Below are 60573 nucleotides of genomic sequence, written 5' to 3'. Positions count from 1 at the left end.
AGCTACATGTAAGTTTAAATGCTATGAGTATTAGAGATTGGGGATTGCAGTTTAAAGTCTCTTCACGGCAGTTCCAGGGGTGGGCCTGGTGTGTGTGTGTGTGTGTGTGTGTGTTGGGGGGGGGGGGGGGAGATGACAAAGTTTCTTCTCAAAAACACATGGTCAAATTTGTCACCAAACCCAGTGCAATTTCACAAGGGTGACAATTTATATTCTTATTTGATACAATGATCCCAGAACTCCCTATTACAAAAATAAACAATAAAAAATACATGATACAGTACATTGTTTAAATCAGAAATACTCTCAGTAAATACATTAGTACACGTAAATGGACTTCCAAGGTTAATTTGGGTGGGCAGTTTTATAACATTTTAGTCATTTTTAAAAAACTTCATAGTTAAAACTTTCTAAACACAGTCGAGTATACTTGGCAGATATTTGTACCATTGTGGTGGAATCTGTAAATAAACACCATGCCCCCATGAAAGCCGTCAAAGCTGTCCCCCCCCCCCCCCCCCCCCCCGAAGTTTGCAATGTTCTCAGGTAGTAGTCTGCAAGAACGTGCAGAAGGTGAGTGTGAGACCTCCCTGGTCTCTTGTTGTACATATATAGTTTTGTGCTGGACAAAGATGTGTAATCAATTTGTTATGTGCTACATGCATAGCATGTTAGTCATGCTGAAAGTAAAGTTGAAAGAAAAAAGAAAGGACAAAAAAGATCAAGCATTAAATCCCCTTGTTGCACAGACTGTGCACAAATATAATAGTGTGATGCCAAGCGGACGTAAAGAGGGGAGTGTGGGGTCAAAATATATTGTCCATTGACTCTTATCCAGGAAAAGAGTATTTCTTTTTGATAACATGCTGAGGTATTATCGGCTATGCAGTAAAGGTGTACACTTCTAAAGCATAGTACCTGTTTCATAGCACCTGTTTCATTGCACCTTCTATCTGTGTCACCTGCATTTGAAGCTAGGCGCAGTCCAACTTCACAAATGCCAGCATGGCAGACAGCAAACAAGGTAATGGAATCTATAAACAAGTCTTTAACTTTCAAGTATAGGCTTATTATTTGCTTGTTTCTTTTTTGTAACCCTCATTTGCACAGAGGAACACTTTATTTTAGAGAGAAAGGCTTTATTTTACTGAGAGCTGTAGAATGTGCAAAAGGAAAAAAAAAAATTGAAAATCCATAGAATTAGATGTGAACGAATATCACTTCACATGCAAGTAGGTATGCATATTCTTGTTTTCTATACCAAGGAAAAAAAAAACAACAAACAAACTCCAGAGAATCACAATTACATGTTTCTATCAGAGCCAGAGTGCTAAAAAGACCATCAAACTGTATGTTTAAAATACATAGAAAACATGAATTCAAAGAATAGGCTTAATCGCCACTCCTGAAAATGGAAAAGTTTAGTATGTATCCGTATTTGTACAGCAAGGTGTGTTTTCTAAGAATTGCCAGCTAAAACTTTGTGCACTCATAATTATGTATACATTAATGCAATAAGTCAAAACATTACACTCTTTTACAAAAACTTGTGAGAATGTGCAAATGAGGGCTGCTTTCCTATTTATTTTGCAATCCATGGGTGGTGGGTATGTACAATATAAAGGTGCAATTCCATTCTGTGTAAATGTTGACTCCCATAGAGAGAGTGAAGTCAAAGAAAAGAGAAGAAATTCCATCCTAACCATACAGAAAATAAGCAACATAGTAGTTATACTGGATGTTGAGGTTGTATGTTCTCTTGAAAACAGTGATATAATCAAGGCAGTGAATAGTCTCGAATGTCATGGTACAAAATTTTTCATATGGCGAGGGATGAGATGATCGGTTTACTTCAGTGAATATTTTACCAATGCAAAATTTTATTCCATTGCAATTTTGCTGTGGTACTGTCAATGTCAATGTCTGTTATCATACTAGTGACTGTCCAAAATCTTCTTTCTTCAAAGAAGATGATGTTTTACGTAAACTTTCGAGTCTTGTGTGTCTTTCATCTCAAACCATTGTTTTTCGCTTAAAGGAACAGTAATGGTTCTTAGAAGGTAAAAGGTTTGTTGTTGCTAAATTATCAACCAAAAATATGATTTACACTTATTTATGTAGCCAACCGATGAGAGAGTTGCAATGCGATGACAGCATTGGCTTATCTAATTTGCATACATAGTATTTAAGTGGTTATGTCAAATATCACTGTTCCATAAAAAACGTGAAAACGATAGATTCTATGACTCGCTTATTTTATGTCTGATTTTTCTGTTATGTCTGATTTAAATATTTTTTTTCAATTCAATTGATTTTACTTCTTTTTTCAAGTCAACTTGAGCATGGAATGGTAATGCCCCTAAAATCTACAAATAAAAAAATAACAGTTCATTAAAATTGTAATATATAACTGGATTGCACCAGTTGGGGTCTTGGGTATGTGTATATGCTTGTGTGTTTCTGTTTTGTCTTTGGGCATTGTGGTGTGTCTTGTATAGTAATACTAACCTCATAACATCAGGGATATTTGTCAATGTTTGTTTTGGTGTGGAGTCTAGTTACTAAGACTATGGATTTTGCTTTATTTTTGTATTTATAAATCAAAGCTTAGTAAGTTTGCATCACACTTGTGAGTGTGCCATTGTGAATGAGGTCAACATGTTACATTTTATGTAAGTGACCTTTCATCACAAAACCAACAAAGAGTCATATATATAACTATATATATAACTGATGGAAAATTCACCATGCTGCAATGTCACTTGGGAGAAAGGTGCTTTGAATGATTACAGTTTACTGAGCCACCCTTCATTTTACACCTATTTACGGCGATCAAAATGGGGACATACAGTTTTATGTCAATCACGATGAAATGATATTCAGATACACCTTAGACTGGGTACACTCGTAAAAAAATATTTCATTCATGATTATGTTATAGTGTAAAATTACTACTTTTACTATCTTGAATGTTTCTGTAGAGTTTCAATTCATACTTCCACATACCTAATAGATTAAGAAATTGGAAAACAAAACTTAAGACAGGAAAAAAAAAAGTTATATGGAAATCATTTGAAATTGTATTTATACATTTAAGTTTATGCTTCCAAATGTTCATTGTAGTAAGATAATTCTTTTTTCAAGAGATGCCAAAAACAAGAAGAATAGACAAGTTGACTCAAAATACATTTTTTTTAAGGCCTGAAGGAAAACAACCTGTGCAACTTTTTATGTCTTTTCTTTTATGCAAGGTCACAAAGGCAAAAATCATGCTGTGTTTTGGTTTATCTCAGGAAATTTCCACGAATCCCAACAATCGCTGTATGCTGAGAAACGAAATGCATGTACTCATACATAGCTATAAGTATGCATGGTTGGGACACTGCATGCTAGCATGATGCAGTGAAACAATTTATGAACATCCATACAAAGCCCTCCATCTCCATGAAATGTATCTTCCCCACCATAATTATTCTAGGGAATAGTGCTGTATTATTTTCCATATGGGAAAGAAGATGCAATTTATATTAAGCGCTTGAAAATAATATTGCATTTTACATGAAGTACCACTGTAACATTACACCATGAGCCATTCCTACTTGATGTGCAAGAAAGTACCAAATATTGCACAGTGGTTCTACTGTATACGTTGAATATTTCGCAAGGTTTTTATTTTCGCGAATTTTGCGAGCCAGGTGCTATTCGCGAAATTAAAGACACGCAAAAAATATTGACACTGATCCCTATATGGATGTGACGTACGCATTATACATTTTCTTCATTCAGTACAGGACTCCACGATCACGAATTTGACCACTCGCAAAATCGTCGGGAATTCCCGATTTGTGAAAATTTAGACTCGCGAAATATATGGCGTACACCTTGTATACAGTATATGGTTCCAGTTATCGTATGAAATGCTTTATTACCCCTTTGTTAATCAATTTCTTCCTTGGCTATGGACATGTTTTTTAGATGGTAGACTTCTTGTCTGTCCCTATACCAGTCTATGACTGCATTTATCAAACTTGAAATGTAGACCCACATTTCAAAATGCATTTTGAAAGGTGTGTATGTAGGCTTACATGGTTTGAAATGCATTCTTTTGGATGCCACATTTATCCAAAAATCATATAAAATGCAATTTGAAAGTTGAACATGGGAAGCCCGGCAATAAACTGTGTGTATTAAAGCACATTTCAAAATGGCGTTCAAGTGTTTATCTACTTTGCAGAAAGGAATTTGAGGCTCAAACACATTTCAAATCACCCTTTTTTAGCATTTGAAATCATATTTTTCACTATGACTGAAAACACGGTTGCATTTTAATATGCTTCACCTTAAACTGGCTCAAACACGTTTGAAATAGTGAACGTATACCTCTGAATTTTTCTTTTTTAATAAGATGTATGCACTTCAAAACTACTAATAGATGCAACCTATTACTGCTGGTTGACCTAATTTCCACAAGCTGCCATGAAATGATAATTGTATCATTTATGTCAGAAAATGTTGTATGACAACAGCAAATTAACAAACAAAAAACAAACAAACCCATAACAGCTGTAACCTTAAAAGTGCAGAGGCTCAGCCTGCATTTATTCTCCCCTTGTTATAATTGTTAGATTTATTTTAATATCTATGCATGGAATTGAGTGTTGGGACAGCCATGCATTCAATTGATGAAGCAAAGATTTAGCATTAGCTATTAGTACTATAGTAGTAATGCTGCTAATGATCTCTCTGAGTCACTCATATCTCCTAAGCCAAAGGCTCAATCAAGTGAGCTATTGCAAGCATTCGTTGTCCAGTGTGCATTGTGCATCATGTGCTGTGCATAATGTTTGTACACTTTCAGCTTCTTCTTGAAAACAACATCACAGATTTTCACCAAACTTGGCAGGTACACATGTAGCATCTCTGGGGTGATACGATCTTAATTTATTCAAATGGCCACCACACCCCCATATTAAGGAATTTTACAATTGTTCTTCTCCAGAAACAGAAGTGATACCAGAGCTATTATTCCAAAGACAGTCAGTTAAAGTAGATTGGTGACTGTAGAGTAAAGTTCATTCATGGCAGATTAGGGGATGCCCCCCCCCCCCCCCTTGAGACTCTGGGAAGGGGGGGGGGGTTGCAAATTAGGGCCCAACTTGAACACACATGGTCAAATTGTTCACCAAAATTTGCAGTCATTCTCACTAGGTTGATAGAATCTGAAGTATAAAAGGTCCCTGTACCCAGTTTGCTATGTTCTTCTGCAGGACTGTGTGAACAGGTAAGCAATACCCCTCCCCCCTTCCCCCGTCTCTTGTATTTATTTCTGTTCGATTACTTGCAGAATTAATTCTTGAAATTATGTTACATATTTAGTTGTATGTACTCAACTTGTTAGAATTTTCAATGTTTGTGTATGGTCACAATTGGTTTGTGTGGTTTTCTGTCTAAAATTCTGTAGCATAATAGCAAGAGTAGTACAATTGTATATAAACTGGAATACGTCATTTTGTGGTTATACAATCTCTTCTAGTTGTGTAATACATATTTTATGCAACTGTAGTGCTTGCCACAGGAAAATCAAAGTAGGCTAATATGTGTAAACTCATGTCATTGTATTAAACCATGTGTTTAAATCTGTTGGCTTTCTGACTCACTAGTGTGGAACCATACCTACATTGTAATTCCATTTCTAATCCTCTTTCCTGCTTAAATGAGAAAGGGTGCTTCCGTTCTGGAACTGTGAAACATTATGCATTATATATACAGCTGCATACCATACTGTGAAACACAAATATGCTAAGAATTTAACCATTGCTCACAGGAACCTACTGTGTAGTCGTTTCTTTTGAAATTTCTGAATCTCCTTGGGAGTGAGTTGCTACTGCTGGAATGATTATTACTTTTCACAAGAAACAGATCATTTGACACAAGAATTGTGAAGTGGTGTGTGCATAAAGAAAACTCTACTGAGAAGTGACCAGTTATAAAATTGTAAATTTTATATATCTTTTACCAATGCCATTTCTTTGTTGTCTTTTAAATGCATATTTACAATAAATATAATTCACAAACCAACAAACACACTCTGATACAGACACCAACAGGTGGAAACGCACACACACAAATAAAATGAAATATACTGCTATACTAAAAGGGAGAAACGCACACGCACACACACACATATATGGATAAGAGCTCAAAAGACCCTAGAAAAAACCACTAACCAGTTGATATAAGTGAAACACCTGATGCATCAGACTTTGGACTTTATGAGTAGGACCCACTCTAAAGTTGGTTTATTCTTTAGAGTGAAAAGAATGAAAGGAATAAGTGTTGACCAAATAAGCATCTCGAGCAATGTAAACTGACCATAGTTGTAGATGAAAAAGTTCTTCGCTAAGGCATTAGCTTTCATATCCACACTGCAGTGTATATTGTGTTTATGAATGTATTCTTATCTTTTGGTGGATGAATTTGACCGGTAGCATGTTTCAGCCTGTGTGACAGAGCTACATGTAGCAATGTAGTGTTTTGCTACCTTATTTCCCAACAATGTTTGTTTGGAACACATGTCAGGGATTAGTATGGCTGTGAAAGCTTGTTGCCTGCCATATGGTAAATGATTAATCCTTTCCGTAGACCTCCATCCGTCGTTGACAATCTCACAGGATCAAAACCTGTAGACAGGCAGTAACCGTGCATTTCACATGCATTCCATGTTTAGATTAGAAGGATACATATTGAATTGTGCTATGTTCTTTGTAATGAAGAATATTAAATGATAGTATAAGCAGTGCCGTTCTGTAATCATCATGTGTATTTTGATCCTCACCCGTCTAGGACTGGGTGACTTTCTGGGCAGGTGGAAGCAGAAAGTGTTCTCAAAGGACCATTTTGGGAGAGGAGATCCATCTACAGGAGAACTCGCAACCAGTGCAAGTCAGAAGTCCCTACGCAATGGATTAACAGGGGACAGGGACCTTGCTTCTGAGTCCAGACGTGACCCTTGGCCGGGGCGAGAGGCCCAGTCCGAAATTTTGAAGCAGGCTTTAGACCAGTTCGTAGCTGATATAGTCCAGCACTCCAGCCGCCCCAACGCGGATTCAAATGATTGCAGTTTGGACCCCGAAGCGCAATCGGACGATCAGAGCAGCGTGGGCGGGAGCATCGTCAGCGACTCAACGAGCGAAGGAATTTCTGGAACCACGGCCGAGGAGGAAGGTGATGCTTCCTTTCCATCTCGCAAACATCACAGGACGAATGCACATCGCATAAGGAGTAGAGTAAGAGAACCAAAGATGCCTCTGAAGCCACAACTGTCGATGCTCAGGAACAGATTCGGCCATGAGAACAAAGCGGCCGCCCAGATCGGCGTCAGCCACGAGGGGCGCGAGGAGTGGGCCAACATCACGGTGGAGAGCACCTCCATGCCGACCTGTGAGCCCGATGTGACGAGTATATCAGTGGAAGATGCCATGTGCACAGGATCTCAGGTAGATACAGACCATAGGTGACACTTGAGAAATGGTGAAAAAGTTATAAATGTAAAGGAAAATATTGGGGAAAAAAGCATTTGGTTACAGGATATGATGACACATAAATGATATATTTACTAAGCTACTTACTGAATTTTACCTACCGGTATTTAGAACTTTTGGCATCATTTATCATCTTTTAGTCTATTTGAAGTGTAACAGACCTCAATCACTATCTTAACTGACAAATAATTGCCTGAAGAAACAAATCTCTTCATTGATTCCCATCAGGAGACTTTCCTCTTTAGCAATTTCTATGTCCTCTGTGATACCTCAAACAGCATAACAAAAAACAAAACAAAACAACACAACATGCAACGAAATGATAACATCCCAGCTGTAATACACTTGTATTTGCAAACACATTTCATTCTGCAAAGGTGAATGATTTATAATTTGCCCATGAAAATATTTGTAAAGTAAGTATTACAAATAACATTTTCATACTTATACAATAGGCAATGCAGTCAAATCAAATCATTGAGACTAGGTGATTCCCTTTAACCCGTTGAGGATGAGCTGATTTTGCTATAACACACATTTCCTGTAGACACTTGTTGAGTATACTTATGACTAGTCTTCAAGTGGTTAAGTTTTTCAAATATCGTTTTATGATGTCCACCAATTTTCAGACTAAGCATTACAAAGTTGTCATGCTTGCTAAAACATGAATTCAATATGAATTATACCCTTATGTACATACTGGCACTAGGTACCTAATGTACATTATTATAAATGGACTGCAAAGTAATCCTTTCTCAGCAAGATGTTTGAACCTTTTATATCGAATACAAATGACACGATACTTTTAATAATAGTATATGGATCCTCAAGGATATTGCCACACTTAAAGTCATGTGAAAACCGAAGATAACAAATTACTTCTGCTAAATGCCTATGACTTTTTGAAAAGCAATGAGCACAGCAATGTTTATTTTCCTTATACCTCGAAACTATCAAGTACATTCAATTGTGACTCTAATGACCCATTGTTATGTCATGTAGATGTATGACATGTCTGTATCGATGCACACTGTGAAGATCTATGGCAGAGAAAGGGATAATTCATTGTAAATGTGGTACAGCAATTGTGTACCTGGTACAATCATGCTGCTCAAAATTCTACAGCTAGGTATGGGTAGCTTGTCTTCGTAGTCTATGTCCGTATGTTAACCCCCCCCCAAAAAAAAAAAAAAAAAAAATGATAATAATAATTTAAAAAAATATTTACAAAATGTTATGAAGCTGATGACATCAATTTTCATGAAAAGTACGTACCGTAGTATTCCATCAATTTCTTGCTGACATAAAAATGTCAAGGGTATTACTCCCCCTGCTTTCTGAAAGAGGCAAGTCACGTGCCTTTTCACTATGCTAGAAGTAGTAGAAAAGTGAAAATATGTTGAATTTGTTATACCCCCGCCAAACGAAGTTTGAAGGGGGTATATAGGAATCAGCGGACGGTCAGTCGGGCGGTCGGTCGGGCGGTCGGTCGGGCGGTCGGTCCGTTGCAAATCTTGCGTCGCGAACTACTTCCTCAATTTTCAACCGATTCCCATAAAACTTGGCACAGATGTGTGCCTTGGGTTGTAGATGTGCAAGACGTATTTTTTGACAGTACCCAAAAGTACGTTGCCATGGTAACGGCATATTATGGGCAAAAATGGGTACAAATCTTGCGTCGCGAACTCCTCCCACAGTTTTTGATCAATTTTTATGAAATTAGGTACAGATGTTCATCTGAATATGTTAATGTGCAAGACACATATTTCCGCAGTGGCAAAAAGTGCGTTGCCATGGTAACGGCATGTTATTGGTAAAATATAGGGCAAAATGCTTCATGGCAAAACTGCTTCATCAGTGTTCTTCCAATTCTCATGGAATTCATATTGAATGTTTGTCTTAGGATATAGGTCAGCATGACACATTTCTTGACAGTGACAAAAAGTATGTTGCCATGGTAACAGCTCACATATTATGAGCCAAAATGATGGAAAATTTTGTGTTGCAAACTACTTCCTCAGTTTTTGCCCAATTTCCATGAAACTTGGTACAGATGTGTGCCTTTGGTTGTAGATGTGCAAGACGCATTTTTCGACAGTACCCGAAAGTATGTTGCCATGGTAATGGCATATTAATGGCAGAAGATCAAGGAAAGATCTTGCGGATTTAACTACTTCCTCAGTTTTTTGACCAAAGCTTATGAAATGTTGTTTTGACCAAAGCTTATGAAATGTTGTTTGGCGGGGGTATAACCAGTCGCTGTAGCGACATTTCTAGTTTATATTGTTGTCTATAGTGATGTCATGAAGTGTAGTAGTCTCCTTGAATATCCAGCTTATCCAGCAATGACGGCACCAAAACTTTAAAAATTCATGACTCTTCGGGTCGTGAATCAATTGCCCGATTTTCCTCAAGCTTTGACTGATGTATTCTAATTACATTGCTGCTTTCATTCAATCCACATTCATTTTGGGTCCTGGTTTCCTTTAAAGTGGTGTTTCCTGCCTAAAGGCCGTGTCACACCAGCCTTGCGTGCGACTTGCAAAGATCAATTTTGACTACCCGGAGGTCCCCGTAGATGATCCGCATATGACAGTACCTAGCATGTATCTCAAAAGTAGTTGCCCAGAGGTGCGCACGCATATTTTTTTTACCCGCAACTGCGTTTAGGCCCTGTCACACCTTTCCGGGCAAGCTACTCGGGCTTGTTACGTGTAGGGATTTTCTAGCATACCGGACATTCCTGAGGGCAGAAAAGGATTTGAGCGAGTCAGCACATGTGTCTTACTTGCTGGATGCGTTATACTTGCGAGTATACTGTGTGACCTTTGTACCAGTCGCGTGGGGGCTGACAACTCAGTGAAGGAATTCCTGTAATGGAATGGCTGAAATCCCACAGAATTTCATTATCTTGGCTGCGTACGGAACTGCGAAGTACCTGCGTGGGAATTGCCTGGGAAGTACTGCTGCTAAGGGTCTCCTACTGGCGTTCTGCGTGGACCTCTACGGGCATTCCCGCGACTCACCCGGAAAAAGTTTTGGTCATGCTCAAAACTTGGCTGCGGTTAAATCGGACTTGCGTGAGCACCTCCGGGCAACTACGCGCTAGATATTGTCAGGTGCGGACCAACTGCGGAGAGCTCTGGGGAGTAAATTTGTTTCCCCGCAAGTCAAGCCGCAGAAGTTCCCCCGTACGGTAGGACAAGGCATGAATGAAAATGCAAACATTCTTGTTCGCCCGCTGAAAATCTTCTACGTGCTGGAAACTACCTCCTCGCCATAAGCCCGCGTAGTGGTGTGACACGGCCTTAAGTAGTTCCCAATCATTGTGCAAGCACTGTTTATGTTTATAAATTATGGATTTAATAGTGATTTTGTTGTTGTTATTGTTGTTGTTGCAACATGTCATTGTGTATTGTAGAAAAAATCAAAGTCGAGTCTTGAGGATCCTGCCCCACAGGACCCATCCTCCCACCAGGGTGGGGCCGCTCAAAGGGAGCCGCCCTCTGACGATGCCTTCTCCGAGATGAGCGATGCATCCCAAGTGGCCTCCAGGTCCAGTTGGAATGGCGACCAGAAGAAGGTCTACGAGATGCAGCTGGAGAACCTTCAGGAGCAGCTGGTCGACATCATGATCGAAAACCAGACGCTGGGTAAGGCCTCAAATTGTTGCGAATTCCTGCATTTAGGACAAACATTTTGTTGACAATGGTCTGAACATCCAGTGTTTTTGACTGTGTTCGGTATGTTATAACCATTACATGTGAATGGGAAAATTTGTGATTTTGCCATACATGTAAGCTTTCCACCACAGTCCAAACTCCACCATTAGTTGTTTGGGGGTTTTGTGCAAAATGAAACATAGCAAAACACTAATCTAATCTCGAGGCACAGTATGTTTGTACATTAATTATGCAGGATCACAAAGGATCACAAAGAATCACAAATTAGGTCACCCTCAGGCCAATGAACAATTAGTGCTCTAGTAACAGCCAGAGAACTACACTTAAACTTATCAGAACACTGACATATAGAACATAGTCAAAATGCAATTCTTGTGCAGTTTTCTTTTCTTTTTTTTATTGTTGTTGCATGTTTAAAGGAATGCAGTGGTATAGTTTAAGTGGAGATGAGGATTGACTGTTTAACTTTTTGCAAGATATCAAGAAACCACTTATGAAATAATACAGAGCATACAAGTTAACTTGTACCATTCTAAAAGGAATTCAATCTTTATTAGAGGAAACTGGGTTTTGGAATGACTGAGACATCCAAAAAGAAAGTTTAACAAAGCGATCCTAATAAAAGGTGAGTCCCCTCTTTTATTATGATTGCTCTGTTTTGGATATGTCAGCCATTTCAAAACCAATTCATCACATACAGTAAATGTTGAATCCCTCTTTGAAGTACATGCTCTTTCATATTTCATGAGAGATTTCTCACTATCTTACCAAAAAATATCAGAAACCTGAAGTTAGGTCTCAACAAAGACTATACACTCCCTAAATGCAAGTTCTAACAAGAAGATTTTAATTCGTTGCATATTATATTTTTGCTATATCTGACTGCCCCTTCTTATGTAGAGCTCAATGCATTATTCCAAGTGCTCCATGTACAAGTAATCATGGAAGTGTTGTCAACACTTAATGTGACAAATGATGACACACAACCTCTTGCCACTTAATATCACGAGTTGTTTCGTTAGTCCTGAAGTGTAGCTATTCTCTGCATTCTGTAGTGAATGAGTCCTTTGTTTGCCTAATGTGCACACAGTCCTAACTATATAGCAAGCTCTCTTCTTGTGTACAGCTCAGAAATTGCAGCGGTACGAGAACAGCGACATCATCCCGCTGCTTCGGAAGCTTGAGGACGAGAGGGAAAGGAACGAACTGCTCAACCAGAGATGCCGCACCCTTGAAGACCGCTACAAGAATAACAGGTGAGAATGCACACCTCTGCTCACTTATTACTCGTTAAATAGCCAAACTATTATTTAAAAGGGTTCTCAATTACTAGAAGTTTCAGTCATTGCAGATTGATTGTGAGGACATTGATATTTATGCCTGATTGCCTACAGTGATGGTAAGTATTGTAATGGTAATAAAACTGTCATAGACAGATGGTGTTATACATGTAATATAAAGATATATGCAAATGTTCCGTATGCCACAGGCCACATGCCCTATGCCATATGCTCCACATAATGTACTGTATGTATGGTTCTAGAGTCAGCCCTCTTTACATTAAACATTCATCCTGCACAAATATTGATTCACAAAGTTTATTTTGCACACTTTCACATGACATCTGTACATACACTTGTACTGTATACGCCATATATTGTGTGGATTAGGATTTGTGAGACAATTTTGTGAGACTTATTTGAATTTGTGTTCAAGAACCATATTGATAGAATCAGAACAAAGAATTAATATTTAGCAATATTCCAACTAATGTGCAACATATTTGCATTATGCGTTTGTCATCTTTGAATGTGTTACAGATGAATGGCACTACATAAATGCTGTTCTTCATCATCATCATCATCATTATCATCATCATCATCATTACCATTATGATGCGAGGAAGTATCTGTGAGAGATATTAATTCTCGTGAATATCACTTGACTCACAAGATTTGTAGAAAGTGAAAACACCAAGAAGTTTAAAGGGTGTGTGCAGTTCTGGTCGAGGTGAGGATTTAGCTTTTAACGTTATGCGAGATATTCAGAAACCACTCTATAAGATGTCAAAGAGCATGCAGTTCTAAGGGGTATCAAAAGTTTATTCAATGAAAATCGGTTTTGAAATGGCTATCCAAGAACAAGGTGAAACGACGAGATCCTAATAAAGTTGTGGCATGTCGCCTTTTATTATTAGCACTTTTTTGGATCTCTCAGCCATTTGAAAACCAATTTTCATCAAATAAACGTTGAATCCTTCTTAAGATTACATGCTCTTTCATATTTCATAGGAGGCTTTTCATTACCTCACTTAGGAATGTTCAAAACATGAATCCCCACTTCAACCAGTACTGTACAGTCCCTTTAACCATACATGTAACAGCATACTGTAACGGTTTGCAGGGCGTCAGAACCAAGTCTCAAGTGATGATAAATGAGTTTTAACTTCAGCGTATCATTGTCCATATCAATGCAAGAGCCTGTATGTTAATACAAACTGACGTGTCTCGTGATGATGTGCATAATTTACTTTCATCTAAACAATTCATAGTCGGCCATCTTCATATCATTAACCCATGGCAGACTAGTCTCATATATACTGTGGCAGGTGTCAATGGAAAATATGACATACATTGTATTGCAGTATTAGCTCGTCCTCAATGGGTTCTAAACCATGACAGTTGCTTCTGCGTCAACTGCTTCCATGAAATATCTGCATGCTGAGCAAGCAAACATAGATTCTACTCCCAAACATAACCCTAACCTAAACCCTAATCCTCACATCAAACTAAACATAAAACCCTACTAGAGTATCACAACCCTAACCCGGGACCCAAGTCCTTGGAGAAAATGAGACAGGAGCAAATGTTGTGCCACTGGGTTAGAAACTGAACTTAGAGAAATGCCGAGAAGCTTTAAAGGCAGCCGATCGCCATCCCTAATGGTACGTAAACTCCGAACGACCGAAGTTTGTGCGTGCAATTGCGCAATGCCAGATCGGTGCTATATCCATAAACGTGTGGGACAATGCTACCACTGAGACAAGTGTGTATGTGTGTGTGCGTGTGTGTGTACGCATCATACACAAACATTGTCACCGCGAGCTGCGGTGATTGGAGGAGAGAGGCCAGAAGACGCTGCGGCGTGTGTGTGTGTGTGTGTGTGTGTGTGTATGTGCGTGTGTGTTACGCATCATACACAAATATTGTCACCGCGAGCTGCGGTGATTGGAGGAGAGAGGCCAGAAGACGCGTGGCTCTTTTGGCCTCTCTTCATGCGCATGCGCACTGAGAGTGTGCGTCCATTCGGAAGCTCTCGTGGCTCGCTGGGACAGCCATCTTGTAGCCTACCGTATTTTCGCTGACCCATTGAGCCAGCGCTATTCTCATTCGGGGGTCACTACATTTGATACAGAATGGGGGAGGCAGCGTGTTGCGTTCGTCTCCGTGCCGCACAAGCCACTCGCCACGACTGAGTGTCTTTAAATGTACATGTACATTGCTTGATGTATAAGTACAGTGTATCATGAAGAGTGAGCAATGTGGATTTGCAGGATGATTCAAACCCAACACTAAACCAGGGGTGGATCCAGGAATTCCGTAAAGGGGAGGCTTCTTTGCAAAATTAAAGGGGGGCACATGCGCCCCCCTCCATTTTTTTCTTTTCATTTCTTTAGTTTTACATGTAGCAAAAAATAAGAGGGTGCGCGAGCCCGGTGTGCCCCCCTCTGGATCTGCCACTGCTAAAATGAGAGAATGTTCCTATTCACATAACACATTTTTGTAGATATGCTTTGATGGCTTGTTTCCAAGTTCGTTCACACTATACATAGTGCTGAATTGCCTTTCCGTGGTATACAGCTGTACTTGTATATTCACCTTCATCACACACTCGCTGCATTGCCTATTTTGTGGAGCAGGAGCAGTCTCCTGAATATTGTATGCAAAATAATGATGATTGACTGTATTGCATGACTGTATCACTTGAATGCTTCATTAATATTGGAAGACAATTTACTGCCACACGCTTTGGAATACGTACATAAAGCAGGGAGCAATAATGATCGTTAAATGATGATTCCTGTTCTGTTTGCTAGGTACCTAATGACCAATCTATTGTAATGATCACATCTGTCAAAATAATGTCAAACATATTGTGCCATAATTATGAGCTCAATTTTGCCAATCTGTGTATACAGCTGTATGTACACTTTGGTAAGGAGCAGATCAGACCAGTTAGGCTGCAAACCTATCCCAGGATTACTGGTAGAAGTGTAATCATCTTCGGCTCTGCCCCCAAACAAATCACACTTCATTTCAGTTTGGTGTTACACTTCATATCCGGACATTGCGTCATCTGGAATCTTAAGCACCATCTTGTATGAAGCTCCTCCAAGTAGAATAATGTAATACAGGTGGCGGGGGGGGGGGGGGGGGGGGGGGGGGGGGGGGGGGGGGGAGGGGGGGGGGAGAGGGTGAAGGTTTGGTCCATTAGACAGAACCTCCCCCCCCCCAAAAAAAAAAATAAATAAATAAATAAATAAAAGATAAATAAATAAATAAATATATATATATATATATATATATATATATATATATATATATATATATATTTATTTATTTATTTAGGATATTTATAATAAATAAATCAAATAAATAAATAAATACAATAAATAGATAATAATAGTAATAATAATAGATAAATAAGATAAATAAATAAATAATTTGTATGTACGATACACATGTTATATGGCCCCTGGTTTACATATACCGGTAATGTTGTAGTCTGGTGTGGCCATGGTATGCCTCATCTCTTGTGGGATTCATTTTTTGAATTTCCATAGAGAGAAATTACACCGGTTTTTACCTTGTGGTATGATACGTTGCAATTTGATGCAGTGTGCCAAAAAAGTTTTGCTATCTCTGCACCCTTTCTGAGGAAAGTTGCAAAGCTTGTACAGCCGCCCCCATTGATTTAGGACTTTGATAAATGTGACCATGCACCTCAAAACGAACATAAAGTCGCACACACTGATTTTGCGTGAGGACTGAAAATGAGTGAAATGGGTCAACCTAGCCCAACTTGACTTTTTCATATTTTCTGAAAGAGCGGGTCTTCTTTTACATTATGCTAAAATTTGGTATCATAAAACGGGCAGGAAAGTGTGTGTTTTTTAGCAGTTTATCTCGAACATTTTTGGTAGAATAGTGTGATTAGGCGTGTCTTTAGAATCCCTTTTTCATTTCTGAAAAACCTTGTCCACACTCTTCACTTTCAACTCTAATAACTTTTGAAAGGATAGTGCTACTGCTTTGAAAGTTGTTATTAATTATGGACAGAATGTGTTAATGAGGCATGCTTAATTTTAGTTTAATCTGATAATCCCTTCATTGTTGTTATTCTGGTGGTTTACTTCCTGTTTTTTGTCCCATTCATCGCACAGCCAGCACGGTTTGGTAAAGATTAAGCGCTTGAATAGACACTGTACTTTAGAGCCTCTTTTCTCAGTTCACACTTTTCCTGAGTTTGTGCTTTCTTTCCAATATTTAGATAGGTTAGGAGAGTCCATTTGATTTGAGTTATACATCATTTTAAAGCTTAAAGTCTGCTCTTTCAGAATATGGTCTTAACTAAAAATTCATGTCTGGCGACTTTATGTTTGTTTTGAGGTGCAGGGTCACAAATGAAAACACTGATGAGGGTTATTGCTGAACAATGCATATGAACAATGCATATGTATTTCCAAAAAGTTATGATGTAATATGTATTCCATATGTTAAACTTCATGCCGGATTTGAATGCCTTCATACAATGTGTCTCACTTATCACCTCTTAATGAGGACAGCTGCTTTGATACTTTGGACAAAGGTCTCTCTCCTGAATAGTCCCCATAAAGAGGTGGTGACTGTAAATTGCAATGAGGTTCATGTACAATGCATTATTGTATGCGCCATATATTTCGCGAGTCTAAATTTCCGCGAATCGGGAATTCCCGACAATTTCGCAAGTGGTTAAATTTGTGATTGTGGAGTCCTGTACTGAACGGAGAAGAGTTAAAGTTCACGCGTACGTCTCATTCACATCGGGTTCGAGTCAATATTTTCGCGTGTCTTTAATTTCGTGAATAGCACCTGACTCGCGAAACTTGCGGAAATAAAAACCTCGCGAAATATTCAGCGTATACAGTATTTGAAGCATAAGGACTTGAGTAATCCCAATAAAGAGGTCAAAACTGTATATTGTAACAAGTTCCCTTATCACAGTTGTACAGTCTATAATTTGTATTGTATGAATTTGTCTGCTTCTCAGAATGACGCACCAGATTTCTGGAGACGCTGAGGAGGTGAATGCACCCACTACCACACTCTGTGATGAATCATCTCTCTTTGGTTTGTATCCTGAAAAAATCCTTAAAATTATGAAGTGTTTCTTAGAAATATTTCAAGATGAATTTGAATTGAAACAATACATCGTAAAAGATTTGTTGATACACAATCACAATTTTGTTTTTTTGGCACACTTTTCTCTCCCCAGATTCCTTTATGTCTTGGTCATGAAGTATCCTTAATGGTTTAGGGCGTGTATGTGTGTGTATGTGTGTGTATGTGTGTGTATGTGTGTTGGGATGTGTCTCAAACTGAATCAGAATCATTTCAATCTGTAATAGATAATGTCATCCAGCTGTGGATACCAGCAGTCTGTCATTTCTTGTTTAAAATGACAGGACTTGAATTGTTAGTAATGAGAATAAAGAGCTCATGTTTATTTCTGGAAACATAATTGCTTTGCAGACAAGCTGTGCAGGGAAGTTGTCGAGAGTGATAAATTATGCAGCATGTAGATCCATTGATAAATCTACACTACATGTATAATGGGGCTTCCGAGATATGCCGCACCCAGACAAAGTGCCATAAAATGACTCGTTGAAGACTGCATTGCATATACTATACACTTATGCTGAGTGGTCATGAAAATTGTTGCTTCATTCAGTCAATGACTCTGAATAGGGTCAATAGCCATGGTATTTGAGTGCCTGGTATCTTTTTTTATTCCAAAATGTGCCATTTGTCAGAAGAAAATCATCTAGGATTAAAAAGTTGTCAATTTTTTTAACATTCTTTCCAAAACTAAACAAATTATTAATTCATAAAGATTTCAATGTTTATTAAATTTCAAGTAAGTCTACAAGGAGAAGCACAAGGAAAGCAACCAAAATGGAAAAGTACTTTGTCTTTCATGTTCCTCTTCCAAAGTGGAAGGAAATTAGTTTATCAAATACATTGATAAGGGCAGATAGTCAGGTACAATTTGTGTAGTTGCATCTTCAAGGATAAATATTTTCCTCTAGATGGAAATTTGGAGCATTATACCAATGATCTCAATGAGCCTAGTGTATCCTATTCAAAGTCTGACCGGAATACAAGAATCTTGGTAGAGACTGTTTGAGGGTGACATGTAAGATCAGTTTTCAGATGTGAAATGGGAAAGATTAGTCTCTGAAGGCTTTAATAGTGTCTAGATGATTGTCTAAAGGACTAACATCTGGAGATATGGGCATGTATCTTATATCAAAGGCACTGTTTACTATTGGGAGCAGTGATTTAAAAAATGTTTGAGATGTCACATTAGATACATATGTGTAGGACAGTTGTATCACAAAACATCCTACCACATAAAAAATTTGTGATAAAGCCCCAAATACAAGGAGATATCATTATTTTTATCCATAAACAGTAACTGCTGACGGTTTAGTCTAGAAACATTTTTATTATACTAGTAACTATTGTTCACATTTTGTGTATTTAACAATACTCAACATTGATTATACTGATTCAGATTTTTACATTGGTTGTTTCCACCCCTAACTCACATTTTAGAACTATTTTGAATCACTACAGCTGTGTTTTTGTTTTATCTGCTAATAGTAACAAATGCCTTTAAAGTGTAACAATTGTACCTGCATTCGTTATGATGTACGCCCTCTACAGACGGCTTTGACAGTCCTCCACCAACTAGATGGGAGAAGATTCAGAATTACGTGATGGAGAGAGTCTGGTCTGTGATAAGCGACATGACGGAGGAGGCTGATGAAGCGGAACCGGAGCCTGTTGCCGGGGGAGATGAGCTGACTGTCAAGAAGTGAGTAAAAAAATCAACGACAACAACAAAAACAACAACAACAATATTGATTTTTATCTATTTAAATGTATCTAATTGATCTGTATAGATATCTTTCATAGAAAGTGGCAAAATTATGATGACATGAATCAGACACAAGCATAGAAGAGGTAAACTTTCTATTAAGGTGAAGTGGAATATAAGAATCAAAATGAACGAAATATACCATTCTTTAAAATATGTTTTAGATGTTGCTTATTTGTTTACAAGCGAGTGGTATGTCACATATATAAATATTTAACATGTGTTTTCAAATAACACTGAAATTGGAAGCATGGAACACTGATATATTTCAATAACGTGCTGAGTATGATTGTAAACTGCATTCTCACGAAGTATTTATTCTTGTGCCTTTCTTGCAGGCTTAAAGAAAACCTGAAGAGATTCAGTAAGTGGCAAACCTAAATAGAAATCTGCTATTTCTATCTTTAACTTATCATTTCAATTCAATCAGATACTGTATAGTATAACTTATCAAATGTAGTGTAATGATTTTAATGCTTTTGAAATAATTGATTAAATATGAAGAGCCAACAGTACTATCCATGATAGAAATATTGATATCAATTGTCAGATATGTGCATTTACTGTATTGAACCCAATATAACAAAGTTTCATGAAATTTAACAAAAGTAACCTCCATCATTTTGTTATTTTTTATTTCTTAACTTGAACTTTAAGTTATATCAAAGGGAAATACTAGTAAGTGATGAAAGTTTATATGTATGCTGTATCATTGTACATGCTCATCAGATGGGTCTGGAATTTTTAAGATTGTGTGATATGATAAATTTTGTTGTTTAAATGAGCATTATCTTCATCGTGAATGCATGATGTACAGAAAAACAGCCAGAACACTTCTCAGCTTTGTAGATGTAGAGTGCTATCTCAATCCCTGGGTTGGCGATATTGGACACAATGTGTTTTGAGGTGTTACAAATGTTGATACATGTTATAAAATTCATCTTATGTCAGGTACATGATATAAAATTCATCTAGCTTTAGGTTGCGGCAGTGTTTGTTTTGTTCTGTTCTTCTAATGCATGCTTGTGATTGGGTTGCAGAGGCTGGCTACGAGCCCGGGCTACTCTTCTGTCGAGCCGTGGCAGCTGCAGTGTCTTGGAAATCACCAGCGTGCACAGTCCTGGTGTTTTTAGTGAGTTTGCCCATATGATTCATTTCAAATAATAAACATAGAGGAATGCTTTTCCTTGCCTCATTTGATGACATAGTGCATAAATCTGTGTTAAAGTATTCTTCCACTTTCTTTTTTGCAACTTATATCCTCAGAGTTCATTCACTTCATTCACCAAAGCCGTACAATGATCTTATGAACAGATTGTTTGCATTTAGCACATGATTTTTGAAAATCGGAACCCAAATTCTAAAGTCGAAGGATTGCTTGAAGCTTGACATGTTTTTTTTTTTTTTTTGGGGGGGGGGGGGGGGGGGGAGAGCATGTTACATTTGCATTTTAATTGACCCAATGTGTTTAAATGCTGAATTTCCTGTGACTTGATCGCATATTAAAACCAAAGCTGATTTTCTCAAAACTGCTACTATTTTTGAATGACTTCCGTACTGTCACTATGATAGGTTCTGGATATAAAATAAGACAAAGTTCAGTTTACATCCTTGAAAAGAGTCTGAAGGATATCGAAAGCAGAGAATTGATAGTTATTAAGGTGACAGGTTATGAATGTAACATGAAATACGTATAGATGTCTTTGTCTATCAATATGTAAACCTTATATTATGAGCTGCACCTCTAATATGTTTGTTGATCTCTTCTTCATAGCTATACATGTATGTAGTGTGGAGGGGCTGGTGTGCGACAGTGATGCTGGGTCTCATGATATGGTATCTGACCACAACCTACTTCATCTCCAGGTGAGATAAAATGTGTTTTTATGTTTCTTTATTGTTGACAGTCCTAATCTGTAAGGCGTTATCTGGGTCATCAGACAGGGAATTAAGGATATTACTAGTAGAGACTGTGCACTGTTAGTATTGCCAGCTGTCATACAATAGAAATCTTAATAGATTTTACCATGATATCTGTTTGAAAATTAAATTTCTCATAAATATTTAAAAAATGGATACGTGCACAAAAATGCTCCGAATAATTTAAATCAGCTGTTGAGACTATGAGACCATTTTGGATTTGCAGCTAATAACTTGAGAAATGTTGTTTTGCTAGATTTCCACTTGCAAACTTATTTAAAAGCAAACAGTGTCAAAAGCAGCACTGAGTTATATCTGAAGTTGTACATGAAATATATGCCATCATGAAACAGTCTTAGTTAACTTTGAGGTAGCAGTCATTAACACTGAATCTATTCTCATCAAGTTAGAACAGCAGCTCACTGGCATGATTAGAAAATCAGCTACACAGTGAAAATAAAATGTTATAGACTAGTGATGTCCGATTTGAAAAGTATTGCACTGACTGTCAGTTGCAGGTGAAATTACACTCAAACATATTCTGTTGGTTCTGTTTCTTTTCTCTTTCCAGAGGCTGGATAATCCAGTTCTCCCTGCTTCCCTATCATCTTGTTGAAGTGGTAAGATGCAATCGGTTTATCTTCATGGGTGCTTACGAACCCATTTGTGTGTGTGTGTGTGTGGGTGCACATGATATACTTAATATAACATTGATTGACATGTCCTTTTGAATAAAATTCTTTTTTTTTAAAATTGTTCCTTGCAGCTAAAATGACACAGTTGAATTGTATTCATTATGTACTGTAAGTGTGTGTGTGAGTATGTAATGTGTATGCCAAGCACATACTGCAATATTTCATGCAATGGAGGTGTAATTATAATCAGCCGTTTTAGCCTCATTTAATACTGATTCAGTGTCTTATAAGGAATTTGCCTGGAAGGAACTTTACAGAGAGTTACAGCAACCATAGTCAATGAATTATAAATTGTGACTGAAGCGCTATTGAACCTAGACATGATAAAATCAGCACTTTCTTGTCATTCTCTTGTATCTTAACCCTAACTAGGCTGGGGTGGGGGGGACGTTCCGCGCAATGTATCGCCGTTGCAAAAAGCTATCACCGCGATGCTTCATAGCTTTTTTCTTTCAAGTCTCCCACATCTTTTGACACCAAATTTGCGATACCGGGGTGTGCGCGGTTCTGAAGTTGCACGCAAATACGCACATGCATGTCAGACCCAAAATTGCTCAAAAACATGAATTCATGTACAACTTCAATGCAAACTGTGCTTACAGGCAAATTTCATAAAAGCATGATTATTTTTGGGTTTTAATAATTAGAATAAATTAATAAGATATTTTTATGTTCGGAACAATGTTACGGACAAATTTCATCGAAAAAACAATGAAAAACAAAAAGTTGAAAAACAGAAATACATAAGAAATTCAAAAAAACAATAAAATACTTAAGAAATTTTTCTGATGGCACAATTTTTTTTCTCTTACATTTGCTAAGGGCACTAAAAAGAACATTTACATAAAGATTTGCCTGTTTTGAGCTTTATTTAGTGATTTATACCAAATAGTCTGATTTCATGCATCATTATGCATAAATTAGCATAATTTAGCATAAATGATATTTTATTTTTTTTAAATCAACTTCACAGTCTTTTAGATTACATCACAGGCAATGTGTGTGCCAATTTCCATCGCAATCGGGCGGTCGATGACCGAGATCTGGAAGGGGGGGCCTGGGAGGCCCCTCCGGCTCTTTCATCTACAAATGTACCTACACACTTGTATGATAGCCTGGCCTAGTTAGGGTTAAAGGGGAAGGCTAGTAACTGTTCAGTGGGAATCAGTGGAAATGCTGGGAGATGATTGTTCCAATCCTTATGGGATTCATTCAAGAGTTCGTTGTATATCTATTGTTGTGTGAAAATGATTTGCTTCAGAACGGTCTCATATTCAAGTAATGTGCAGATTAATGCTCCGTCACTGACCAGGGACGCTAACCTGGAAGCATTAAACTGCACATTACTTGAATATGAGACCATTCTGAAGCAAATCATTTTCACACAGCAGTAGATATACAATGAACTCTTGAATGAATCCCATAAGGATTGGAACAATCATCTCCCAGCATTTCCACTGATTCCCACTGATCAGTTACTAGCCTTCCCCTTTAAGGTCGTATCCCTCAAGTTTTATGTTGATTTGTTTTGTTTATATTCATTTTCATTGTTAGCATAAAGGCATGTAACTTACAAAAGAGCTAAAAAAAAAATTAAGTAGATAGTCATAGGACCCCCCCCCCAATCTGCTGGTTTACGTCCTTGTCCATAAATGCCCTGGTAGTTGCATAGACATGCTCTGTACCTCAGCTTGTTTCTGTTTTTGTTTTTGGGGTTTTTTTTAGCTTCCAGTTTGAAGAGTTGCATGTACTTGCAAATGTTTTTTTTTTTTTTAATCTGAAATAGTCAGCTGAGGAAGATGGTAGACAATTTGCATTAAAGGACTTTTTTTCTTATTTAGCTGTTGAATGAATGTTGCATATCACAAAGTTTTCATGTAGTTATTATGATTTTAGGGGGATTGTTTACTCAGATTCCCATATTCCTGTAAGAGATATCTTGTAGATGAAGATCTGTAGAAACAAACATGTGTCGTGTTTTTGTATTAAAATTCTCAGACACCGGACGAAGGGCCCCCTCTGTCTATGTCGGATCGTTTCCAGCTGGTGCTCCACGTTAGCCGGAAAGTGCAAAATCTCCTAGGTCACTTAGCTGACCAAATGGAAAAGATTCGCAAGTGAGTTGTGCTCAATTCTTGCCGATGATAGTGTGAACTTCAATGCAACTCTCAACAGCACACTTCTGAAAAAAACAACAACCCAAAACATTTATGACGCATCTCTGAATAATAATGAAAGAAAGGAAGAGGTCAAAAATACTTTTTGTGGTTTGGAAATATTGAGTGGAGATTATAAAATGGTGTGATTTCTGAGTATGGTCCAGCAAAAACAAAACAAAACAAAGCAAAACAAAACAAAATTTTAAAAAAACCAACACATCCACGACAAAAACAAAAACAAAGCAAGCAATCAAGGACATTCTGTCATTTGTGATTGGCCTCTTCTGAGCTAAACAGACCATGTGATGACAATTGTAGATTTAACCAATGTTTTATGTTTGTGTTTTTGCTTTTGATTTCATGCAGTTTTCTCTATTGGACCAATGAAGATCTCACGAAGCAGCTGTATAGAAACCTGGTAGTAGCTTTCATTGTTTCACTGTTTGTCTCGGGGTCATCGCTCCTTCTCTTTCTAGGTGAGTTTGCACTTTGATAGCTTTAACCCTGTGAGTCTCTATTTGTCTGTCTGTCTGTCTGTCTGTCTTTCTGTCTGTCTGTCTCTTTTCCCCCTCTCTTTCTTAGGGTGTATTCGAGTGCTCAAAAGCAAACCAAAGCAAACTGTACCCAACTGTGCCAGATTTGGAGTGTTCAAGTGCTCTGTGGAGAAAGCGCACGTCATTAGTTATTTCTAGAAGCTTGTTTTAGGATGTGCAGGAGGCAGATAAAGACAAACGGCCAGATTTTAAGATCCCATGAATGGCACAAAAATTCACTTCCCTGTCTGGGATAGGGGAACCACACGACGAGGATGTCGCCGACACTATTGTCTATATGATGGGACAGTGTAATGTCCAGACTAACCTTCAACCGTCTGACCACTAATGGCCCAACTAATACCCCTAAGCTATCATCTGTCAAACACCCAGCCTCACACATTCTCACTTCTACCGAACCACATTTTATTACGATAATGTATTTTCCATGTACTTCAGATTTGTACTGACCACCGAGACTTGCAATAAACAGATCAGTTATCCTCCCAACTCTGGTCGAGTGAAGACTCATTTCTTCCAGCAAGCATTCTTATGTAGCTATATACCCACACAGCTATATTACACTGGCGACGAGGATCAACTCCAGCATGGCACTACCCGCCTCGATCCCGCCCTTCTCCCCGGACCCCGACCCAGTCGAATGCTCGTCCCGGTGGGCGATCTGGCAGCAAAGCCTCGAGTTTTACTTCGCTGCGGCTGAGATCACAGCCGAAACAAAGAAAACAGCCCTCCTCCTACACCACATCGGCCCAGCCACCCAGGAAATTTACGTCAAGTCCATTCGACCACAGCTTGCTCTAAAAGAACAGCGTGAAACGTACGCCAACATCACAGCCGCACTCAAGGCCCATTTCGACCCCGCAGTCAACGTCGACTTCGAGGTTTTTCGCTTTCGACAGGCCAGGCAGCGCGTCGACGAGTCAATGGACAATTACGCGGCCCGACTAAGATCATTGGCGGCTCGGTGTTCATTCTCGAACGTTGACTCAGAAATAAAGTCGCACATAATTTCCAGCTGCGTCGATCCTAGTCTCAGACGTCGGGCACTTCGCGACTCAGACCTAGATCTTCAAAAATTACTTACTCTGGCCCGGACTTACGAGGCTACGGAGCAACAGGCAAGGGAAATCGAAAGTGGCCTGAAAGACCTGACACTCTCCAGCAGTGAAAATCAGGCAAATGCCGTCGAACCTCGAAGGACCAATTCGTCATCGTGCACCAACTGCGGCATGCAGCATTCATTGAGAGACTCGTGCCCGGCCCGTGGCTACAACTGCAAACACTGCCAGAAGCGTAACCACTTTGCTATCGTGTGCCGATCACGCCTCGCAGGCAAGCCACCGGCAGCAACTCGTGAGCATGGTGCGAGTAGCCGTCCTAAGGCCCATCGTCGTCATCATCGAGATCGCGATGGTGGCAAGCCTCACTATGGACGCTCCTCCCAGGCCTCACGAAGCGACCACCGTAGCCGAAACACAGCACAATCTCGACATAAGCCCCGATCAAGGAGAGATCGAAGCTCAACTCAATCACGGTCCCCCTCTCCTAACCGTGATCGTGCTCATCTCATCTCCCGAGGCCGTACCCTCAGGTCAACTAGTCCTGACTCGCGTTCATCCTATACCGAAAGCGATGGCCCCGAGGAGAGCTTCCATATTAAGGCGCTACACCTCACCCATCGCCTTCCTCGAGCTGAAGTTTTTCTCGACAACCAACCTCTGACGATGACGGTTGATACCGGCTCGAGTATCAACGTTCTCCGAGAATGCGACTACAAAAAACTCACCGGCCTTGGTAAGCTCCATCGGACTGACATCAAACTCTTTGCCTATGGATCGACAGACTCCCTGCCCATTCTGGGAAAATTTCGCTCATTCGTAAGCGTCGTCGACAACGACTCTCGACTCATTGAAGCGCAGTTCTACGTAGCTTCAACACAGCAGTTGACATCGGACTAGTCAAAATGCACGCGTCAGTTCACTACCTGCCACGCCATTCGCGAACAGAAACGATAGCTTCTCGCCCCGCACGCAGCGCGGAAGAGTTTGTCAACTTCGTGACCACGAACGCGATCCCGAAAGCGATGTCAATCAATGACAGAAAGACCGCGGCAGCGACGGATACGTACTGGAAAATGGAGCTGAACAACTTTTTTCGGAACCATCGAAATACCCCTCACTCCACGACAGGCGTGCCGCCTACCGATGTCGTCTCCAAATACTCTCCTTGCGTTAAACTTCCCGCCGTCATCCACCGGCAGGATGACAAGGACGTTCGGCAACGTGACTCCGCTCTAAAAGGCAAGATGAAAGCCTACGCCGACAAACGTCGACACACGACTAAACGCAATCTCCACGTTGGCGACTATGTGCTTGTAAAGCGATCGCGACATAGCGGAAAAGCAGACTCTCCGTATGAACGAAAACCGCTGATCATTCGCGACATCAAAGGAGACAAGATCACAGCCGAGCGTGAAGATAATTCGCAAATATCCCGGAACATCGCACATTTCAAGCCGACTAAACGCAATCTCCACGTTGGCGACTATGTGCTTGTAAAGCGATCGCGACATAGCGGAAAAGCAGACTCTCCGTATGAACGAAAACCGCTGATCATTCGCGACATCAAAGGAGACAAGATCACAGCCGAGCGTGAAGATAAATCGCAAATATCCCGGAACATCGCACATTTCAAGCCGTTCGTCGCGTACCAACCCCCACGTTATGCCCAACGCTATCGCGAAATCGACGACGACGACTGGGACGTCAACACTCACAACGACCCCATCGAACACCATCCCGACACCCCCAGATATCCTAGACGCGACCGTAGGTCCCCCGATAGATATGGATTTCAAGTGCCCAGTTAAGTTAATGCATGATCCCCAGTCAATTTAATGCATGTAAATCGGTTCAGCCCCATGAATCATTAAGATGTGAATAATACTCCAGTTTATAAACCCTCAGCGGAACAACGAAGAACACTTGACCATGATTATGAACACTCACTAAAAAAAAAAAATAAAAAAAAAAATACAATGGAATGTTTGATCTCTGGACTCAATGGACCTTTTGGACTCAGTTATAATCATATTGATTATATTCCACGTTCCTGTTTCAGTATGTTCGCTCTGAATAATTAATATCTCGCCTCAACTATTATGCAATCTTTTGGTATGAATGTATAATGAATGTTTTTTCTTATTATCCTGCGATTCATGCTCAGGTCATGCAACTTCACCAAATTAGCCTCATATTTAATTTTATTCACGTTTTGGAGATTGGCGCAAAACAAAGCGAAAAGGAGAAAATAACATATGTGATAATGTGACAACATTTAAACAACATTTGATGAAACTGCATTGCCTTACATGATTACATTTGGTTATGCGTGTTACACTGAACTGAAAGTGATTTGTATATACCAGGATATAGTCCTGTTAACACCCTGCAAAATGCAAACACAAGACCATGTATGAAAACAAAAGGAAAAATGTGATGATTATGTTGATTATGTATTAAACACGTTTGTTATTGACAGGATCCACAATGAGCACCCACTGTCCAGTAGGAAACTGAATTTTGATGATTGGATTATGATTTTACACTCTAAAAGAAGAAAAACATGATTTGAATCTCGACATTTTATGGAAACAAAATTACCCTCTTTGAAAATTTGTGATCTTTTGATGAAAACACGATCTCCTACTTCTTGTTCTTAAGTTTTTCAATAGTGATACCTAAAATTTGTCTGTAGTCATAAACATCATTACAATTTGATAGTGAATACAAAACATGAAATTGGGATCCAATGCTTGAAGAGATGTCAAAAAAAAAAAAGTTCATACCTTTGGTGTATATATTATGTATATATTATGTAACACACAAATTGTGCTAATATGAATTTTGTTTTCTGTAAATATATGAAGAATCATTTTGTCCATTTCATCTTCATCTTCATCTCCGTCGGCTTCTCATGCTCGTGTTCCCGCTACATGTAGCCGTTCCACCTTCACCCATGTCATTTACACCAGCTACTGCGCTCTGACGCTTTACCTCAATTTCTTGCTTCTCTCTCTCTACCTGTCTCTCTCTTCCATTCTACACCCTCGTGCACATTTCTCCACACATTCCCGCCAGACATGCCAGAAAGCACATGGTCAGTCCATGATGCTCTGACACGTGGCACTCCCTGCTCTTTGTCTCAATCTGCACACTCCTTCTCTCATTTCCATTTTCTACATCTTCATTCATCATCATGTGTATCCATGCATCATCATCAAAAAAAAAAAAAAAAAAAAAAAAAAAAAAACCAAGGGAGAGATGTAATGTCCAGACTAACCTTCAACCGTCTGACCACTAATGGCCCAACTAATGCCCCTAAGCTATCATCTGTCAAACACCCAGCCTCACACATTCCTCACTTCTACCGAACCACATTTTATTACGATAATGTATTTTCCATGTACTTCAGATTTGTACTGACCACCGAGACTTGCAATAAACAGATCAGTTATCCTCCCAACTCTGGTCGAGTGAAGACTCATTTCTTCCAGCAAGCATTCTTATGTAGCTATATACCCACACAGCTATATTACAGACAGAAACTTGACCAAAAATCTCTCGACGAGGCAGCAGCTCGCTATCCAGGCCCATCAAACTGCTCATATCTGGAAACCCCTAAAGTTAATAGCACAATCTGGGAGAACATCTCCACGGGAACGAGACACAGGGACCTGAAAGTACAAATGATTTAATCATCGCTCTTGAAAAGAATAAATGCATTTGTCACGCTTGCCATAGTATTCATAGTATTCATAGTCTACTTGTGACCATCAGTCATGTGTATGTGGTAGAAGAATGTTTAGTAAATAATGAAGACAAAAGAGTTTTTACAAATTTTATTGTTGATCATTTTCCCTTCTGTTGGGCAGACATTTTTTCATAAAGCGATGCTCATTTTTAAAACGGTTACTATCATGTGCATGATCTCCAGGTCTCTAAAAATTTTCCTCACTCTTTCTGCAAATCTTTACCAAAAGGTAAACATCACATTACTGTGAGATTTTACATATTCTTATGTTCCCAGTGCTAATTTATTGCAAGAAAGTGTAATAGTGTAGATAGATTTTATACTACTTGTGACTAAGTTTTTATCAAAACCAGGTTGATTTCAGGGACTTGTTTTTAAAAAAAATCAAAATCAATGTACTGCTTTGAACTATGCTCAAATCTAAGCCAATCTCTTACCAGGGGCTTGTTTCATACTGAAGTTTGCAAGCAGTAAAGATGACGAATTCAGTTACCATAGTAATGGCATGAGTACTCAGTTATTGTCCAGCTATTGTCATTGGAACCAGAATGGTTGTAAGTTGCAGTTGTGTAAATTGCTTAATTGTGAGTTACAAAAATCCTCTGGAATAAGAGATCTATTAAAAGAGTATGAACATTTTTAATCTTTTGTCATCAATAACTGGCTGGTCTTTTCTCAGGTTTGTTTCTGGGAGTAAAGATCTTCCTCATAAACCCGGTGCTGCGGAGGTACCCACGTCTGAAGGCGCGGTACAGCTTTGAAGAGAAGCTCTTCCGGGAGGTGCCCACCAACGCTGAGCTGGAGCAAAGGCTAGCTAACGAGGAGAGAGAACAGGTACCTTCAGGAAGCCTCCTTAACCCATTAGTAACTGAACTGCCCAAAACCGGCTGTCTTATTACTCCCTAAAATGCCCAAAACTGCCTGTCTATTTTTTTTTTAACCTGTTGAAGATGTGTCCTGAGTATGACTCGGGCAGGTGTCAATGGGAAATGCATGTTGTAGCAAAATCAGTCTGTCCTCAACTGGTTAATAGTTTTATGCTTTATCATTGTTTGGTTTTCCTATAGAATACATAATTATGTAATTTCAAAGAGGTTGAACGTCAACAAAAGTATGTCAGAGTTACTTCTGTGACACACCATTCTCTTGATAAAGTCTTAATAGGCTTTCAAATAATCATATCTGATAATAGACAACAATAAACATGCCGTAAGCTATTTTAAATTTTTTAGAAAGTTGTTGAAATGAGAGCAGTATTGCTGTACCTTCTAGGGAACCATAGGTCATTATGTACAGAATCTTCAGTTGCTAAAGGGTTAAAAGTGAGGCAAGGCTTTCTTGATGTGGGTTGTAGTCATGTTATGACACTGCCATTGTCTTGGTTCAGTACAAGTCCAACTTGAGTTTGATCATTCAGCATCAGTAATGAAGAAGGAATGCCTTCCTATGTAGAACTTCATATTATGTTACAACATCTTATACATACACGAGGCAACCATCTTGATAGATAACAACATGCACATGCTGCTTTTCAAAGAAGTTTATTTGGGCTGTGTGGTGAATTGTGCTTCACAAGTACTGTAGGAAGCAGTTGAAATTGATGTTCAAATTGAAGTTACTGTCAAAGCTGTCAAAATTTTCACACATTTGATTATTCATGCTCAGCTACAGAGAATAAATTTTCTGTGTTCTCCATTTTTGAGGATTGTGGTGAAAATTGAGTGAGCACTTGAAAGATCACACTGCTGCCGTGGCAGTAAAAGGGCTTTGGCAGCACATAATAATTACAGTATAAAAAGGTAACAAGTCTGCTTTACGACAGCAAATTCACTCGGGCTAAAGGACTAGCGACCATGAAGAAAACTACAAGTAACAAAAATTCAAAGCAATTAAAAAAAATGTACACAATTGTGTGTTTTTTTTTTTATAATGAGCAAAATGCACAAAAAATTTCCACTGCTTGTATGTAAAAATTCCACTTTTACAGCTGTAGTCAAGTAGTCTCAATATCTTTTTTTTTTCTTCTTTTTTAAATCCCAGTGCAAGTAATAGTATGTTATATACTTTCCTTGTAGTTCTTGGTGCCTGACATCGAAGGAATCACCATCCGGGCGGCAGAGGAAGAGTCCCTAGATTCCAGGCCAGCCAGTAAGAGGTGGAAAGCCTTTAGCCAGTCCTTCAGCTTGCCTGAATCAGAGCAGCCACTACCGGGTGAGTCTAGACTTCCACCCCCCCCCCCTTTTTTTGTTACCCTTTACTATGCCTTCTTTTCAGATTAGCACAGGTGTCTGTCTGGAAACTACAATGTAACTGCCAGTGAATAGAGATTACACAAAGCTTCTAATCCCTTCTGTGTCACTATGGCCTTCCTGCATTGGACTGAGGCAGATTGCTACACCTCAATGAGATTGCTATTTAACTTACAATTAGGTCCTATACATTTGGAGGGATTAACTGAATGCTCATGAATAGCTTGGCAAGTTATACTATCATAAGTGCCTCGGCACATGAAACCCTGTAATAATGAGCATATGCACATTGCCCTAGCTTGCAATTTTTTATTCATTTTTGTTGTTGTTGCTGGAATTTACAAATGAAGCAAAATGAAAGTAGACGAGACATTTATGAGATGAGACACAATGAAATAGATGAAACAAAACTTCATAGCAGCAGAAAGTTTAGACAAGTCCATACTTTGGTCCAATGGTGTGAAAGTACACCATGAAGGCCATTAAAGTACAATGAGGATATAGGCCTAAAGCAGAATTTTGTACTACCTGTATGCTATCAGTGTATGATTTTACATCAAAACAGGAAATAAATGGAGTAACATCATTTGTTTCTATTTAGTAATTGCAGAGTTTGAAATTGAGGGGGTCGGTGCAATAAAGTGCTAACCCAAACTTTTGCCAAAATTGAGTTACATGCATTTTCATAATCCTTATCTTTCACTCTAACCTCCGTGAAAATATCATATTTGAATTCAACCAATAAGATGGTAAAAAATGTATGCATTCATGTTTTATTAATGTACAATGTATGGACTTTCCAAACATTCAACAGCGATTATCTCAAAATGACTATTGTGTGGGTTAGCACTATATTGCACTGACCCCCTCAATTGATTGTGTTTGTTCAGGAATTGTAGGAATCTGTAGTGGGTTATTATAAGTGAACCATAAAATGTTGCCACTTTTCATTCATTTTAATGTTTTGTAGTTCAGAATTTTGTGAAATCCCCCATATCCTAAAGAGAGTAATAATGATTTCATTAACTCAAAGAATATCACACACAAACTTGTCAATGCAGCATGGAGTGGCTAAAGTTGTTGCTTTTTTATTCTTTTAACATTATGGTTAGTGTCTGAAGTTCATTATGATCATGCATTACAAACACTTGCAGACAGAATTCACAAAGGTTCCTCAGATCAAATCCATGGTCTCAATATAGTGTGTGGTCCTCTGTTATGTGCAAAGTGAGCGTAATTTGCCAAGAGATGCTTTTATTACTGGACCTCTGTCAGCAGCTGCAGTGAGTCGAGCGCATTCACATGCCCTAAATAGTTACCGGTAAACTATGGTCTACATTTACACGTAGACTGCCTTTTTGCATTCTGGCCAGTGAGTATAAATCCATTAGCCAAGAAAAAAAGGAAAAAAAAGAAAAAAAGATGAAGCTGTTACCTCAGATAGGTCCTGTAAGATGCAAAATTTATTAAAGTGCTTGTTTGATATTAACCCAGTCCACGATGATCTTGACATTAGCTCAAAGAATGTTATACATAGTGATGTTATTTGCATCACAGAAACCAATAATTGCATGTCATACACATTGAACTTGTGTTACAATGTGAAGCAATTCTTATCTTTCTTTTTTTTTTTTTAATTCTTCCTCTTCACCAGGGTGGAAAGATGGGAAACGCTGTACACTAATCACCAAGAACACCAGAGCAGGGGCCTTCAAGAATGGCAGACTATATCTCACCAAGAGGTACGTATACCTTGAAATTCAATAGTTTGTCAGCATTGGAGGAGTTTCCTGGCTCACCCGAGTCATTAGCAAGCCAGAGATCTGCGACGCAGACCGTTCCCCTCTCTCCCTGCGTTGTGCTTCAAAGTAGCTTAAGATTTCATGAAAACACAGCCTATGCAAAGTGAAATAGCGCCCTCATGAGTCATTTGTCATAGTGGCATCAAGTAGCTCCCTGCATCATGAATTTGAGCAGATGCTAAAATGGCCCAGAACCATCGCGAAGTCTCAGACGACGCAAGATTGATTTTGATAAGCGATCTTGCGCGGGTCTTTTTTTCCTTTGAACGTCCGCATCATGAAAATCTAAAGCTCCTTATTGTATCAGTGTGTGTGTGTGTATTTTGTATGCATACATGGATATGAAAAGCAAATGAGGAGATAAACTCAAGTTTATATTGTGCATTTTTATGTTATGTCAATTTATGACATTTATGACTACATTTATGTCAGTTACCACGGTGTAAAATCATTGGGGTCTCAAGGAGTATCAGATTATCTCCATTAAAATCTCTTCCAGAAGCACTGTAACTTGATATTCACATGCAGTAGTCATTTATTCAGTTGGATTGTTGACTTATTTGTAATAATTTGCTGGCAGGCTTGAGGTCAGTGTCCTTTTCACCCTATCAGGATAGTTTTATTATTCAGACCCACCTCTATCTGCAGTGATGTACAAGTATAATAGGCATGTTGAGAAATTCACCATCATCATATTATCAGACTGGCATCTATTATGAAAGCAAGCAATGAACAGAAAATGTGGGTGTTCATAATGTCATTTCTTTTTCTATCATGTTGCAGCAGTCAGAATTATTATTTGTGACCCGCTACAACAAAAGGATCCTAAAGTCGCTGGTGGCTGAGCCAAGAAAATCGAGTTTGAAGTCACATCATCAAAATTGATCAAAACAATCCGATTTCTGTTTTTGACATGAATTTGTAGTCTAATGTTTTGTCTATCATCTGCCGAAATTTCGAGGCTAAAGGATTAAAGGAAAGGCAAGAAATCAGCTTTTTTCTTGGCCATGATTTTCGACTTTCAACGTAACAGAAACGTGTCCAAAGACTTGGATTTGGCGCCGCAGCTAGACTCCACCCTTAGCAACGAGGGAGTGATCTTATTGGTCAGTGCGTGGCATCCTGATTAGTGATTGGTCGTGCGTACACCGCTGACGCTAAGCTTGAATGAACATTGCGGTGGTCGTTAGGAGCATGCCTTCTAATGTCAAGCGGTGAAAACTGTCTCGCCTCCCCTTGATCATGATAGCGTCGGAAGGAAAACTTTGAAGGCGTTTTTCTTGAAACTCTGATTTCCTCAACCACTTGACATGCGCTTATACAATCATCAATATCTCCGCAACCGAGTACTTTTATGGATTGTGCTATATATGCAATTAAAGTAGAAGAGTAAGGGAATAATGTCATGCCATTTTCAGAAAAATGTTCTCCCCCGACTTTCGGATCCTTTTGTTGTAGCGGGTCACATTTATCTTGAGTGTGAACTTCCGCACCATGACATCAGCCCAAATGTGCTTCTGACTGACACAGAGTAGGCCAATGTGTTTTAATTCAAGTTGATTATGCAGTTCTCTAGGATCAATCATGTTTTGTTGTTGTTATAAGTATGTTATAAGTATAAGATCTTCAGACGTCATTTTTTTTTCTACCATGTTTGCTTTTTTTTTATCAGCTTCCTGTGTTTTGAGAAATCCAGACTGGTAAAGGAGGGCAACATGATGATTCCATTCAAGGATGTTCAGAAGATTGAAAAGGTGAGTGTGCTTCTTGACATATGCTTGTTCTTTAGTTTCATCATCGTCAACAGCAAGACACTTGCAGATTGTAAGATTCTGAGGAGCACAACCTCTTCTCCAGAATGTTAATATCCACAATGTGCTATGTGTTCTAACCCCACCACAGCCATACATCATTGAACACATGCACTCTTTTATCAATGCATAGCAATCAGACCACATCTCTTGCACAACTTCTGAAACTAAATTAAAGAATGTCAGTTATCCACTAAACTGGTGTAAGGACTAGTAGAGGTGACTAGTGTGGCATGATCATTTTTAAATGAAGGATGTCTAAACACTGCGTTGGAGGCAACACCTGTGTGTGCCCTTCATCCAGACTCAAACTGTTAACTCGTTAAAGACGAGCTGATGTTGCTGTAACACAAATTTTCCATAGACACCAGCCAGAGTATACTCAGTACTAGTATTCAATGGGTTAAAGGGATAACGATGGTTTCCGTGGAAAAATCCTAGTCACGAACTTAAATGAAGATTTATGAGATTTGAAACCCAAGTTAAGAATGAGATTTCATCTTGGCATGTGGCACTTCTGTTCACTCAAAATATGATTGATTTCGTAGAGTGATGTCATATTGCACTTGTGTGAGCCTTTAGGAGCTCATGTTTGCATATGTTGCATCTGAAAGACCTCTTTGACAGATTAGTTATCTTTGTGAACACAAAAATCATGACAATCTCATCGATCTTAATTAGGCTGTGAGCATAGAAAGAGACCTGATGTGTGTGAAAGGGTTTTTAACGTGACATCACCCGATCCCAGCGTACACCTTTGCAGCGACAATGTGACAGTCTCTGTTAGCAATTATTCCTGCTAAAAATAGTCCCTTCCATCATAAATTTTTGTCTTCCTCATGACAGGCCAAGCCCTTCGGCTTCATGCCGGGGTCAGGCATGTCCATCCAGATCCACCTGTCGTCCAGCGACAAACCCATCCTGTTCGGCGGCATTCTCGGCCGGGATGCCGTCTATGACAAGATCTGCCAGACTTGGCAGGCGGCCAAGCTGGCCCTCCAACACCAGAACAGCCAGAACCAGAGTCAGAGCCAGAGAGAACAGGTAGATACCAGGGAATCCAGGAGCAGCACCATGGAAGCTGCACCGCCAGCAGCGCCGGAGGATGGTAGCGGTACCGCCAGTGCCTCAGAGGAATCTTGAGGTACCAAGGTTTTGATGGGCAACTGATAATACAGAGGGCCGGACGGCATCTTGGAAATCTATTAGAAGATAGCAGTGTGTCTTAGAGACTGAGGAAGTAGCATGCATGTAACATGAAAAGGGAAAGATACCAGTGCCTTGGGCACAAACTTGTGGTGAAACTGCAATCTTGCATAGTCATAGGTTGAAGATACAAATTCATGTAGATACCAGTGGCAAAGTGCGTGGTAGAGCATGGAGGAAGATTAAAAAGGCGATTGAACCAGCTGCGTGGGAATAAGAGTGGTGAAAGCATGCACCTCCTAGGTATGGGTCCTCTATTTTTGTATCTGCGGGCATTGTGAATGGTAAGTCGGGAGACCACAGCCGGACAGTAGTTGGAGGCAGCCATGACTCCATAGGTGCTGGCAAGTGATGCGAGATAGGCATGATTCTGATGTAGAGATCTCTTTGTTAGAATGATGCTGGCACCTCGGACTTGTCGCTGTCCGTCAGTGTAGAAAGTAAATGCTGTAGATTACCTAGCATAACAACCAAGCATTGCAGTAGTCTTATGAAGAACATCCATGGTCATAGTAGGTCACAATTTTGATAGGAAAATTGATATGCTATGGTCGTATTTACCCAGGGAAGCCTTCTGCATGTAAATATTGTCTTCCCAAATGGCTCTAACATTGTTTAGCACACCAACAATTCCATGTCACCATTGATGCACTTGGATGAAGAATGACATCATGGGTAAGATATCTTGTATGTGGGTGTTTACGCTGGGAAGGGTTTGAATCAGCGATCCTCTTTTATAAGAGTCTTTAGCCTTATCCACTAGACCATTGTGTGCCAGAATCAATGATACCAAAATAGGCGATGTCACTGTTAGGTGTGCAATGACCATGAAATAAACAGTGCCTCATATATAGGTATTCCGTGCCATGAACACAGTTAATTCAAGAAGCCTCTTATACTTTTGCCATTGCAAGCAACAAATGGGCATGACCAAGCAGTTAAAAAGCAGAAATTTGTTACATAGATTAACCCGCACACAGGACGTTTTCTGCTGTTATGTTTTGTTTTTATCCACATAAACAAGTTGGTAATTTTCTATAAAATGTTCAGATCCATGGATATCATTTGCAGTTGAATAAGAAGCATGTCTCGTAGGGCAAATGTTTTTGTACAGCAGAAGACATGGCAAGGTTATTGGCAAGGTTATTGGGAGGAAAATTGGTTGTACGGTGTGTTTTTCTTTTCATCTTTTGGCCACATGAAAATCGAATTAGAATGTCACATCATGAAACATTCAAATGAACTTTTAAGTGCTGTTTTAATTCTGTGATTGGCTTACTAAGGTTCAGGTGCTGAAAGAATGCAAAGCCTATGTTTTCAACTTATTTTTCACTCTGTGAGATGCGAATGTACTCTTCAATATGCCTCCCACACGACCCCGTCTTGGAATACCGCCGATGCTCCACCAAATTTTTATGTGTAGCTAGAGATTTTGCTTCCAAATCAACATTTCAGATCATTCCTCTGCAGCAGTACTTCAGGTTTTTAATGCCTTGAATGACTTTCCCTGTGGTGACCAAACATTTTTCAACTCATGTCATCCCTGTTACTGTAGATAACTTTGTACTATCTCTGAAATGCATCATTTCAACATCCCAGAGTTATATATGTGTCCCGTCATCCCTGTTACTGTAGATAAATTTGTACTATTTCTGAAATGCATCATTTCAACATCCCAGAGTCATACAATGTTATATCTGTCCCAGTATAGCGAGTAATTGTAAAAAAGAAGATAAGAGCGAATAATTATATCAAGAGAATACACTTTATATCGTCTCCCTGTCGGAGATTGCAGAGAAGTGAAGCAAGAGATCAAGAAAATGATTGTTCATATAAGTAAATGGAATTGTTTTGAAGAGGAATTTGGACAGGTTCCAAAACCAAACCTGTCACACAATACACTGCAGTTTACAAATGTGTAGGATGAAATTGCTGGAACAATTTTATGAATGTAATAATAGCATGAAGACAGGTAAGAATGGATTGTGTGTAGTTGTTGTTGTGAGCTGTATGTTTATACATCATCTTGTATCACCTTTACAAAAAGAACTTTTTGTGTATATACTATATTGGAGGAGGAGTTACTGGTACATCACTATATGCAATGAATAATAGTAATTCTACACTGTTAGAAAAAAATCAACAAGGTTGTTTAAAATTTTAAACAACCACAAGTTAACCGGTGAATCGCTCAACTGTTGTTTAAAAATTAAACAACACGTAGTTGTTTAAACTTTTAACCCTTTGTTGTTTAAAAATTCTAAACAACTGTTGTTTAAAAGAAATTTAAACAACTGGGTTGTTTAAAAAAGTTGTTTAAAAATTTAAACAACTGTTGTTTAAAAGTCATTTTATACAACTGGGTTGTTTAAAAAAAGTTGTTTAAAAGTCTAAACAACTGTTGTTTAAATGTAATTTTATACAACTGAGTTGTTTAAAAAAAGTTGTTTAAAACTCTAAACAGCTGTTGTTTAAAAGTCATTTTATACAACCGGGTTGTTTAAAAGTAATCTTATACAACTGGGTTGTTTAAAGCAAATAGTAAATATTCATGTTTAGAATTTAAACAGTTCTTAATCCCATATTACTGTACAACTCACTTGTATATAAGCACAATAACACAAATGTTTATCTTTTTGGCCAATTATATATTTCAGCACATTTTCACTGTCTATATCACTGACAGCGTATCATTAGAAAACCTTCAATCGGTCAATCTGTCCATCGATGTGCAAACTTATTACAAATAACAAATTGAGCCAATCAAGAACTGTCTCATCCATTTTCAGAATATATACAGAGTAACAATTCTTCTTATACAGTTAACCTTTGATAAGTCGAAGTTCTCGAGAACCGAGAAAAATGTGTCGACTTGCGCGGATTTAGTAAAAATATGCAGTTTGACTGCAGAGGAAAAATCAAGAGCTTTTGTTATGCTTGAGTTAAGTGATTTCCCAGCTGAATTGACCTCGACTCATCTAAAGCTTAGTGTATTGTCACACGTACATTTTGATTCCACTTACATACAAATGGGGCGCTTAACGCCGTAAAAATCACATTTCACAATATTTCAACTAAACTGCAATGGCAAATTGAATTTGAAACATGCAATAATTAAAGAATTAATTATTATGCATAACATGGATGTGTTCAGCTTGAGATTATCTATACCTGTGCCACATTGAATATTTTGTTGCTTCATTTCTCACATTGTGTGGGTGCATGGGGACCATCAGTTGTCCTCAGATGGGTCCAAAAGGGCTAACTGAATGAACAGTACACAGAGAATGTAATTTTTCAGAATGCTTTTACAGTCCAATGCACACCTTACAGACACATTATCCAGTTTTATAGTGATCATACCCTGACAAGACAAGATAAATCTTGAATGAGTCTTCTTTCCTGGAATAATTATCTGATTTTCTTAGAACCACTGACTTTGTTCTTGAAGTGTTTGTCACTATAACATGCGCTTGGAAATCTCATAAGCGAAGCATACGGGAATGGCCTCTAAGGATTTGCTTTTCTGTCCCAATACTGTACTTTGTTGCCCCACTAAGAAAATATTACTGAAGGTATTGCACTACACAGCTTCTCTATTAACTAGATCATTTTTAACAATGTTCAATTTGATGTAACAACATTTTGAATCATTTCAGTTGCAATGCTTTTGGGGAACATCTGCAATAGTAAGTCAGGGGTTATTAGATTATATTTCCTTGACAGTACAATGATGACTGTAAATATACTGCAGATGGAGAAACCATTCACATTAAGAAATAAGTTTTATCTCTTGTGAAAATTCTACTCCATACCTATATCCAGCATATCTGAACAGACCAAATAACATATACAGCACTTTGTAATCATAATGAAACTTACTCCTGTTTAGTCATACCTGCTACCATGAACACATACAATTTTTTTTTTCATAACTGGGATGTGCCAAGTACAGCACATCTGTCCAGCAAAGATCATCTCTGTCACTCCTGTGATAGAGATGGCAGTAATGAAGATTACTCTATATACAATGAAATAAATTCATAATGGAAATATACATTCTACGAAACAGTTCATCTTGAATTTTATGAAGGCCACATTCAGTACAGAGTGTCACCTCCATTATGCTCAACAGATCTGAGGTTTTAATTTCACAATTGCTATATTTCTGAAAATTGACTGTCATGCTTCAGTATAAACCTGTGAAGATCTTGCCCAATATTTCATTAAGTCACTACTATGCAAAATACTCTTTTTAATTCATTTCTAGCCCATCTTTATCACAAGTTTTCAAGGGCCAACATTACCCACTAATAGAACAATCTTCTCATGACCTTTGATCTTTCCATGTGACATGTATCCATTACTTATTGAGTTATAAACAAATAAAACATAGATACCAAACCTTTGCTTTGACGAATGACCTAAAAGTCAGCTTTGTCAATTAAACTTCTGATGACCATGAAAATCTCATTCTACGCATCTAATCTTCCTGATTTGAACGAGTTCAGGTATGTCCTGATCTCTCTCACAGAATTGGACGTCACTTTACCAGGCATTTTGTACACAACTGTCTCCAAGAACTGCCAGGCAGCAAAACATTGAGCCTGGTACTCTACATCTAGGACATAATGCACTTTGAATGCACAGTCCACAGCCTTTGTCAAAGTTGGAAACAAGAATCCCTGTCTCTCTACAATAGGGAGTTTTCGCACAACGCCGCCTGGAGTTAAGCGTGTCGTGTGCGAAATTTGCTTCTGCACATGGTCAAATCCGAGGAATGTCCTGTCCGGGGGAAAACGAGTACGGTACTTGGCCAAAATAGCGGTCGGTCCCGATGCTGGGCAGGAGTGAGCCAGCCAATCAGCCAACCAATCAGCGATCTTGTCCCCACGCCTCCGTCCTGCACAGGAAAGCGAAACTGCATAGATATGGGGACGGGAGTCAGAGTACGGGGACTGTCACAAGTGATCGCTTCCTCGTATTCTCGGTCTTCGTGTCGTGTAGCCAAAACTTCCTAATGACAAAGGTTTGCAGTGGCTTCTTCCAGGATCCTCCCATCAGCAAGATGAAGGGCTGTGGTATCTGCTTCCTGTCAATTTGTCCAATGTAGAAAGCCAGGTCTGTGCCCTCCTGTAAAATGAAATGGAATTGGAAAAGAAACATGCATAACTATACATCTCGATAAAATCTTGAAATAATCTACGCAGAAGTGTTGGGTTGAGGCATTGGTATAATGAGGTCCATCAGAACAGATATATTTCCCACACCTCTCCAATGTTCAAGGTAGAGTTCATAATAAAGTGCCTGGCCAAATTCTGCAACATTTCATTTGCAAACATATACCCTAAATTGGGTATTTTTATGTAGTATATAACATCCATGTATTACATTTTCTATTCTTGCAAGGGCTAACCATGACCTGGCTGAATGAATTTTCAACTGTGTGGCCTATGGGAACTTCTGAAAGGCAATCAATTTTATTGCTGGCAAGCCCAGGCAAAAAGTATTATCAAACAAAAACTACTTCTGAATTGCATTTCATTACTTTGGGTAAGTTACTCTTTCCAATACTAGTAGTATAACAATTTTGTCCACTTACATTGTAGGAACATTAAGGAGTATGCGAGGTCTTTTTCCTTTTTGGTATGGGGGGGGGGGGGGAGACACCCTGTATCACATTGGATGTATATGAGTGGTACGTGATATATTTCCAGCATCTTGCTGAATATAATGATACCATAGGTCAAGTGCAATATTTATTGACGAATGGAATATTCCTTATTGGCGACATTTGGGACCAATTTTGCATTTCATGCGAATTTTTTCCCCTTTTTATCAAAATGAAAAGGACATATTGATATTGGACAAGTGTGTAATTGAGCAGTCAGGCACAAAATAAAGTAAATATGTTGACTATGTAATATAAGATTTTTTTTTTCATTAAAAAAAATTATTGTGATTCACAGCATACATTAGCAACATAGTAAATTTGCATAAATATGTAGAATCCATGGACTAAACTAACAAATGAAACAGCATAAACTGGGAATTTCTGTAACTATGGACCACAGCTTGATGATTTTTATATTTTGTATTGCAATGTCAAAGTCCATCTCATCATTTTAATAAGAGGGCAACACATCACTTGTTTTAGAAGATTAGCCTCCGAACAGTTAGGTACTTACAGGTTGAAAGTCGTAGAATAACTCCCAACGACTCCTGAAAGGAGCACTTGCCCCACACCCTCGCAGTCCAGCCTCGGCAAACTAGCGGCAGCATGGGGAATGCAAGCGTCTCTTTTTCCTCTGTGGAGCAAAATGTATGACACAGGGGGAGTATTTTTAATGATAAGTACAAATATACCCTTTCAAAATATTAACACAATCAAGGCTGATAAAGAGAAATGCTGACAAGTATCAGCTCATATTCAGATGCTGGCTTATATACTTATATTGTACTTGATTGCAACCGGGATTACTAACTGTGGGGGGGCTATTTTAAAGTTTTTTGGAGGGTATTGTAGAAAATAATACACATTTTGAATGAGGGACTAATTCTGGCAACGGCATTTACTACCAAGACGGGCAAGTAATTGTGGATGAGTAGAGCCAAACTTGTAAGGCCAAGCATTAGAATTATTATGCTGTAATAATCATCATGCTATTCTACAAAGCAGAAATCAGAGTTACCATGAACTTGGATGAAAGAAAGTTGAATGGTGTTGACAGCCAGTGCCTTAATAAGAATAATCTTGCACTACTGTTAAGTGCTTAACAAAGACTATTGCAATACGAATGACATTTGGGCTTTTGCAGGAGGTTCATGTCATATTCTGGCATTGCGTAAAGCAAGATCAGCTAATATGCATATATCTTAATTAGATTAGCAAGAGCAAGGGATGTTCAAGGTCCAGTGATTTTTATTCCAAGTAGTAGGAAAAAGAATGCAAAAACTTTAATAGTTCATAAAAGACTTCTCTGTTAATGTTATCCTATAATGACAAAAGCTTGATTATCATGTGAGTTGATCAGGCAGCGGAGAAGAAAAGGGGAATGGTAGATGAAGGAGGCAAGGACAAACCGTCCAGAAGTTTCAGTGTACTACTGTGGCCGTGGGGTGCTATAATGTGAGAGAGGGGCAGGAGACAGCCTCTCCCAAATAATTGTCCAAGCTGTAGTTACAGTCATTAAAGCTGCACTACCGCATGTGATACAAGGAGCGAAAGAAGCTTGTATGAGCACAATTAAAGATGTTCTGAATCCACATGTCATCTCTTGAGGATTCAGTTCTGCCTGACTGGCCTGCCAGAGGGGGCTGAGGAGACAGAGGAAGAGCTTACTGAGGGCGAGTCAAATGTTGCCAAGGAAGTTGGCTTAGACATTTGGAAAGAGGACATCTCATGTTCATGATCTTGTCATCATCGTGGGGAAAAGGCAAGAAGGAAAGAGCAGGCAGATCAAAGTCCACTTGCAAAACAAAAGGAACAAACTGTATTCTGGGCATTCTAGTCTGAAAGGAAAAGAGAACATGAAAAGTGTGTACATCAATGAAGATCTAAAGGCATGCAATGTGTCACTCGATCAGTGCATGATAAATGCCAAGGAAGCTCCTGATGTCAAATCGGCAACAAAACCAAATACGGGAACATGACATGCAAGTTGAATGATGGACAAAGCAGAGTCATCAAGAGCCCGGATGATCTCTTTGATATTGGCTTTGAAATTACAGATCCACTTCAGTTTTTGCAGGTTTTTGCGAAAGTCTTAGAAATTAATTAACAAGCATTGAATGAATTTCTCGGTCTAACAATTTTTTTTTAATAGTCATGTACATACTGTAAGTATTTTGTTAATGTTGTTAATAAATTCACCTCAACTCAAATGCAAAAAAGGAAAGGGTGGTACTGGGGCTGTAGATTAGAATCTCTACACAGAGCAATACTATTTAAAATGTACCTTGGGAAAGGCCATCGGTGTCACCCATGTGATGAATAAGCAGCATTTGCTACGATGGACATCTTGATTCCCCATACTAGAGTACTTTGTCAGCATACATGGCCATGCTGCAAACATCCTGTCTTCAGCCATGATCTCCTGGCTGAAGTCTTGCTTGATCTGTACAAATTAGGGAACAAGATTGCATTTGTAATCATATTAAGGGTGGCCCAGAAAGAATGCTATAAACCACATGGAAAAAAATATAATACTCAAGTTAATAACAAAAAACATAAATAATGGAGTGAATTGTGCATGATCATTAGCTTCTGCAAAAATGTTCATTCTATAAACATTTTTCTCACAAGTTCGTGTGAATTTGCACAATGTGCTTCGTTTGGCATGGAAATCTTGACAGACTGAGAAGAAAGCTCCTAATCTTTGCATAGAAACTTATTCGAAAGTGACAAAAGTGCCAAAAATTGGTTCCAAACCACCTACCTACACAAAACAAATAGAACTCTACTATTAAAGGTGGTATATTATTACTACAGGCATTAAGTTCACGTGTGGTGCATAGACTATATTGTGCGTTAAACACAACAATCTGTTTTCTGTCTTTATCTTCATTTTCTATAGGGGTTCTAGGCCTTTTTTTCTACTGGAAGCTTACGTAGACCTTAATTCATCGAGCATCATTGATGGCAATGATGCTCAGTAAAGAATGAATTGCTCCAGCAAAAGTAGCAGAACTTAACTTGCACTTTAGTATTGGATTTTAGGGGGTTCATTATGTTTACAGTAGATTTTGGTTGTACGGTTGGACCTAATACTCATCGACCGCCTAATGTTTATTTGCTTGATAAGAATATTTAACACTGAAATTCATGCAAAAAACTTGACCTACGTGATTGAGAAAATCCAGAGCTAGGCTATCAAATGCCTTTGTTCCCTTTTCGATTCGAAGTTTCAGTGCAAAAATATTGCCGTCGAACTTGCGTGGCCTCGTTTCAGCTCCCCGCGGTAACGCTCCTTATTGAGATCGACCGCTGTTTTTGCATTGACAATGCACGCAAACCAAGTTGTATTGAACACCGTGTTGTACGAAGCTTTTTAGGAACTTCCATAGACATTACATTATGATTCGGTGAAAATATTCATTCGAAATTTTGTCCTTGATTAAAACCATTAACTTTGTTAATGAACGGTGAATTTTTGCATTTTCCCACACCATCCTGATCAACAGTCAAAGCCAATCCATTTTTATATGCTTTGCGTGCAGTGAAGTGCGTACTAAGCGTTCAGTGCGCCAATTAATACACGGTCGGTTTATTACATACAAGAGGGTGGTCGATGTAGTAGGGCTATCATACAGCCGACCATAAGTTCTAAATTATGAGGTAGGAAATGATCGAGACAGGTCATTGTGTAATTGAACTTTAAGCACTAGCACAGCAGTCTAAAATATAGGCCCTAGGGGCCTAGCCCTTGACTAGGCCCTAGCAATAGCATGACTACTCTAGGCCCTAGCATTGCCTAGCTAGGCCCTATAACCGTCACGTTAGACCCTATGCCATGTTAAACTAACTTGTTAGATTTCTACATCATCGAACTCGGACACTGCGCCTATAATTGTGCATGATGTGATACGGTGCCAGCTGTTACTGTTCAGATAGAACTACAGCAGAACTACCTATGCTACAACGAATAGGCTACTGTAGTAGTCTAGTACTGTCCTGGCTACTGTGTCAACAATGGGAATATTCCGTACGCTGATTTAGTATTCTAGATGATTAGTTTTTGTAAAAGAAATTTGTATTTTATGTGAAGTTTTGAAAATGTATGTAAGGATTGAATTATGCAAGCGTTTATACAAGCACGAATTGGTTGAAAAACATAATGTACGTAGGAAACCTACCGGTACAGACGACCTAACTTAATATTAACATTACAGTTTCTAACGTTACATGCATGAAGGCGAGGCGTAGCGCAGCCCGGCCAAGAACCCAAAGCGTGAGCCGTGACTAGCTTCATACATGTACATCATGCAAATTACAGATCTAGATGGGCATGAAGCGATGTAACAATCAGTTAAATAAATAAATACCTTGGAATGACTGGCAAAGTTCTTCTATAGCTAGACCCCATTTGCTGATAATGTTCGTGACTCCATATAGCTGCATTGCAGTCATCGTCACCGCCGTCCATCATGATGAATAGCCGCGCTACAGTATAGCTATATATATACGTACATAAACGTGTGATGTACGTGTACGTGTTAGTGTGTGTGTGAGGCGCGGTGGCCGCCCGCCCGCCCGGCGGCGATCGATTGCGACGAAGGATACATGCAGGCCCGCTGATTGGTTCATGACTATCACATGACTTTTGCCCATCAATTTCTAAACAACGATGTTTAATTGTTTGGACAATCATTCCGAATTGTTTTTAAACAACCGCTGTTTAAGGCATTCAAGCTCCAATTTTCTATATTTAAACAACATTGCTTAGAATTTTAAACAACAATATTTTAAACAACGAAATTTTACACAGCGTTCTAACAGTGTAGTTAACAATGTGTAATCAATTGCAATTGATTGACAAATTGCCCTACATCGACGTAAATAAACACCTCGACGGAAGAATTTTATGAATTTGAATAATGTGTAATCATTATTTAACTTTTTCTTTTCTTTGTACCTTTTTTTTTTTTTTGGGGGGGGGGTTCTATATGAATAACAAAGAGTTATTCATCCTCTTATGAATTGAATTGAATTGAATTGCATTATGATTGCACTAAGCCAGTATAATGATGACGTGCTTACTGCACAAGTCAGTAGTAGGTGAATGTAGGATTTGAATATGATTAGGTATTTGAACTGCACTTGGAGCGCTGCTCAAAGTTTGTCATGCATAGAGGAAGATTTACAGGTACATTGAACTCAGGTATGCTGATAGGATGTGTTCTCCCGTCAGATGTTGATGAAAATCAAAGCAAGTGTGCAAACAACAAACATGAAGTATGACAAAGGAACACAATTACCTATGACATTATCTTTTGGGGGGCATTTTTATTTTTCTAATACCTTGCTTCAAAGGATTTCTAATCTTAATCTTGTATCATTCGGATTAGTTGTGCTTATCATGTATTTACAAAATGATTTATAGATCTGCATGGCTAATTACCAGCTCTTGGACCACATGTATTTTGACATTCTTCTTCTTGTTATAAACTATATTGTGCACTACTAATGTTCTTGCAAAATAGTTACTGGGTAGTCCTTATTACCACTTATTCAATTCTTATATTGTCTGGGGATCATGCTTTCGATTAATGACTTTGAGTGGTGGTTACTGTCCCCATTCTTCGGCTGTTTCTGTATTTGTTGTTATTACTTCTTCTTTTTTTAACTCTGCCATGTAGCGGACAGAGAGGTATCACATTGTCTTTCTCTCTCTCCATCCGTCCATTGATCAGTGATTTTGTTTTTCATTACTAGAACAACTTGAGAATAACTCAAAATGTTTCAATCAGGATTTAATAATTGTCTTTGATGACAATAATGTGCTGATTAGAAGGTGCTTGTCATGCCAAAAATCACAGGTAAAGGTCAAAGGCCAAAATTCGAACGTATACACGACAGTATTGATAAATGAAATTCAGCTACACATGATGATGCAATGATCACGGCGAGAAAGTTCAGTAGTAACATTTTGGAAAGATCTGGTAAACTTGGAAGGGCAAGAATGACCGTAGTGATTTTTAGCAGTAAATCAAATATGCCAAGTTTTATCAACCGTCGTACAATGATAACCTTGTTGAAGTTATCTTGGAAAACAATTTTGTGTACATGAGAGGTTGCCGGTGACTGTCATATTCTGAAATAATAGTAGAAGCAGTAATGGGAACTATTTATGAGAGAATTCGGCCGTACTCAGTGCAGGTGCAGATATTGGGGGAGCACTCTAGGTGTGACCATCCTGAGTGGTCAATAAAGAATCCGCAAAACTGTTTGTTTTTTCAGATTTTGATTCTTTGTAGTGTAAATGCCCCTATTGGCTCTTTGTGTCTTGTCTCTCTACCAGCTGTGTGTCATTACTGATGTACAGACATGCTGCATTGATGTTCTTCCTGTCTAGATTGTCACTGAATTTTTATATGGTTTTGTTTGTTTGTTTGTTTGTTTGTTTGTTTGTTTGTTTGTTTGTTTGTTTGTTTCATATCCAGGGCTCATACTGGAAGAAGTTTGAGTTCATTGCAGTGGGATGTATCAGTTATAACTTATTAAAAAAAAGAGAGAGAAATATATATCATATATATTTGACAGAACATCTTTTATGTTTTGAAATACACATACGAAGTACTTTCTTGTTTTTTTATTTTTTTGTGTTGCATAAATCATATAAGAAGTTAATCATGATCTTCCAATCAAAGCACACTTAAGAACAAACAATGTGTAAGTTTGATAATACTGTCATGCTCAAATGCAGTGACTTTGCATGCATGAAGCAAAATAATGTTAGTGTCACTAAAACGTGTGAAACAGCAGATGCATTTCACATCTCTTTATCACATTTTGATGAACAGGCGTCGATTATAGTGCAGATTTCATTGCTTTTATATTTAACATGTTTAAGAAGCAATTACCTTGTGTGGAACGATGGCAAAAAGAGATGTAGTCTTTATTATGTGTTTGCAGTATCTCATGAAGGGCAAAAAAAGACGTGGAAGAGAAGAGAAGAGGAGGAGGTAGGGTGGGGTGGGGTGGGGTGGGGGAGGGTCCTGGTAGGGAAGTGGCAACGGAAGAGGATAGTGATGAAGAGAAAAGGAGGAGGGGGAGGAGGGAGGAGGAAGAGGGGACAGGAAACAGAAGAAGGGGGTGAAGAGGAGCCTCTGAAGAAGATGAGTTGAGGAGGAAAGGGAAATATTTAGAGGGGAGGAGATGAGGTGGAGGAGGAGGTGGAGGAGGAGGAGGAGGGAACAGGAAACAGATTAGAGAAGAGGGGGTGAGGAGGAGCCTCTGAAGAAGATGAAGTTGAGGAGGAAAGGGAAATATTTAGAGGGGAGGAGATGAGGAGGAGGAGGAGGGAACAGGAAACAGATTAGAGAAGAGGGGGTGAGGAGGAGCCTCTGAAGAAGATGAAGTGGAAAAGGAGAGGGAAATATTGAGGGAAGGAGACGAGGAGAAGGATGAAGAGGAGGAGGAGGAGGAGGCTGTAGATTTGAAGTGTAAAAAAATTATCTGTCGTTCTATCTTACTCTTTGGCTCTTTTATAGACAAATGTACACTACAAAGTACAATTATTGCTCTTTTCAAAGTCTTAGCTCTATTTGCTGTTTGACATTCTGTGACGATAGTATTGTTGTGTAGCTGTCTAAACAACTGCGTGGATACGTATGTGTAAAATAAAGAGACATCGTCGTGCGAAGTTGGGAAAGATGTACATGTATCGATGTATTTTTAGATTTTGCCGTCAAACCATGAGACCACCTTTTCAATTGTGTTCTGTGATATCATTTGTGTGTTTAGTACATTATTTCAAAATTTTTGACCTTCGCAAACCTTAAAGGATTGCAGTTTCCAACATGTTTCAGTATACATGTATTTGTGAATGTTTCTTTTTCACATCAAAGCTCCTGCAACTTGACAAACAAAAATTGTGTCCCATCAAGCATAAGAGAAGACATTTTCTATATTAATTATCGAGGCGAATTGTAGTCTCAATATGAGTATAACCAGTGATGCAAAGGACCACATAATTGTTTTTTCTTCTTTATTGTTCCGTCAACAGTACTCCTCATATCTGCAATAATAATATTGTCTAACGAAAGGGGAAAGAAAAATGTTTAATACTATCATGTGATCTTACTACATTGTACAAATGTTTCTAATTATCATGTCGTTCTCATCCAGTGTCGTTTTTATCGACAACCTTTCTATATATGATTAAAGATTTATCGTTAATGAAAGAATGTGTGTCCGGTCCGTGCATGTGCGTTGTACAAGTACATTAATTGTATACATGATGATTATGTGCATATTTGTAGGTATATTCTTGCGATTTTATTTTGCTTTGCCGCTATAAACATACACTGACAGACAAATAGATACATGTAGATAGATAGATAGATAGATAGATAGATAGATAGATAGATAGAGATAGATAAATTGATAGATAGATAGATAGATAGAGAAAGAAAGAGAGAGATGAGAGATAGATAAATAGATAGGTAGATAGAGAAAGAAAGAGAGAGATGATTTAAATATTTTTTGTTTGAGGGTATGTGTGTGTGTGTGTGTGTGTGTGTGTGTGTGTGTGTGTGTGTGTGTGTGAGGTTGTATATGTGTTGCTTTGTGTGCCCTGTGGATCTGCGATATCAGTGTACGGGTTTCACGTTCTTTGTCTGACGATGCCAGAACATTAACTGTCTTCAAAGACAGACCAAAGAAGTTTGAGCCCAGTGGAGACATGTAGGAGTAACATGACCTACTACATTCTGATAATCTGTCGATAACATGGCGAAATGACTAAGCGACGCTCATCGATAATACTCCGGTCATTTCCAATTTCATGACTCGTAACTAAAGTCTCGTAAAATGTCAGTCCCGTGTCTTCCCTTCACTAGCTCCTCTGCCCTCTTCTCTTGGTACCTCCTCCCCCCCCCCCTTTCCCTGGAATCGTTCTTAACGAAAATGTGTTGTTTTGGGTTTGTCTTTCCTGCCCCTTCCCCCTTTCCCCAATCTCCCATCCCTGGTTTCCAGAGTTTCTTTCTTCCTCGATACATTGCTATTATTTATTTTTCAGAAGTCTTCTGCTGCCATGCCCCGCCCACGCCCACGAATCTCTGTCACTCGCTTTCCTAATCCTTTCTCCAACTCCTCACTTCCTGCTCTCATTACGAGACATTAGTCTCCTACCCGAGGTCGTTTTCGGGTTCGGATTTTCTTCATACCCGACATTAAACGACAAGCTCCGAAGTACATGGACCCGAATGCTCCAGACAGTGCAGTGAAAAGTCGTTTCGTGTTCAAACTGACTTCAATTTTCTTTTAAAAAGAAGCTGTAAAATCAAACTTACATTAAATAATAGAATAGAAGTATGTGTCTTGCAAAGACCAGTCTCAAATTTGCTTGTACGAGAAGGACGGTGCAAAATTACAATTTATGAAAGATGACAATAATTTGACGAAATTGACATGTAGCTGACCTGTTTATCTCAGACTCGCCTATTTCCTCTGTGAATGAAACTTTTGCGTGAAAGATAATGATTGTTGATTTTATTGTAGTCGATTTGACAGCTTGGGGTACAAAAAAAAATTGTTTTTTCCTTGTCTAAATAGTAATGCCTTGTAATGATTATGGGATTACCATTAGGCTCTTAACATGGTCTCTGCGTGAAAGATTCAAACATAATCCAATATGAAGGCACATGGTGTATGTGATGGGCTAATAAGAGTTGTAAAAGCCAGGGCTAACAATATTCTTGTCACTATATTATTCTGTCTTCTTTTTCGAAACAACAACAACAATACCAGTGATAATGATAATAATGATGATAATAATAATGCTATTATCATTATTATTATTATTATTATTATTATTACTATGATGATGATGATGATGATGATGATGATGATGATTATTATTATTATTATTATTATTATTATTATTATTATTATTATTATCATAAATGATACAATAACATATATCAGACAACATTTCAAGCTCTGGACGTCAAAAAAAAATTGCAGTGTACTCTCCGGGAAAACATGAAAAAACTGTTAGCGAAGGGGTACCACCATTCCTTTCTTCTGATGCCATCCCTTTAAGCTTTGCCTTGACAAATTAAGCAAGAAATATTGAACGGATGCAAAGACAACGAGTGATTCCGAACTTAGAGTCAACACAAATTCAAGTTTTCATATTTCCCCTTAATTCAATTCATTAAAAATGTCTATCACAAGATATGCAATGGCTAGGAGAAGTATATGAGGTTAAAAATGCCGACATAAATACCTCAGTTTGTAATGATATATATTTCGAGTATGCCGCTGTTTTCATTTGTTATATCTATATCCGATGGTGAATTACGACAGTGGTTGGTATTTCAGGCTCTATTCGATGATAATATTGAAAAAATTTTTTTTTCTCCATCAAAAAATCAATTATTTCGATTTTTCCAGTTTTGCTATATATGATTTAAAGCAATGAATAACGGGCGGGAGAACACAGTGTGAAACGTAATATGGAAGTAGCCCTTATCGCCTATTTGATTTAATTATTCGCTATGCTCTAAGGGGGAAAAAGTGAGACCCGCGAAGTCCCTCCAAAATCCGTTGATCTTGTCCTAATGCTGCCCACGCGATAAGGCAACCAAATGCTATTGGGAGTGACAAAGACCGTGGGCTGGGCTATGTCCAGATATCTTGCGAATGGATAGGTCTTCTCCCCCGATAAGCCAAAAAATGTTCATTTCTATCGTTTGATCGTCGCAGATGGGAGTACCTCAAATTTACGTTCCTCCACAACGCCGTGAGACGGACAGGAAGAATCGGTTTTCCTTCGTTTGTTTTGCTAATCCTCCCCGTATTGATGTTCTGGAGATTGCACGGGTTTTTTTTTTTTCATCAAATGTGTCGACAATGTTTTTATTTGTGTTTTCTGTAAACCTATAGCATTAGTATGTTGTGTCATATGTGCTGGGAAGACGGATGATGTAGTCATACGTTAGACTTGGGAGCCTATAAATACAGGGGAGAAAGAGAGGAATAGCATCAGTACCTCCAGACAGCCGGAGAAATCACTAGGAAAGGAAAACCAGACGGAGAAACTCTTCTCTAACCATCCCAAGAAGAGGGAAGATCGCCATCAAAGTTCAGCTCATACAGAAGGGTAAGATTGGCAATTTCACTCTGGAGTTCATGCTGTTTTCATATCATTCAGTTTATTCTAGGCCCTTTCACTCTTCAACCTTGTTCTGATATTTGCGATGGACAAGCAGGGACAATAATTCTGTCCGTATGCGCAAGAGTTGTCAAATTTCATTTGGTCCTAACCGTAGGAACAATCAAGAGCGAAAAATATATTTAAAAGAATAGTCCTACGTCAATCCTACACAACACTCTACACCATTGTCATTATGGTTGTCGATTCTATTTTCGCTATTTCTATTTTTTGTTCATGATGATTTTAGGAAGGTCCTAATCTTACTTTTCAATACGTATGCAGTATGCTGAGTAAATCACTTGGGTTTAGTTAAATTATTTTTTTTTCATATATTTCCAGAACGTGATAGTGACGAGATGAATCGCCTGTGGATTTTACTCGCTCTTGTGGCCTTGCTCACAGCACTGACAGCCGCAGCACCCGGTAAGTCTTACAGAACAATATGTTAATTTTCTTCTTTTATTTTGATCACTTCGTATGCCTGTTTCACATTTTCTGGAGAAAGGCATGCTTTAGCGATGAAAAACATGTTTGAACGTTGACTGTGTCAAGTTAGATTCATACTTCAAGGCGCTCAACAAGACTCATTGCCACTATGAGTGCATTCAGGATTCAGAATCTTTACCATTTTACAGTGGATAGCGTCAAATGGAAAATATAGAAACTTACATAATTCTAGTATTCCAGTGTGTTCGAAGTAGCCTATTAAGATAAGTCTATGCAACCAAACAAACTTGGCGCGTATTATAACAAAGCTGCAGCATGGCTTGATGATTCTTCATGAACAATTCACAAGCTTATCCATTGTTATTTTCATTTCTCGAAGCAGAATGTTAGAGACGATCACCTAAAACCAGTCTCCTTTGTCTAATGAACGAAGTCATCTCGTGGGTGTATAACGGTACTGGTATCGTTTTATCTTTCAGCCCGACTGTGTGGTGGAGGAGGAGGAGGAAACAACTACAACTGCCGAGGGGGAGGAAATGGTGGCAATGGAAATGGCGACGGCGACGGCGATGGCGATGGCGATGGTGATGGCGACGGCGATGGCGATGGTGACGGCGACGGTGACGGTGATGGTGACGGTGACGGTGATGGTGACGGTAATGATAATGACGATGGTGACGGAGACGGCGACGGGGATGGGGGAGACGGTTGCGATGGTGATGGTTATGGGGGTGGATGCGGCTGTGGTGGTAACGGAAACGGAAATGGTTGTGGCGGTGGTGGTAGCAGTAGTGGTAGCGGCAGTGGCAGCAGCAGTGGCAGTGGCAGCGACAGCGGCGATGACGATGACGACGGCTGTGGCAGTGGTTCTGGAGGTTGTGGTAGCGACAGTGGTTCTTCGGGCAGTAATGAGGATGGCGGCTGTGGATACGGTTACGGTGGAAGCTGTGGTGCCACTGGAGTGGCGCTCTCCGCATCGTATCCAGTTCCTGTTCCCGTTCCCGTGCCGCAAGCTCCCGAGGTACATTACGAGGTTGTCGAGAAACCTGTGGTCGTCCCAGTGCCTGTTCCGCAGGCTCCAAAAGTGCGCACTCAAGTGATAGAGAAGCCCGTCTATATCCCTGTCCCTGCCCCAAGCAGCGGTGGAGAGGACGACGATGGTGGGGATGACGCCGGTGGCGCTGACGCTGGTGGAGACGATGGCGGTGCAGATGATGGCGACGACGGTGTAGATGGTGGGGCTGGCGCTGGAGACGATGACGATGATGATGCCGGAGCCGCTGGTACTGGAGGCGATGATGACGATGATGCCGGAGCCGCTGGTGCTGGAGGCGATGACGATGATGATGCCGGAGCTGCTGTCGATGATGGTGATGATGACGGCGGAGACGATGGTGGCGACGACGTTGATACTGGTGACGACGCGGGTGACGACGACGACGATAACAATACCGATGACGGTAATGATGATGGTGATGATGGAGACGACGGAGGCGCTAACGATGGTGGTGATGACGATGATGACGGTTGTGGAGCAGATCTTACCGCTCCTGGTTGCGTTGCACTCAAGAAAAAGGGCGCTAGCGGACCAGGTCAGGATAGAGATTGAACTTGATGTCTAACCTTATCTACTTTTTTTTAGTCATACATAAATTAAACCAAATTCATTCAAAATTACTCATCTTTACTCATAAGCAGCGTACAACAAAGAAAAAAATATACGCAACTCTTTTTTTTTCTGAGCGGTGAAATTTTGTGAGTGCTTTCATAAATCCATTAAGAATGATTCAATTAATTCCTGTCAGTGTATGATATATCAACAGTAATTTTCAATTCAGCGCAAAAAAAAAAAAGAGAGAGAATGAAATGAACAAGTCACAAAATTGACGTACAAATACATCCTAGCAAGTGGGAAGGCGCAATAAGATCTGGACGGAATATAAAATATTTGTGTAGAATATATTCATAGAGCTTGAAAGTTGAAACGAGAACGCCCAATGATAAATCAGTTCATTTGTCTCAAGTTTGTGATTGCGTGATGACATGAGCGAACCCTGGATGTTGGATTATAACCCAAGTAAACAAGTGAAATAACAAGAGAATGTATGCAGCTCTTAGTTTAATGTGATTCAAGGAAGCTGTATCTCGCAGTGCGTAAAGTCATATAGCACTTTTCCCTCCCAGGGTCAAGACATCACGGATAATGTTTATAAAGGCTTTTGGGTCTGTTCACGGTTCATCTTAATATATACCATGACTGTGCGTTATATTTACCAATCTGCTGACCGTTTGGCTTCGTCTGAATCAGCGCAGAGTATAACGTGTAAGCATAAACCTCATTTCTTGGTACAGTATGATTGCAGTATGTTTATGATTATGATGTTTGTCTTATTTCTTTGCAGCGCCAATACTCGTGACGGCCAAACCTTGAATAAGATGGTGAAGAAGGAGAAGAAAAGAGGCGTGGTGCGTTGCATGTTTGGTGACACCCCTCCGGTCTGATTGGACGGCGACGAGCCCTTACGTCATAATGATGTCTCCTACTACATTTGCTGGATTTGCATGAGAGCGAGAGCTTGATGATGTCAGCAAATCCTGAAGCAATGAGTGCGTTGTAACTGTGCTCATATCATTTTAGTTCTTATGATGATTAATCTATTTAATGGAATATTTATTATTTTATTTAATGTATGTGACGTGTGACAATCTTGGAAACAGCCTATACTGAAGCAGCAAAAACAACATCAAAAACACGTTAACATTTTGAAATGAATTATATCTTGAAAAGTTTGATTGTGTCTGAAATCTCGTTATTTTCTATGTCATTTTATAAATCTGACATGGATTGTATAATTGAAAGTCAAACCCGACTTATATCATCGTAAAGTACTTTTCAAAATACTAACTTATGAAGTCGTTTAGTTATTCTATTTAATATTTCTCGATTGTGACAACTCTATCTATGTATGTGTATCACTTATTAAAAGCTGCAAATATGCAAAACTGATATTTTCTTTTTAGTAGAACTCATTTTGTTGAGGTTCGGTGTCTTGTGTATCAAAGTTGTGTATGTTGAGAGAAAGAGAAAAAAAGAGAAAGAGAGACTAAGTAAGAGAATAAGAGGGAGAGAATAATACAGGTGCAATGAAATCGGGTTAAGCGTTATATGAAAACATTTCAATGAAGTGCATCATCAGACAGAGCACACAAAAAAATCAGTAATACCTAAAATGTTACATATTTCTTGATGTTATGATTAAGAATGTTGCGCATTTTCATAATTATTATTTTCCTTTCTGCAGCTTTAATCGCAAATATCTCAAATGAACAAGAATGGAGTTACCTCCTTTTGCAATCAAACTCTTCACAGGCATCCATTCACATTTGCCCCATTTGTGAGAGAAAAAGAGAAAGAGAGTGCAACTACCACTTAGCAGCAGGCGTTAACTTTCTTGGTACCACCTATCATTCCAGTATCATTGCACGCAGATAGGTTCAGGTGATGGTAACAACATTATTCACGCTTCCTAAAGCCCGCCGCACTATACGACTCACGACTATGCGACTGACTTACTTTGGATCCGACATAAATCACAACAGCCTCAGGATAAACACGCTTGTTTATTTCAGATCCAAAGTCTGTCGTCGTATAGTCGTGAGTCGTATAGTGTGCGATGGGCTTTAGAAGAAGACGGGCTCTCGAAGAGTCACGGATGCAAACGGGAAATGTATGAGAATAACAAGAACCAGCCTCTCCGAATATCATGTCACGTGGAAAGAAGCACTTATGAAATCTAGACAAGTTGTTAAAGGGATGGTACAAATGTATAGTCTTGGTTGAGATCTTGGGCCGGGTTTCTAACTTTTGTTGTTGTTGAGATAATGAGAAACCTCTGAAAGAGCATGTATTCCAAGAGGAATTCAATGTTTATTTGATGAAAATTGGTTTTTAAATGGCTGAGATATCCAAAACAAAGCGATACTAATAAAAGGTGGGACCCATCTTTTATAAGGATTCCTTTGTTTTACTCTGTTGTTGGATATCTCAACCATTTTAAAACATTTTTTTTATGAAATAAACTTTGAATTCCTCTTAAGATGGTATGCTCGGCAACATATTCATAAGTGGTTTCCTATAGTATCTTGCAAAAAAAAGTTAAGATCTCTACCAATACCATACCATCACTTTGATTATCGAAAGGACTGAATACTCGCACTCCATCAAACGTTGATGATTACTTTTGCTATTGTATGTAAATGATATGATGACAGTACCCTACTGAGTTTTGACAGAATGACAGGGACTACTCTTCTTCAGTGGTTGACATTAATCAAACTGGCAACGCCTGTCCTTCATCTTCTCCTGAAGCAACAACACGACGCAAGTAGGAAAGTGCTCTTTCATCAAAGAAAGAGCACGAAGGTCACAAACTATCACTGCAAACTTATTGCAGCAAAATCATTTTCCCTATCATCAGTATCATTATCTATCCAAACAAAAGTAGTGTCTGATCGATGAACTCAGTATCCCTTTCATAAACCCGTTATCGGTACTTAGATAGTACCTTTGGTGATTGATAAATTAAGTCACACAGATTGTCTCAGGGAGCCCTAAAGTGTTCAGGGAAAAGCTCATCATAATGTGCGAAGTGATGCATTTTACATAACTCCACTCCAGGCTAATTATTGTCACTGAATAGCTCGCATCTATGCGTATACCCTATTCCATTATCAATTCAATTCAATTCAATTCAATTCATTTCAATTCAATTCAATTCAATTTATTGATTTCATAAAAGCAATACAGCCAATATTTGTACAATAATCAAATGTCGAGGAAAACCACGAAAGAGCCAGTGGCTTGAAGATTGTGATTCCCTATACAGAAGTACATTAAAAAAACAGATTGGCATGAAAATACAAAATACAAAATGTTGCATAATAACACTAGATACTCAATAATAGACAAAAAATACACATGAAAACAAACAGAACATACATAAATACAACACAAAACAGAACGTCATGAATGCATAATGCATGAATGCGTAATACCTTGATAAAACGTAATTAATCATAAGATTCAAAAAGATATTGTTTCAATTTCAACTTAAATTGATTTAAACTCATAATGCACTTAAGATTATATTCCAGTGAATTCCATATTTTTGCACCTTTATATTGCACTGAGTTCCTATGTTTCATCTTAGATCGGCATCATGGCAGGACAAAGTTTTGTTTATAACGTGTATTAAAATTATGACTCATAGAATGCGTTTTGAAATAATCAACAAAACTACACGGCAATATCGAATGTACATATTTAAACATAAAAATACTTGTTCTATATAAGATCCTATCTTTGAGGGATAAACAGCCTACGTCTTTTATCACAGACACAGACTTCTGAATTATCACATTTCAGTTCTGATGATATTGAAGTACATATTCCAGTTATTGCGGCGATTGATGTATTATACAAGGAATACAGAATAATGTATGAAGAAAAAGTATACACACACGCACCCATAATAATTCATAAAATGAAAGTATACGTCTTCGAAGTTACAAACAACCACTGCAAACACACCAACAACAAAATCATTGAGTCTGTATGTATCATCGATTTTATCAAAACGAAACCCATTGGCGTGTATCTACACTATTTCATTTTACCATCTTATTTCCTTCAACATGTCAAATCCAATTTCTTAGGAACTCATTGGATTGCTCATGAAATGTTAGTTGTCCCAATTTTCATCGGATCTCAATGAATAGAATAAAGAGGAGAATCATCCACATGTCAATTATGAATAAGCAATCATCAATGTGGCTGCAATTAATCTCATGGACGATGTACGCTTAAGTATTAAAGAGGAAATCCACCACAAAAATATATATTCTAAACGAACGAGAAAAAATGCCTGCCTAACATTCTAAGAATGACAATAAATCAAACGAGAAATAAGGGTGATATGACATTCTGAATTTTTTTTTTTTCGGAAAACATTTCTTGACCAGTTCTTATGAATATTCAAATGAGCGAGTCGATGATGTCATGCCCTCCAATTTTTCATGTATATTACAGTTATATGAAATTCAGAATTTTTGTTTTCTTATATTTAGCTAATACAGGTAAAAGCATAGTAAAATATATCAGAGTTATTTTGTTCCTTTTTATTTCAAGTGGATATAAGGCAAGCTTACACAGCTTATACAGCTGAAAAATGAGAATTCTGTCATTTCTGTATGTGAAATAAATAACAAATTGTGAGAGCATGACATCATCAAACTGCTGATATGAATATTCATAATGACTGGTCAAGAAGTAATTTCCGAAAAATGTTGAAATTTAAGAATGTAGTAACTTCCTTATTTCTTATCCGATTTTTACCATTTTGCAGTGTTCTGCAGGGATATTTTTTCTCTTTGTTATGAAAATGATAAACTCTGGAGTAGATTTATTCTTTAAAGAGAAAAAAACCTGGTGCTTGCAGATTATACGTTTCAGCAAATGTGTAGGCGTCGGTGTTCCCTCTGTTTTCTCGAGCTTCTGTTTTGTGTGTTCATTCGGATCCATGAACGAGCGATCCCGGTTTAAACGTTGTT

General features: G+C 38.7%; 1 protein-coding gene across 1 annotated transcript; it reads left to right on the top strand.

The window, feature by feature from the left end:
• Positions 1–6549: 6549 nt before the first annotated feature.
• LOC139732130 (GRAM domain-containing protein 4-like) lies at positions 6550–38607 on the top strand. Its single transcript, XM_071643003.1, has 17 exons — positions 6550–6618; positions 6844–7496; positions 10963–11194; positions 12351–12480; positions 17534–17613; positions 19213–19363; positions 19765–19790; positions 20467–20558; positions 21201–21292; positions 21918–21966; positions 24040–24158; positions 24567–24676; positions 30246–30400; positions 31642–31777; positions 33470–33557; positions 35290–35371; positions 36275–38607. The coding sequence occupies exons 1-17, from the start codon at positions 6573–6575 to the stop codon at positions 36569–36571; spliced, it is 2538 nt and encodes an 845-aa protein (XP_071499104.1). The 5' UTR covers positions 6550–6572; the 3' UTR covers positions 36572–38607.
• Positions 38608–60573: the final 21966 nt, after the last annotated feature.

This window comes from Diadema antillarum, unplaced genomic scaffold (assembly GCF_040938485.1).
Source record: "Diadema antillarum isolate AM-2024a unplaced genomic scaffold, OU_Dant_1.0 seq00000400_RagTag, whole genome shotgun sequence".
In the NCBI taxonomy this organism is placed as follows: Eukaryota; Metazoa; Echinodermata; class Echinoidea; order Diadematoida; family Diadematidae; genus Diadema; species Diadema antillarum.
The sequence above is the reverse complement of the archived record's forward strand: the minus strand, read 5'-3'. Positions and strand labels throughout refer to the sequence as shown.

Excerpts from the sequence above, each read along its gene's own strand:
- LOC139732130 (XM_071643003.1), top strand. The coding sequence starts at position 6,573 with ATGTCAGGGATTAGTATGGCTGTGAAAGCTTGTTGCCTGCCATATG. Across the intron at positions 24,159-24,566 it reads CAAATGGAAAAGATTCGCAA|TTTTCTCTATTGGACCAATG; the intron begins GTGAGTTGTGCT and ends GATTTCATGCAG. Across the intron at positions 33,558-35,289 it reads AGACTATATCTCACCAAGAG|CTTCCTGTGTTTTGAGAAAT; the intron begins GTACGTATACCT and ends TTTTTTTATCAG.